Source organism: Peromyscus maniculatus, chromosome 6, assembly GCF_049852395.1.
Source record: "Peromyscus maniculatus bairdii isolate BWxNUB_F1_BW_parent chromosome 6, HU_Pman_BW_mat_3.1, whole genome shotgun sequence".
Taxonomy (NCBI): Eukaryota; Metazoa; Chordata; class Mammalia; order Rodentia; family Cricetidae; genus Peromyscus; species Peromyscus maniculatus.
Window position 1 is genome coordinate 118031680 of NC_134857.1, and position 72089 is coordinate 118103768.

A 72089-nucleotide genomic window follows, 5' to 3' on the forward strand; every position below is an offset into this window, starting at 1 on the left:
GGGCGGACTTTGCCGAACACACACTAAGGAGCAAGGGGCGCTGGAGTCCTTACATTCACTTAATGAAAAGCAATCGCATTAGTGCTTTTTAGGAAAAAGGACGGACAGAGGCACTCTAAAGTGCAATTTTGTCTCGGTTTGGAGCAGCAGCTGACAGGCTGTCAGCTTGTAAAACAAATGTCGATTTCCTCCTAGCCAGGCAACGCATTCATTTCCGGAAGCGCTCCTCCGCGCTCCTGTTTGTTCGCATCATGCCTTGTTCCGCAGCTCCATAAACTCTAAATTTCTAGCTCCAACATTTCTGTGATGAGTTAAACTATTTGCTATAGGACTATACCAAGAACAGAGCCACAGGAATATTTTTACTGTTTCCAGTCAACTTTTGTATTGACTGGAATTCCTCTGTGTACTTCTCTCTCTCATGTGGACAGATCACATAGAACCACCTTACCTATTGTATCTGCTTGGATGCTATTTCTTTCTGTATTCTTCTCTTTAAAGAGTAGAAACACCTCCCCGCTAATTTCAAAGACATAGACTGCATGGCATTACATTCTGTATATTACACATGACATCTGTTATGTTCTCAGTACACCATATTCTCCTTTTACTATTGCTTACAAAACTTTTAAGGGACTTAAACACCTATACAAGCACAAAATGTCAGCGTCGTTCCATGACCCCTTCCCCTGCTCGTTTCTCAGACATTATCATTGCTAACACATTGATGTGTATCTTTCTGGCGATCTCACATTACCTCTTGAAAAAGGGCTCTTGTTTTTATTCTGTTGTAGGAGCTCATTCATTTTACAATGTCTTATTTGGTCAGTCTGGCTAGTTACTGGTAGTGAGTGTTGTCTGGGGTTATCTTTTGTGGTAGATAATACATTGCTGGCAATGTGTCATTCCTCTGTTCCTGTAACCAGCTCCTCCCTCTTCCAACTCTGACTCACAGAGAAGGCTGTCAGTTATCACAAATGTCAGGTCTCACTTTCGGGCAGAGATGACTGAGCCAAAAATCTGGCCACTCTTGTCACCCACTCCTGCCACGTGCCATTGAGTGGTCCAGGTGTGAGTGTCTGGAGCGATTCCTTTCACTGACGGCTTTAAGAAGGATCCGTGGACAGTTCGAATCAGCCCAAATGTGGTGGCAAAGGTGTTAAGATGCCAGGGAGGTTCGGAATCCTTGCGAGTCATGTTTTCTACACTCTGGAGAAAGCCAGTTTTCAGTGAGAGAGTGACACAGACACACACAGAGAGAACATAGGGAAGAGAGGAAGTTCCGGAGCCACTCACCCTCCCCGTCCCCAAGGTCCACTCACACGACCGTCTTTTCTTAGTCCCACTAAGAGACTCATGAGTACTTTCTCTTTTGCTTAGGCTGTGCCTCTGAAGAGCAACGCTTCAGCTGAAGGAGACTGTTCATCCACCTCCAAAACATTGCTTTGTTTAGGTAATGACAAAATATTTTAATTTTTATTGTTTTGCGCCGTTGCAGGAATCTTTCTGGAATAAGCATGTTTAGCACTAATGAGAGTGGAAGATATCAGATACGATATGTCACCAGTGGAGCCATGTCAGGGGCGTGACAGCTCCTGCTAGCTTTCCATCCTGGATCCAGGTTGTATTTTCACATTGTACCCTAAAACCGTAAAGTTGGAGGTGGGTAAGTGAGATTTTATGGACGTGTGTGTGGCAGTCAGCAGGTTGTTAAAGGCAATGACCCATTGTTTCAGCTGTTTCTCCGGGTCATTTTGTTCCAGGTGGCGGGTGAAGTCATGCTTGACAACTAGGTAATACAAACAGTGCTTTAAGTAAATCACTAAACAAATCACGAAATCAGTGTCTATCTAATAATTGGTCTTTTCTACCTGATTCTACTTCAGCATGTGTATGTACGCATACCTATGTGCCCACATCCCAAAGTGTACCTGTGGGGAACAGAAAACAATTTTTGGGTGTCTGTTCTCTCTTTGGAACTAGTTGAGACATGGTATCTTCGGCTCTTTTGTTCCTGTCACTTTGTGTGCTCCAGGCTAGCCGGCTGCAAGGCTTCTGGGTCATTCTCTTATCTCTACCTCCCATCTCCCCATAGGAATGCTAGGAGTGCAGCTGTGGCCTCCCATATCTGGCTTTTTATGGGTCCAAGGATCCAACTTGGGTCATCAGCCTTGCACAAGTCCTTTTACCTGCTCAGCCTTGTCGATGGCCCAGTAACAAAGAATGTCAAGGTATGTTGTACCATTTCCATAAATGTTCAGAGGTGTTTTTCCTGTTTAACGCTCAAAAGCTGTAGACCCAGGATGCAATTTATTCAGGGGTACCCATGCACAATCAGGCGGGTTAGACCCAAAGAAACAAGGATAATGCACAGCATGTGGCTGACAGAGTGCAGGAGCAGAGTTATAGCCAGAATATGAAGTCATTCGGGACAGAAGTCAATAATATTGGCTTAAAAAAACTCTATTTTCAATTTAAGAAAGAGAGAGAGAAAGAAAGAGTAATGTGAGGAATCCACTGAGTCTGTTAAAGGGCAAAGGGATTTATTGGGAAAGGAAAACTCACAAGACAGAACAGGAATTGTTGCAGGGTCCTGAAAAGGGGAGGCACGGTCCCATGCTGTTCTTCTGCCTGAACTGACCCGGTGTCCCAGTTCAACAGGGGAGGAAGAGAGTGGCCTAGTGTGTGTCTCTGGTCTTAAGGGTAGCCCTGAGCCATGCCCCGGGGGCAGGTACTTTAAGGTCATAGGTAGGTAGGACAGTTACCTGCTACATCTCTGGGGCCAGTGTTTCAAGGCCTTAGACAGAACAGCTATCCACTACTTCTCCCCCTTTTGTCTAAATAAGAAAGTTCTAACCCAATACAAACTATACACAAAAGGAACAATTATTAAGTATTGTTCAGGAGAGGGAAAAGGTAGTAACATAAATAAAAATAGAAATACAACCAGCAAGAACAACATCAAACAAGAGACACATACTAAAATCCGGAAATGTCCAGAACATAGGTAAATGGCATGTTACAGAGATTACTCCAATAGCTGTCCTATCCTGAAGATTCTAACTTTAGTATCTAAAATGTTCTTAGATATGAGAGGATTATAACTATCTCGTCTTCAACCCCATCAAAGATCTAAGAAGGAAAATAATAACACTGAGAAAACAGGAAGTTCAAACAAGCAATATTTGAAAAATTATGAGACTAGACAGAGACAGCTGGCAGCCTGGACAGTCACCTGAAGTTTCTCAGCACCACTGGGGCATTCATTTTGGCTACAGGCCTAGAGTATCTGACAGATCATTTTCATAAGCAGGAATTTTGAAAGACCATCTTACCCTGTCTTGACAAGGTTCAGTAGTCACTTTTCCTAGTGTCGTGCTCATCCAGAAAGGACAGCATTCATAATGTCAGCAGTCAAGGCATAGGCAGTTCTTTGCCCAGCAGGCCATTTTGTGCCATGAAGAAGACAAACTTCCAAACGGAGTGTCTTAGAAGCCCAACATTCTTTCAGGATCAGATCGATGCTGCCAGGAGCAATCGTGTCTCATGTCAACAGAATTCTAAGTTATCAAAACATTTAAATGCCATATCTAGGTCTATGAAGTGTTTGAAGATTACCTATCCATCTGACATATGTTTCTGTAAGTCTGGGGAATCTAACTAACATAACTATAGAAATGACCTTCATGGGTGACTATTAATCTGTAAGTCTTATCTACCTAAATAACCTAAGGACTAAGGGTTCACATTAATGTGATAATCAATCTGTAAACAGATGTACAGTATAAAGACAATGACCTCAAAATTGTGACAATACACAAAATATCTTAAATGGAGGCAGAAATGTATAGTGCAATATGATAACAGTATCCTTAATATGTATCAATATACAAAATAGCATAAACAGAGGTAGAACATACATACAGTATGGCAAATATAATTTTATATTTGTATCAATATACAGAATATTTCAAATAGGAGTAGGAACATGTATACAATATGATAATTTTAGTTTTGAATTTATATTAATATAAAAACTATCTTAAATAGGAATATAAAATAATTTACATTTGCATCAATATACAAGAATCCATATCAGTGCAATTTATCTAAGGCTGATAGTTTGCTAAATTAGTTTACTAGTAGATACAATAATCTACCTTAATATCCTATACCTATCTATTCCACTTTTTCCTTTTCTAAAAGTGAATCCTGACTCTAAATTTTATTGTTCCACCCTCAACCCTATAACAATTTATCCATAACCCCAAGAAAAATGAAACCTTTGGGAGAGGGGGCATTGTTTTCTTAAAATTGCTTCCTGATGTTTAGGGGTCGACAGTATCTCTGTAAGAAAGCTTAGATAGTTAGGTCTCAATAGGACTCACTGTAGAGTCTGCAGCCAGTCTCAGGGTAATGGGTAAGGTTGTCTGAAGTTCTGGCTAAAAATGTAATATGATGGATCATCTCATTTTGGAACTTTCCTGAAGAGTTTGCAGTCTAAAGCTGATCACTGAGTGCTATTTTTTTGGTTTAATGGCATCATTATGGACCAAGTAGTGTTGTTGTCATGGGCCCCATCTTCCCTCTGGAGACTTCAGACATTGCTATTGGAAAGACTTATTTTTCATTTTGGAAAACTTGAATATATTAATATCAAAATGGAAAGTTTGGATTTTAGGATGATGTGACATGCGAGGTAGGATTCCCAGAAATCAAGAATAAGCATGGAGAGAAACAGAATCTTGACAACAATGGTCCCTAATTATTGGCATTCTTCTGTCCCACACCAAGCAGCTCTTCTGATATGTGACAGAATCTCTTATATTTTTCTTTCAGCAACATGCTTGGGCTTAGAGAAGGAGAGAGCCACATTCCAACTCCAAAACCAGCTTGATTTATAATTGAATCAGGACCACAACTTTTCTAGAGTTAAAGAGATATTGATGTTAGGCAGTGAGATATTACCCTGTATATATTGGTACCAACAGATTCTTCCTTTCTGCTCTAGATGTCTGGATATCCAAGGCTTTTTGATTTATTGAAGATGGGTATTCCTGTTATCCTGTAAAGACAAAAACCAGAACCCTGCCTCAACCCTTGTTTGTTCAGTTTTCCTTACAACTTGTAGAATTGCCGCATCGGTGGATGAGCCATTACCTCTATTCATCAAGTGGTTTCTCCTGTTCAAATCAGATTTTTATTAATTTTGTTGGTATGCATAGCTTTTTTTCTCCTGCAGAAACAAAACCAAAACAACTTCCCCAACCTAGGACATATCCTGGTTTCCATTCTGAGGTCACACATCTTTGAAGTAAACTGGTTGGTTTATCTCAGGAGTTTTTTCTATTACCCAGTGTCTCTCTGCAGCTGTTGTCCCTTTCTCATCAGCATTGAGAAAATTCATGGTTAATAAAGTATTATGTAATCTCTTTCTAGGAGTCATTGTTACCTCTTTCTATTTATTTAGCATATCCTTTAAGGTTCAATTAGCTCTATGACTGCTTGGCCTGTGGGATTGTGTGGTATACCTGTAACATGCTTTATATTGTAATAAGCAAAAAAACTGTCTCATTTTATTGGAGACATATGCTGGGGCATTGTCTGTCTTAAGTTGTACAGGTATTCCCATGATGGCCATAACTTCTAATAAGTGTATAATTACAGAATCAGCCTTTTCATAACTCATAGGAGTTGTCTGTTGAAATCCTGAATAGGTGTCAATGGTATGGTGTACACATTTTAATCTTGCAAATTCTGCAAAATGAAACACATCCATCTGCCAAATTTCATTTCTTTGTATACCTTTAGGATAATTTCTGCAGGTAATGGAGTTTGGTAATAGAAGGAACAAGTAGGGCATGTTTTTCAGGATTTGTGCTGCTTCTAGCAGGCAGGGGTTTTAGGATTCTCCGCATGGATAAGGGCTGTGGGGATGGCCCACAGATGTGGGCACCAGGTAATGTGAGAAATCCAGAGTCTGGTTAAAGCGCAAAGGGATTTATCAGGAAAGGGAAATTCACAAGACAGAACAGAGGAATTGTCACAGGGTCCTGAAAGGTGAGGCAGAGTCCCATGCTGTTCTTCCAAACCTGAGACTGGCCCAGCATTCAAGTCCCACAGGGAGTGAGGAGAGCGGCCTACATGTGTCTCTGGTCTTAAGGGTTGCCCCAAGCCATGCCCCAGGGACAGGTACTTCAAGGTCATAGGTAGGTAGGACAGTTACCTGCTACATCTCTAGGGGTGGTGTTTCAAAGTCATAGACAGAATAGCTATCACTGAGAGAGAGAGAGAGAGAGAGAGAGAGAGAGAGAGAGAGAGAGAGAGAGAGAGAATGAATCACTCATAGTCTCTCCTTATATAATGGACATATTTTCATAGTTTAAAAATACATATTTCATCAATTCTGTTTGCATTCTCTTGGTGAGCTATAAATAAAATTAATTAGTATTTAGAGTACTCCTGGCTGTCTTGGAACATGCTCTGCATACCAGGCTGGCATCAAACTCAGAGATCTGTCTGCCTCTGCCTCCTGAGTGCTGGGATTAAAGGCGTGCATCACCACCACCAGGTTTAAAAGTTTTCTTAAATTGAGCATGAAGGTACACACTTGTATTCCTAGTAGTACAGAGGCTGAGGCAGGAGGATTGCTTTAAATTTGAGGTCAGCCTGGACTACACAGTGAGCACTAGGCCAAAATTTCATAATAAACCCGTTTTTATTTATAATGAATCTATGCTAAGCAAAACCTTAAAAAAAAAAAACCATGCCAGAGAAAGTGAAGTATGTAAGTATATACTTTAAGAAAGCATATATAGAGTGTTTGATAATACATAATATACAGACTTAAACATATACACTGAGAGTAGCCTTATTAGAAAAGTATATAGTGGTTGGGCTGTGGTGGTGCATGCCTTTGGGTAGATCTCTGAGTTTAAGGCCAGCCTGCTCTACAGAGTGAGTTCCAGGACAGCCAGGGCTACACAAAGACACCCTGTCTTGAAAAACCAAAAAAGAAAAGTATGCAGTGTGTAATTGTGCTTGGTTGAAATGTTAGAACTGTCCAAACTGAACATGAAGGAGTCAGAACAGGAGGTGCCTGTTAGGGAAAGGAGTTGTATTTGCACAGGAAAGAGAGCTGGTCAAAATATTTTATATGGTTTTGAGTTTTTCTTGTGTTTTTATAACATTTTACATCTTGATAATGTTTTGAATTGTGCAACTCTATTGTGTGCTAAAATTCATTCAATGCATCAGTAATATTTGTACATTTCATTTTATATAAATTTAGTCTAAAGAAACATGCCATAAATAAAGTGAACTCTTCTTAATCATAGACATTCTGAAATATTTAGTTCTAAGAATACTGTCAATTTATTTTAAAAATCATCAAAGGAATAAAAGAATGAATATGATCAAGGCATATAGAATATATATGAAAATCACAATGAAATCCATTATGCTGTATAACTATATGCTAATGAAGACAAAAGAGGGATATGTAATTGAGTACAATAATGCTTTTTTTAAAAAAGCAGAAAGAAGGGCTGGTGAGATGTCTCAGCAGGTAAAGGTGCCTGAGGCCAATCCTGATGCTTTCAGTTCAATCCTTAGGACTCACATGGTGAAGAAGAAACTGATTGTCCCAAGTTGTTCTAAAGTTTGGTCTAGACTTATCCTAGGGGACAGATTCCTGAGTGCCATACTGTCCTGTGATGAGAATTTGTGTACTTATTTTTCCTATCAAAATCAGTTACAGAAATACAAAGTAGATCTTGTGGGCACCAAGCACACCCTTCATATCTCAGCTCATTTCTGCTGCTAATATAACACCACCACCAAGGTAGTTTATAAAGAAAGCAGCTTATTTTGACTCGTATTCCTGTGGTGGTATTCTAATTGTACTGAAATGTGATTTTGATTTTATGTTAATAAATAAAGTTGCCCAGGGTTCAGAGCTATTAGAGCCATAGCAAGAGTGTGGCGGTGGTGGCACACGCCTTTAATCCCAGCACTTGGTAGAAGATCTAGGTAGATCTCTGTGTGTTCAGGGATACAGCCAGCATTGGAGACATATGCCTTTAAGACCTGGGGGGCTGCACATACAGACAGTGACGAGGCAGTCACGTGTTTGGGTTTACAACCAATGAGAAGGCAGAACAAAAAGACTATGAAAAGACATACACACAGGAAGTAGCTCTCTTTCGGAGAGCTAGGACCACTGCAGGAGGAAGGGTAAGATTTTAGCTCTGAGCTCTGACCTCTTGGCTTTCTCTTTTACATTGGTTCTGTGTTTCTTATTTAATAAGACGGTTGGTTACATCTACATATTCCCCCCTCCCAAGGTCATAGAGCCGTATCTGGTGGTGGCCTTCATACCCGTAGTGTCCCCAGGTGACACAAGCATTATATTTAGAGAGGCAGGATTGGGCATAGATCTAGCCGAACTGACTTTTCTAGCAAACCTATTCTGTTTTTGGTTGGTTGGTTTGTTTGCTTGTTTGAGACACAGTCTCACTGTGTAGCTTTGAAACTATATACACGATGCTGGCCTCAAACTCATAGAGATCCACATGCTTCTGTGTCCTGAGTGGTGGGATTAAAGGTATGCACCACTATGTCTGTGCAAACCTATTCTTTTTTTTTTTTTTTTTTTTTTTTTTTTTTTTTTTTTTTTTTTTTTTTCTCGAGACAGGGTTTCTCTGTGTAGCTTTGCGCCTTTCCTGGAACTCACTTGGTAGCCCAGGCTGGCCTCGAACTCACAAAGATCCGCCTGGCTCTGCCTCCCGAGTTCTGGGATTAAATGCGTGCGCCACCACCGCCCGGCTACAAACCTATTCTTGAAATAAACTATTAATTGATTGGTCCATTAATCACACCCATGGATGAATCCATTCATAAAAGCCTCATGTATAGAGTCTCATAAGGTATGATGTCAGACTGCTGAGAGATGGGGAAGTGTGTTCCAGTTCCCATCATTATTAGGCATGTATCACTCAGCAAATGATGTTAAGTGATGGAAAAATTTCAACTACTTAGCATGTTTCCTTGATATGACAATCACTTATATTTACTTTTGTTGTTTGTCAGATTTTTGAGACAGGGTCTCATGTAATCCAGTCCAGCCTCAAACTTGCTATGCTGCTGAAGCTGGCCTTGAATTTCTGATCTTCCTGCCTCCTAAACTGGGATTATAGGTGTGCACCATGTGCAGCTGTACTATTTACTTTTAAAAAGTTCTAACCAGGGTTTGGGAGTTAGCTCAGTGGTAGAGTGCTTGCCTAGCAAGCGCAAGGGCCTGGGTTCGGTCCTCAGCTCCAGAAAAAAAAAAAAAGTTCTAACCATGGTTTTCCATTAGTTCTTTGAGTATATCTTTGTTTTTAAGCAATGTTATGAATATATAATGAAAGGCAGTGTCTCCCAAACTCTGAAGTTAAAGATATAGGCACTCATTGTGATGGGTGGTTTCAATTGTCAGCTTGACACATTCCCAGAGTCACCTGGAAGAGAATCTCAATGAGGGGTTTCCTGGATCTGGTTGGTCTCTGGGCATGTCTGTGAGGGATTGCTTTGATTCCTAAAGTCAATCGATGTGGGACGCCCTAGCCCACTGCAGGCAGCACCATTCCCTAGGCAGGGAATCCTGGACTGTATCGTGGTAGAGAGAGGGCTGAGCACGAGTAAGCATGCACATCTCTATTCTCTTCCTGCTCTTGACTGTGGACATGACTAGCTGCTTCAAGTTCTTTCCATGAATTCCCACCAGTGATTGACGGGAACGTAGAATTGTAAGTCAAGTCAATCCTTTCTCCCTTCAAGTCGCGTTTGTCAGGGCATTTTCTCATCGCAACAGAAATGAAACGAGGATGCTCAGGAAGCAAACACTAACACAATTCAAGGTGAGTCATTGAGCAAGTTTCAGTAGTTTATCGTAATTATAATAAACTTGTTACATTTTTTTCTGGGTAACACCAACATTTGAATTTTTTTTTTTTTAAAAAGGGTTATATGTGTATGTGCACCACATGAATGCTTGGTACCTGCAGAGGCCAGTAGAGGGCATCAATCCCCCAGATGGTTGTAAGCCACCACATAGGTGCTGGGAGCTGAATCCAGATACTCTGTAAGAGCAGCAAGTGCTCTTAAGTGCTGAACCATCTCTTCAACATGACATTTGGACTTTTTTTTTTTAATTAGAAAACTTCCTATTGACAATAATATGGTGTTTCTAGAATCTTTATCACATAATAGATTGTATCTGTTCTCTATATTTGTGAAACCTGCATGCAAGGACATGTTATTAATTGCATTTGCCTTTTGTGTTCTTTCTGAAAATTTGCTACTAGAATACACTTAACTACTATTAAAAATGAATTCCCAACTTGCAGGTGTCTGTGGTGGTAATCTAATTGTACTGAAATGTGATTTTGATTGTATGTTAATAAATAAAGTTGCCCGGGGGGTCAGAGCTATTAGAGCCATAGCAAGAGTGTGGCGGTGGTGGCACACGCCTTTAATGCCATAGATCTCTGTGTGTTCAGGGATACAGCCAGCATTGGAGACATATGCCTTTAAGACCTAGGGGGCTGTACATTCAGACAGTGACGAGGCAGTCACGTGTTTGGGTTTACAACCAATGAGAAGGCAGAACAAAATACTTAAAAAGACGAACAGACAGGATATAGCTCTCTTTTGGGAAGCTGGGACACCGCAGGCAGAAGGGTGAGATTTTAGCTCTGAGCTCTGACCTCTTGGCTTTCTCTTTTACATTGTTTCTGTGTTTCTTATTTAATAAGACTGTTGGATACATCTACAGGTGTCTAGTGTAATGGCTGGAGTAGAAAGTAAAGCATATGGCAAATGCTGGGGAAGGATGATAATCACCTGGACAGTTCCCATAGGATGGCATTTCCTCAGGGAATTATCCCAGTCTCAGGACACAGAGGAGATATGGTCCAATGGGTAGCTCTCAGCTTCTCCCCCAGAAGATAATTACAAGAAAATAACTCCAAAAGCCAAATGCCCCTTTAAACAGTGACTTCAAACAACCTAACTACTATTGTGTGCACATTTGCATTTCCTGAGAAGCCCTATATGCAAATAAATATGGGAATGTAGGTTTATCTTTACAGTTGCTTGATGAGTCTGAAAGGATTTGTGTTTTCCACACTGGGAAACCTTGTCCCTGGAACAGGCAAACACAGTCCAAGTACTGTCACCCTACATTTCTTATAGATGGCAAGCAGCTGCTCCTACTGAACACATGTCCAATGGAACACTGTATTGTAAAGGCAGTGTATGGAGCAACGAAGTCCTGAATGTGCTTCCCTCACTCAGATCTCTGATTAAATGTTAGGCACTATAAATGAAAATGAAAGAAGGCCATTGTTTTGGACCAAGTTCCTACACTGGACCCAATTAATGGTCCATAATGCTAAAGTTCCACGTCCCCATAAGGAAACTAAGCTGTTTATCTATTAGGATTAGAGAGATAAGAGCCCAAATTCCCCAAAGACCAGTCTGAGGCAGTATGATAACGAAACCCCTCTGCTTTAATCCTTCCATTGAGGTGAACCAATTCCTCTCAGTAATCTTCCTATTTCCATTTCCCATCTTACATGGCAAAGAACTTGGAAATGACCAATCTGCTTTTTGCCTTGTTTCTATTTTCACCAGCCTTCTATGTTTATGAGTCCAACCTCTTTTGCTCAGCTCTTCAGAGCATTCCTATTTGAAGAGTGTGGCGTTATCTGACTCAAGCATTGAAAAAAGACCCAATCTTTAAGACCTTAAAATCCAATTGTTTTGTTTTGCCTCACAAGCGTTTACAATGTTGATTTCTTTCTAAAGATTACTTTTATCCCATGCATTTTTTATTTCTCCCAGGTGTTGTGAAATATTTCTTTACACTGTGTGAAGATATGTCACTATGATAGGTTTAATAAAAAGCTAAATGGCCAATAGCTAGGCAGGGGGTATAGGTGGGTGGTTTTTTTGTTTGTTTGTTTGTTTTGTTTTTTGTTTTTTTTTGAGCTGGCAGCCTAAAGGGAAAAAAATCTGTCTACATATAGTACCCAATGTCTGCTCCAGTGGCTGACATGCAGTTTAAGATTTGTCTCATGTGATCAGAGAACGCTATAGATGCTTAGAAAAGCCAGGTCCAGACACATACAACCTCCAAAAAGGTACAATATGTCTAAAAAAAATCTGAGGCTTAAAAAGGAAAAGAGACTGAAGACCAGATAGTTATAGTTTTACAGTTTTTCTTGTTACCAAATTCAAAAGAAAAACTTACATAAGAGATATAAAGTTTATAAGGTTGAGAAACATAAAAGCTTAAGTTGTTTATCTAAAAGGATGTTTTAAGGTCTAAAAAGATATTTTTAGGATTGTAATACAATTTATGACAAAAAAGTGGTTTAGGTATAAAACTTTGGACTAAAATTAAGATAAAGGAGTATTTTCTCTAAGTTTGCCAAATGCAAATGGACTAGACAGTATAAATGTAATTCTTACCTGGTAATTGTTCTTATTGTATATAGTTTTACTGTGTTAGAGTTAAAACTTTTCTTTTTTATTTAGACAAAAAGGGGGAAATGTGGAATATTCCTTTACACTGTGAAGATGTGTCACTGGGACTGGTTTAATAAAAAGCTAAATGGCCAACAGTTAGACAGGAGGTATAGGCAGGACTTCTGGACAGAGAGAGCACTGGGAAGAAGGAAGGCAGAGTCATCAGCCAGATGCAGAAGCAGCAGCATGAGTACAGAGAGATGATGGGGTAATGAGACATGGAAGAACATAGGTTAAAAAATATGGGTTAATTTAAGTTATAAGAACTAGTTAGAAACAAGACTAAGCTAAGGCCAAGTTTTCATAATTAATATTAAGTCTCCATGTCACTTTTTTGTGAGCTGGTCACCCAGTTCTGGTCTACATCCAGGTTTCAATTGCATAAAGTAATTATGTTTATTTAACCTTATTGTTGGCCTAATATACTACTTGTATGAATTTTTCACATTATCCACAGATTGTTTCTTTTCTCGTCGTTTTGGAGTGTAGCCTTCATTATGCAGTCCAGTTACAATCTGGTCAATCTCACAGACTGGCTAAGAGTGGCTCCCTCACCTGAACAACCAGGCTGCCTACCTTCAGACTGCTCTTTTGAATGAGGTACCCATACAAATGACTTAGTTGGCATACACTGAAGGATTTTTCCTGATAGTTACTTTATGAGGCCTAAGGCTGGGCTTTTTAAGAAAAATGACTGCTGGGGGATGTCTTTCTGTATGCTGTGAATATATGTTGTTCCCATTGGTTAATAAATAAGCTGCTTTGGCCTATGGCAAAGGCAGCTTAGAGGCAGGCGGGAAATCCAAGGAGAGAGACAGCAAAGAGAAAGGTGGAGTCTGGAGAGAGGCGCCAGCCTGCTGTCCAAGGAACAACATGCCAGTACACTGGTAAGCCACAGAACACATGGCAAAACATAGATTAACAGAAATGGGTTAATTTAAGATATAAGAGCTAGCTAGCAAGAGGCCTGTCATGGACCATACAGTTTGTAAATAATACTAAGCCTCTGAGTGATTATTTTATAAGCAGCTATGGGACTGCAAGGCCGTGTGGGACTGTGGGGCCGGGCGGGACCAGAGAAACCTTCCAACTACAAATGACTTTTGAGTTTCCTTTAAATATTTATTACCCCGTGCCTACACACCATCAAGGAGCTGGTATCTGCATGGCAGAGGTGATCAATAATTAAAGAATGTTTGGTATGATGTCAAGCTTAGAGTAAGGGCAAAATAAAGCAGAGCTGGAACAGAGTAATGGGGAAGCTAGTTTACAGGGATGAACAAGGATGGCATCTCTCACATGACGGGGGACAGAGGCTTGAATGCAATGCGGGAAGCAATCATGTGACTGTGCCACTCATCACTAGGGTGCCTCATGGTGCTTGTTAGCTGCATCCTCTTGTTTCTTAGTCACACTCCTTTTTATGGGCACTGAATTATTTATAACTCCATGACTTAGTATACCAACTAGATTTTAAAATCCAGGAAGGAAGTGCCTCTATTTCATGTGTCTTTAAATAGCCTTGACTGATCACATAGTTCCCATTACTTAGTCCCTCTTGGATGCTTTGTCAGGCTTGCAAACCAACTTGTAATTAGGAGTGCTTTGAAGAGAGCCCAGGAGATGGCTCAGTGGGTAAAGGTGAGCTTGACGACCTGAGTTTGATTCTCTGAACACACATAAAGGTGAGAAGAGAGAACAGGGTCCACACTCACTTCCTGCCACCACCACCCCAAAAAATAAATTTAAACGTTTTCAAAGAAAAATAAGCATCATCTGGAAGAGCTAATCAGAAGAAAGCAACTATGTTGTGAAGAGGAGAAAAATGGTTTGATTCCATCATTGTATCTGCAGACTTCAACATGTCACTTAATAGTAAACACTCTCTCTTTATATTTAAACATCATCAACAAACAGGATTATAAAAGTCAAATGAAGTAATGCATATGAAAAATACTTGGCATGTTACAGGAGACCAATCCATGTTAGCTGACTTTGTAGTTTACACAAGCTTGAAATATCCTAAAAAGATAATAAGCAGCAGTTGGTTCTTGAGACAAAGGAATTCTTAAAATATATTACATTTTACCAAAAGAGAAGAAACAATGTATGCTGTCACACTCAGTCTCAGTACTCAGAAAACAGATGGAGGAGGACTAGGCAGTTCCAGGCTAGCCTGGGCTACACAGTGAGTCTCTGTCTTAAAAACAGCAACAACAACAACCACCACCATAACAAAGCAAGAAGCCTGGTCAAAGGTCTCTAATGCCACCTACATGGAAGGTTGACACAGAGTAGGGAAAATTCAAGTTCTGCCTGGGCTAGAGTGAGTTTATGGCCAGCCTGAGCAACTTAGTGAGATCCTGTCTTAGAATAAAGAATAAAAAGAGGGCTCCGTATAGCTCAATGGAAGAGCACTTGTCTAGTATATGGCAAAGAAAATTGAATTAAAAAAGAAATTTACATCAATGTAATGTTTTACCACTCTAATGACCAGTAAAATTGAATGTTTGTTGCGTTCTAAAAACTATTTCAAACATACTACATGAAACAGTCACTATTTCTCACTGTAACCAAATGACACAGTATTATTTTCCCATCTAACTCATGAGAAAAATGAGGCACAGACTGACTAAAACATCTGTCCATGATCAACAGAGTGAGAAGCAAGGTTTGTAGTATGAGAGCTTTCAGCACCCTAAATGTTCTTAGCTATCGAAATAATCCCGAAGGCTAATTTTCATGTAGGAGATACTATATGTTGAATCTTTCCTGAAGGAAAAGTACAATAATAACAGTAGAACATAAATTATAGTACAGGCAGTACCATATCTCGTGGACAGATGAATGGATGGAGTGGAAGATGTGACTAGAAATTGGATTAGATTATTTCTAGATAATGTTCAGCTTACAACATTGACATAATTTATTTGCTCATACAACTTCATACCCTCTTTCTCAAAGTCTACTTAAGAAAAATGACTTATCAGGCTTAGTACTTATTGGGAACTATGGATGTCTAAACTTCTAAAGCTTGCTTAAATAAAAACAATGATGAGAACCCGAAGTGAGCAGTAATAATTCTATACAGATCATAGAAGGTATGATTAGTTTAACTATAGTTGAAAAGTCTAGCAAAACGGTAACTTCATTCATCTAAATCAGGGAACTGAAACTCCAGAGATAAAGTATACATCCAAACGACATGTGTTCTATCAAATTATCTGAAATCTCAACATTGGTTAAATCTATAAACACTGGCAATATCCCAGTCTGAGGAATATATTATATTGAGAAAATATCATCATTTTTTTTTTTTTTTTACTAATGCTTAGTAACATTCAATCAGCCCAGGATTATAAGGAATAGCTACAGTGATACTGTGCTGGACCAAAGTAGCTGTGTGTGATCTAGACAACCCCATCATATAGGACAGCAGTACAACATCATCTCTCATTCATAAGTCTGATTTAAAATTAAACTTTTGTTTTCTTTAATACCAGCATAGATATGGTAGCAGGGTGATAAATGCATTTTTTTTGTAAGTAGATAAAACATAATCTAGTCTGCTGCATACATTTAAGTTTAGCACAGAGCTGGGGACAGCAGCTTTATACCCTTAGTTCCAGCTTCTTTGGAGGATGAGGTGGGGGGATCCTGTGTGTCTATGAGTCCAAGACAATCTTGGACAACATAGCAAGACTCTGACTCGACAAATAAATAAATAAAACTAAATCAATTACATACAGACAGATATATAACACATAAAACCCTGCCACCAAATATTTGACATGATAAAATCTTAAGTGTTGATATTAGGCAAACACATCTGAAATGTTAAAAATATGAAACAAATCATATCCAAATATGGAGATCAATTAAACCACAAAGAATGGGGCATACATAAGTACTGTAAAAGCACAAGTCTTTTTTTTTGGGGGGGGGGTAGGAACAGGGAGGACAGGAGTACTGGAAATTGAATCCAGAGTCTTAAGCAAAGTAGGCAAACATTCTACCTCTGAGCTACACCCTAGCCCAAGATGAGTCTTGACTGACAATAGAGGAGGAAAGTTGAAGAAAAAAAAATATAAACGAAAGCTATTTAAAACAAAAGTTTTATAACAGTGGCTATTGGGCTCATTGGGATATTTTCTTGCCAAAGGATTGATTTTTGCTGTTATCTTGCAGCTTAATAAAACAGGATATTTATGGTGTCTTGTCTTGTCTTTTCTTGGATAGATTCTCATGTTGCCTTGGATGGCCTGGTACTTGCCACCTAAGTGAAATTGCACTCCTGATCCTCCAGAATGCTGGGTTTATGTGGTGTTGGGGATCTAAAACAGGACCTCCTGCTCGCTAGGTGAGTGCTCTACTAAGCTACACTCCCAGCTCTCTATGCTATCTTTTCACCAAAGTAAACCAGATATCACTTTACAAACAACAGAAAATAAAGGGATCAACTGTAGTTACCTTGGTTCGTGTAACAGATTTGTGCGTAAAAATTCACCTATCTGCTTAGTTTGCAGAACTGTATCGACTTTAGAATCTACTGGTGCTGAGTAAACAAAAGCTTTCATTTAAATCACTTCTGCCATTCTGGTAAACAAAAACATGAGCAGGCAACTGGCTTTGAGTTTCTTCTACAGCTTCAAGCATGTGTTAGTCAACCCAAGCATCCATTATGTACTCAATAATAGCTATGACACAGCTCGGGACAACAGCAACACCCTAAGGAGGCTGGCACAGATAGCCTGCTTGAACTGCTTTTCCTGGTGATAACATTCTTAGGCATCGTGGACATAGCAAGGAGATCCTGTCTTCCTCATTAGAACCTTTACTCAACACTGTCTTGAGAAACGATAGCCCAGTAAATTAGAAGAAAATGCAGCATGCCTGCGTGGGGACAAATTTCTGTTTGTTAGAAGTTGTTATGAACATAATTTCCTGAACATAAAGCTTCTGTTGAGAGCAGCTACATTCGAAAAGAAAAGGGGTCTTGAAACTTTAAAACTGTGTTGGTGTACATGGCAACGTAACAAAGTAAACAAAAGAAAAGTTTAAAACATTGTTAAGGGTTGGGGATGTAGCTCAGTTGGTAGAGTGCTCACCTAGCACTCAGGAAGCCCTAGGTTCCACCCCAATCGCCGCCTGCCCCACCCCCACCCCTGGCACGCGCCAGCATTCCCAGTACTTTGGGAGGAGGTGGAGGCGGGAAGATCTACCATTCAAAGCCATCCTCCCCTACACCGCAAGTTCGAGGCTAGCCTGGGCTACAGGAGACCCTGTATCAGGAAAAAAAAATTGTTAAAACAGCAGCGGGAGGAGACGCAGCTGGTTCTTAGGAAGGCACGCACTTGCTCCTAAGCATTTAGATTCCGAAGCGTTTTCAAAGCTGGTTACAGTCCTTACCACAGCACACCCTTGTGAGGTAAGTGTATTATCATCTTTGGTTCATAAATGAAAAAGCTGAGGCACCGAGCGATTAAGTCACTCCCCTAAGGAGCATGAGTCAACGTCAAGAGTCATAGTTGACCCGGCTTAACGACTCCTGACCTTCAGTCCAGGGCTGAGTCAGCGGAGCCCCGAGTGGCTTCCCTGGCTGGCACCTGGACGTAGGCTATTTCCGTTCACGTTCAAGCAGAATACTGGAACTGATTGGACAGAACTTCCAAACTTTTTACGTCCAGTAAGATTCAACCCTGACACCTTCATCTCAGGACTGGGAACAGGAAAAGCCGACGCGTGCACTCCTCCTCCCCAAGCGTGCGAGTGGGTACCGTGGGCTAGCCCGCCCGCCCCCCCCGCTTGGGCAGCGATGGGAACAAGTGACCACCTGCTTTAGTGGATCGGGGACGGGGGGAGCGCAGACCGCATCAACGACTCTCCATCGCCGCCTCTTTCTGAAACCAAGAGAAAATGGTGGGAGGCGAAAAGAAAACTAAATAAAAAACACACAAGCAACTTGTCCTAGAACCTCAGCTAAGCAAATGAAGCCTTCTTGCGTGTGCTGAGCGTGCAATTCCCAATCTTCTAGGAACGATGGGAGGACTGGGCGACAAAGGGCACAGCAGGAATGCCCCGCAGTGACGACTGCGACCGTAGCTCTGCTCGCTACACCGCAGAGGCCTAGAACCTACTCTGCAGCTAGCACCCGCGGCGCCGGGAGCCGCGCACCCTCGCCAGCGACCACGTGATCAGTTTTTTTTTTTTTTTTTTTAAAAGAGGGAAAAAAAAAACTTCGCGTTAAGGAAAAAAAAAAAAAAAAGAGACTCCACTTCCCAGAAGCCTCTCGGTCCCCACGCAGCTGCAGTCTTGCGCAGGCGCCGCCAGGGCCAAACGGACACGTCCGTCACGTGGGCAGGAGCCGGCCAATCCGGTTTGAATCTCATTTTTTTCCTCTCGCCCCCCCTTCAGGAGCGGTTGTGCGATCAGATCGATCTAAGATGGCGACTGTGGAACCGGTGAGTGTTGCCTTCGGCCCCCACCCCCGAGGTCCCCGCGCTCCGGCTCCCTCCGCTCAGGGACTCCCCGCGGGACGGCGTTCCCGGCGCGCACGCCGCCCCCGGCCGCGCCGGGCCCCTGTGTCCCCCCCCGGCCTGACCTTCCGCAGGCAGCCTTGGCGCCGGGAGGCTGGCGGCGGGCAGCGTGGAGCGCACACGCCGTGTGGGGGCCCGGGCACCGGGGCGGTGGGGGAGGGGCGCCGCGCGGCCCGGAGGGGGCGGCGGGCGGGCGGCGCGGGCCGGCGGCGCGGGCATCGGCCCCGGTCCCGGCCGGGGGGCGCGGGCCGGGCTCTTAGCGGGCACCGTGCTCGGCGGGGCGGGTGGGCGGTGAACCGGCCTGGAAAGAGCCGGAGGGAGAGCCCCGGGGCGGCCGCTGCGCCCCGCCGCCGCCCGCGCCCCGCCGCCAGCGCCTCCGCCGGGGTCCTCGTGCCGGCCGCGCACGAGCCGTTTGGGAGGGTGGGCTCGGCGGAGCCGGTGGGCGCGCGGGGCCCGGCGGGCGGGCGGGAGGAAGGGAGAGAGGGAGGGAGGGGCGCGGCAAGAGGGCGAGCGCGTCCCGCGGAGAGCCGCGGAGCTGCGGGCTGGAGTGGGAGGACGCCCCGGGGTCGCGCCACGCACCTCTCGGGGCCGGGGGCCGGGGGCGGCCGAGAAGGTGATCACATTGTCCCGGCCCCCTCCGCACCGGGACTGGGCTGTCATGGAGGAGTGAGGGGGGGCGGGGAGGAGCGAGGCCTACAGATCGCGGCCGCGGGTCGGCTGGCCGGAGCCCTGCATTTCACACGCGCCGGGCTTCCATTCATTCATCTGCTCGGCGCAGCGCGCACGCCTCCGACGACTCTGTCGATTCTTCCGCTCTTAACGCGACTTGACCGTCCGGAAGATAGCCAGCGAACACTGACATTGGAAATAGAAACTTTCGGGATCGTCTTTTTTTTTTTTTTTTAATTTAAAAGAAAAAAAATTAGCATGGAGGCGGCAGCGCGTGCCTCGGCTCCCGTGTGGAAGTCGGAGAACAGCGTTTGGAGTCCGGAGGATCGAAATTCAAGCGCTTTTGCTGAACTCCGGCACCTCAATCCTGCTTTTCCCTTTGATTTCCCCCCTCCCATCCTACACTGCTTTCCTCTTAATTAAAGCACTATTCCGAAATTGATTGAAGCAAGATGCTCACCGAGCGTGCAGCACGTTGGTAGTTACCCGGAAGGCAGAAGAGTGGGGTTTTTTTTTGTCATGGTTTGGGTTTGCCAGCAGCTGGCCACCCATTCAGGTTTTTTAAGGAATGTCACACCTGTGTGATAAAGGTGATTAAAGGTGTAGACTAGCAACCAGAGCCTTTGACATAGAAAGTTTGTAGATGTGTTTGCTAGATTTTTTAAAAGAATTAAAAACTCACCTATAGACTCAAGAATTTTGATTAGTTTGCAAAACGGACTTATCCTGGCAGAATTCAAGGAAATGTTTTTTTTTTCTTTTTTGCATGATTTACTTTTTTTTTTATTGGCATCGGTTTTCCTGGCGATTTGGTTGTCTGCAAAACTGCTTCATAAGTTGTTAGTGAAATGAACTGACTTTAGAATATAAGTGTTATGTAAGAACAAGAGGGAAGCATTTAAATTTAACTTAAACTCCCTTGACAAGTTCTGATGTCTATGTTCGACTGAGTCTTCTACCTTTCTCAGCCAAGTGTTAAGGGAAATTAATATGGGGAATAATAGAGGCAACCCAAAGACCCTAAGCAATAAAACAGCAATGTGTTCATTCTATGACAGTCTAGTTACATTGAAGTCTTGGACTGTGTGAAAGCCACAATTTAGTCTTTAGATTTTATTCTAAGTCCGTATTTAGAGCTGATGCTATGTTTAGGGTGAGGAAACAAGTGAGATTTAGATGCAAAGTTGTACAAAATATGCTCTGTACTTGTTCATTGTGAGCTCTTATGGAGCTTAACTGCCAGTGTTGGGGTCAGAGGTGAAATACTCCTAGTGATGACTCTGTTGTGATAGTTGCATTGAAAGTAGTTGGAGATAGTATGCAAAATGGCATTGAGGTCCACAGGTTCTTTGTTTTGTTTTATTTTTTACACCCCTGCCTGTTGACTAGTCATATGGTATTTTTAATATTTTTAAGATTTGTTTTTGGAGCCCGGCTGTAGTGGTGCATGCCTTTAATCCCAGCACTGTAATCCATCAGAGGCAGGTGAATCTCTTGATTTTGAGGCCAGCTTGGTCTACACAGTTCCAGGATAGCTAGGGCTACACAGAAACCCTGTCTTGAAAAACAACAAAGATTTGGTTTTGGTGCTTGATTTCAGGTCAGGCCTGGTGCATACTAAGCCAATTCTACTACTAAACTATATTCATGCTTTTTCAGTTTCAAATAACTTTTTAAAACCAGCTGATTTGTTTTACTATTGGATTGCAGTTGAACTGCATTGAAGCTTGTAAAAATCTTATTTGTTTGTTTATTTAGTTTTTTCGAGATAGGGTTTTTCTGTGTAGCTTTGGAGCCTTTCCTGGAACTCACTCTGTAGCCCAGGCTAGCCTTGAACTCATAGAGATCCACCTGGCTCTGTCTCCTGAGAGCTGGGATTAAAGGTGTGAGCCACTACCACCCGACACTTGTGAGTTTCTTTAGATTTTTTTGTAGTGTGCTTAATTGTAAGCATTTAGAGCAGTGGTTCTCAAGATCATCTAAGACCATCTAAAACCATAGATATTTACATTTTGATTCATAACAGTAGCAAAATTACACTTAAGAAGTAGCAGCAAAAATAATTGTATGGTTGGGGGTCACCACAGCATGAGGAACTGTATTAAAGGATCCCAGCATTAGGAAGGTTGAGAGCCACTTAGAGTCATGAGTAGGTGATTTTTCTCCCATTACATATCCAACCTTTTATAAGTATTTGTCAGATTTTTAGTCTATGGAAATTGCATCAATGATCAGTCATTTTTAGTTTGATAGCGCAGCATTTCTAAGTGTTTGAGCTTAGTTACATAAGTAATAGCTTATAAATATAAGTTGAGAAGTTGAAAAGGGAACATTAAGGCAAGTGTATTGCTCTACAGAACCTGTGGACAAAGGTTGGACAAAAGTTTGAAATTGTAGGAAAGTCAAAATAGACTGAGTGAAGATGACAGACAGTGTCCTTAATCATCTTCTAGTGGTTCATGTTTCTTTTTGGATAGGTTTCTTCTCTATTTTTCTTGTTATTTAGAGAATACTTTCATTAGTTTTTATAATTTCTTTGTGTGTGTGTGTGTGTGTGTGTGTGTGTGTGTGTGTGTGTGTGTGTGTGAGAGAGAGAGAGAGAGAGAGAGAGAGAGAGAGAGAGAGAGAGAGAGAGAGAGAGAGAGAGAGACTGAGACTGTCTGTCTGTCTGTGTCTGTTGGAACTAACTTTGTAGATCGGGCTGGTTGGCCTTAAACTTGGGTGGGAGTTCTGCCTTCCCAGTGTTGGAATATACAGGTGTGGACTACCACACCTATTCCAGATATTTCCTCTCTTTATACTTAGCAACCTGCTTTTAAAATAAGACTGACAGACATGGAGAAGCCAGCTGTGGTGGTGCATGCCTGTAATCTGAGTACTTGGAAGTGGAGGCAAGAGAGAATTGTGAATTTTAGCGCAGCCTGGTCTACATGTCAAGATCTGGTCTCAAAGCACACTCAAATCTTAAGAAAAAAGGTCCACTGAGAGGCTTAGGGGTAAGGGTGTTTGCTGCCAAGCTTGAGGATGTGAGTTGGGGTCCTGAAACCCTCATAGTGCAAACAGGACCTCTTGCAGTGTTGTCCTCTGACCTTCACGTCCACACCAAGGCACACAAAAAAATGAGTAAATATATGTTTGGAAAGCTTTAGAAGAAAACAGGAAAAGAGCTAAATGTTATAAAATGTAATATATTTACCAACGAAAAACTGTTGATGGGTAAGCAGACTTTGACAAACTTTTTTTAAGTGAGGAACCCATTTTGTTAATAACTTTGTTGAGGTGTTTATTTCACATTTCACTTTACTTTATACTCTGAATCTGTAATTATTTGACTTAGAGAAATGAAATGTGGATTTATACTTTACACATCATAGTTCCATAGAATCAGATGTAAAATGAGTCAGGTTGGCTTAATCCAGATTGAACAGAAAGTCCTGAGCAAATAACACTTTCATGAAACACTTAATTTCTAGAACAGCGGCTCTCAACTTGGGGTTGAACAACGCTTTCACAGGGGTCGCTAAGACCATTAGAAAACTCAGATATTTATGTTATGATTCATAAAGTAGCAGAATTACAGTTATGAAGTAGTAACAAAAGATAATTTTATGGCCGCGGGTCACCACAGTATGAAGAACTGTATTAAAGGGTCACAGCATTGGAAGGTTGAGAACCACTCTTCTAGAAGGCTAAGAAGATAAAGTTCAGTAGAAGTGCCAGCAACCCTGGACTTCCAGTAGCTGTTTTGGCAACTATCATTTCTCCTTTCCTTCCCTGCCACATTGGAGATTATCTTCTGTTACATTGTGAGTTGTGCCATCTTTCTCAGGGAGATGGCTGAGAAGTGGAAATGAGCATGGCTTCTGTAGTCATTAAAATTTCTCTGTGATGGGGAATGTTTATGGGAATCAGATATCCTAAAATGATCCTGATTTTTAAATGTAGTACTAAGAGGATAGTTATCATGTGTGGATCTAACGTTGATACTTGATCAAGGTTCTGCATACAGGTACCTCTGCACGCATACACACATCTGGGAAATTCTGCCAGTCCTTGGCCATTAGCAAGCAGTGGGGAAGCCTGTTATGATCACAGCCTTAGGATTGTTCCCTTTCCTGTCCTTACCAAAGAGTCTAGTCACATCTAGAGAAGAACGGATTGCTTTTCATCTAAAAAATAATCATTTTTTGTCTTAATAGTCAGAAAAAAGTTGTCACTGTACGTGTGTGTGTGCATGCGCACAAGAGTGTGCTTGTGTCCCTTTGCCTAGATTGTAATTTTAAAAATACATTATCCCATGGAAATTGATGGGAGGCTTAGTTACACTATGTTAAGAGGATTTATTTATGTTGAATCATGGTAAGCCTGACTAGTATTTCCAGGAATGTGGATTTAGTGTTCTATGCAAGTAATTTTTAAAAAATGACCTCTTAATCACTGCCTGTTTGTAACAACTGTTTGCTTTTGTAGTGGCTATTTTTAATATAGGCAGATCTTTATTAATTGCTAACTTAGTGTGTGTCAGGCATCACAGCAAGTACTTTATATATATTCATTTAATGCTTGCAGCAGTTCTGTGAGATAGTGGAGTTATTCTTCACAGATGAGGAAACCTTTCAGGCAGCCAGGTCTCAGAGTATGTGCTCCTAAACATCACACTGCCATCTATCTATCTGCTGGGCATGCAGGCTAGCTTCAGAAAGGGAGCTTAGTGTTGATAAGCTTACTAGGTAGGGGCTTTGCTTCAGCTATAAAATTGAAGGTTGTGTAGACAGGCTTGAAGACAATGCTTATGTGATCATGTTGAATTAAAGCATAGGATTTTAAGAAAATAGCCTGCAGATAGTTTACGCCTCATATGCAGTGGTATATTTGCATATAACTTATACATCCTGCTATGAACTTGGGATAATAAGTTCAGCATAACTCAAATGCCACAGCAAGATCTACCCTTGCCGGGCAGTGGTGGCGCACGCCTTTAATCCCAGCACTTGGGAGGCAGAGCCAGGCGGATCTTTGTGAGTTCGAGGCCAGCCTGGGCTACCAAGTGAGTTCCAGGAAAGGCGCAAAGCTACACAGAGAAACCCTGTTTCGAAAAACCAAAAAAAAAAAAAAAAAGATCTACCCTGTGTTGTTTAGGGAATAATGACAAAAATCATATATATTTTCAGAATGGGGCTGGTTTTTACCTCGAATATCTTCTATTTAAAGTTGGTTGGAATTGTTGATAACAAACCCACAAATATGGAGAGCTCATTGTGTAATTGTCATGTTTTAGTACTCGGTCTAGAACTTTGTAGGTAGATTTCAAAAGTGACCGCTTCCTTTCTCCTGACTTCTTGTTTGCCTCTTAGGATATTTTGCTAGTGGAAAGTTTCAGTGAATTTTAAAAAGAAAAGAAATCCACAAACAGGAATTTACTTGCTGTAGACTAAAAATTTTAGATAGGCTTGCCAGGGTGAAAGTTATTTTTGGGAAAGTTTCAGCTATCATGAATACTAACAGGTATTTAAGCTTGTTACTACAATGTGTTGCACAGAAATTAGCTGTAATAGTCTTTCTTTGCTTTTATAGTGACAGATTTTAGTATCAATGTATTAGTATTTCCATATGAATTCTTAGGGGACAGTAGCCTGGCAGCTGCAATGTCTGTTGAAGTGTCACTGAAGGCAGGAATATCTGATTTCTTAACACTAAGGTGAAAAGTGCATATTTTTCCCCTTATATTTTAGATAAATTATTTATAGGTAAAGAATTTATATTTTTGTAAATTGTATTTTATCTTGCCAGGATTATATAGGTGCTAAGTGAGTTACGACTTAAACCCCAAAGCAAATCTCAAGCTTTATTGATGTATTGATGTTGAGGGGGAGGAAAACTACATCAAAATTCAACCAAAACAAAAATGTTCAACTCTACTTTTCAGTAAAACTTGTACATTAAGGATAAAATTGATGCTTAGGCCATCATTAAACATGAATAAGTTAATATAAAATCATTCCACTGAAAGTGCCATATGGTATGGATGGTAGGGTTATGAATTGTATATATATGATATATAGTGCATATATTAGATAGAGACAGATACACATAAGTATTTTTCTTTTGAAATTGTATTAGTGTTTTTTATTATTTTGGCTTGTAAACTCTATAATGGTATTTAGCTATTGTGCTTTTATAATTTTTTTAAATAACTAATCAATGGTCATGATCTAAAATTCAAATAAATTCCTTTAGCATTCTGATGAAGTATGTGGTCATATTCTCTATATTTTTCTCTTTGTGTTGCTATGGATAGAATCCATTTCAGTATTTTTAACTGTTATAAAAAATGCACAAGGTTACAGAAAAAATTACCAATTACATTGATGTATAATGAGACTGCTGTAAAATGCCTAGGAATACAGAATAAAAACCAATTATATCAATGTATATTACGGTTGGGTTAATGAAACATACTGAATACATTGACTGTCACAGGCTAAATCCTGTCTTTTATCATTTTTATTTTTACTTGTGTCTTATGGGAATGTATGTCATGTGTATGTGGGTGCCTGTGGAGGTCAGAGGGCGTTGGGTTCTCTGGAATTGGAGTTACAGATGGTTGTGAACCACCATGTGCATGCTGGGAATTCAGCCTGTTACCTTCTACAAGAGCAACAAGTACTCTGAACCATTAAACCGTCTCCCCAGGGAGTGCACAGGCCAATTTTGTTTTTGAGACAGGGTTTCACTGTATCTCTGGCCCAGAGATCTGCCTGCCTTTGCCTCTTGAGTGCTGAGATTAAAGGTGTGTGCCACTGTGCCTGGCCCTTTTATTACTGTGAAAAGTAACTCTTGCCTATCCCCATATACCCTATTCAATTTAAATATTACTTATTTGCTTGTTTTCTGGTAATATTTATTACATTTATTTAGTGAGGGAACATGTGCTAAGGGGGTCATTGGAGGTCAGAGGATGGGGGTGGGAGTTGGTTCTCTCTACCATGTGGGTTGTGTGTATTTTGTATTTGGTTTAATTTAGAAAGTACAATTAGGGATGTCCAATTTGGCTGGATATTTAAATTTATCCTAAAAACATGTTTAAAAAATAAAGTGTATGAAATTGGTATTGTTCTCTGAGTTAAAAAAATAATGGAAATTGTATATGCCTATACATAAATACATATGTACATATATATGGTGTAGAGTAATGATATATATGTACATATGTGGTTTATAATAATAAACTGGAAACCAAGTACCCCACTAAGGAAATGAACTTTCTTTTTACTCCATTGTCATAGTCTTATTTTTTTTTTTTTTTTTTTTAAAAAAGGCCTTCTAAATGTATTTTATTCTTATTTATATGTGGGGTGTGTGTGTGAGAGAGGAGGCCAGAAAAAGGCATTGGATTCTTGGAGCTGGACTTAGAGGTGGCTGTTGGGAATTGAATCTGGGTCCTCTGTAAGAACAGCAAGTGCTTTTAACTGCTGAGCCATCTTTCCAGCCTCATATTTGTTCATTGGGACAGTTCCCCTTTTTTCTTATTTATTTATCTATCTATCTATCTGTCTGTCTATCTATCTATCTATCTATCCGGAGCTGAGGACTGAAGCCAGGGCTTTGCGCTTGCTGCTACAGTTGTATGTGCATGTGTTCATATGTGTGTTAATCCTGCTGCATCTTGAAGACACTTTTCTTGGAGTGTCTTCACCTCTGGCTCTTACAGTCTTTCTGCCGCTTCCATATAGATCCTGAACCTTGTCGGGAGGGCTTTAATGAAGACACCTCCTTCAGGACTGGGTGCTCTACAAAGTTTCTTGCTTTCTGCAAATTGTCCAGTTGTGGGTCTCTGTTAATTCTCACCTACTGCAAGAAGAAGCATCTCTGATGTCAGTTGAATAAAGCACTGATCTCCTGATAGCCTGCAGAGTACATTCCAATACCCTGATGTCAGTCAGTAGGGGTGAAACTTTTAGTTAGACACCAGCTGGACTTTTGTGTTCAGTGACTTAAGTGTTGTCTTCAGCAATAGGGCCTTACCACCAGGTTGTGGAGAGCAACCAATAGTCTTGGCTAGCCTGTGATGTTTGGGGTGGAGGTGGCTGTCTGTGGAATTCCTTTGGCCAATGGCTCAACAAGATATAACCCATTCCTGGGTACTGGAGGATTTACTTGGTGGTATAAGATAACTAGTTGGGACATTTTCTCCCTATTTTATCTCCTTTTGTGGGGCCGTATTGTTTGAGACAGGGTTTCTCTGTGTAGCCATGGCTTTCTGGAACTCACTTTGTAGACCACGCTGTCTTCGAATTCAGAGATCATGCCTCTGCCTCCCAAGTGCTGAGATTAAAGGTGTGTTTCATTAATGCGTAGCCCCACATTTATGTATGTATGTATGTATGTATGTATGTAACAGCGCCATTTTACATTACCACTAATAAAATTGGAGATTGAGTCTAGGGTACTTGTTGAGTAGGTAAGTGCTCTAACTTAGTTTTGTTTTTATTTTGAAACAGGGTCTGAGATGCCTCAGGATGGCCTTGAACTTGTCATCCATCATCTTTCAGGTTCTGGAATCACAGGCCTATAATACCAAACCTGACTTACTGTTTAGCTTTGGTGTCAAAAACAAAACAAAACAACAACAACAACAAAAAAAAAACACCTTGAAAACCTACATGATGTATAAGAAAAAAAGATGAAGAAAACAATTTAGTATAATTTTGGACTTGCATTCTGGCTTCAGCTTCTAGAATTTATAGCATAGGTCTTCCCGGAGAAGCCAGTGAATAAAATTGTGAGCATGTCCTGAGAAGGTAGGACTCTGTTATCTGACTGGTCTGTCTTATGGGCCAGGCAAAGACTCTGCAATAATAGACAATAGTCTGTAGGAGTTGGCCACTCTTACCTTGTTTTAAGATTAGATTAAAGTTAGGCTGCTTTAGTCTAAATGTACAGGCCAGCTGAACAGAAAGAAAAAAAGCTTCAGTATTGTGGTCAAAATGAGTAATGTATAAATTAAGATCTGGGCCAGACATACCACAACAGTTGATTTGTTTTCAGTTTTATTTTTATATTTTGTAGTGCTGTTACCTGAACCCAGGGCCTTACAGATGCTAGGCAAGCACTCTGCCATTGAACTGGTATTTTGCTTGTGTTCATTAGATAAGGTTATGGGCATGTTGCCATTATAGCCCATCAAATCACATTGCTTATCACTTTCACCTAAATCACTTGCTTGCCTACTTTCTGTTATCTAGTGCACTGTGCTCCTGGTTCCCTTCCTTCTGACTGTGTGACTTGCACTGGTCTGTTTGCTGTGCCCCATTGCCTGTTCCTGTTTGGTTTCTTGTCTCACATTGTTAGATTAGTATCATCTTTTTTCTTTTTTAGAGAAAAAGTACATGAGCTGAGGGAAATGGGAATTATTTTCTTCAGTGGGATAGCCACTGAGGTTTCCTGTGCTCCAGTAAATTATCCACCCCACCTGACCCCCATGATCATGCAGACAATTCTAATTAAACCCAGTGGGTCGCAGAACATTAGATAGACAGAGATAGGAGGGAGACTCAGGAAGCATGGCTTGCTCATTGGGAGTGGGAGGTGAGAAAGGGCACTGGAGATGAAAATGTCTAGATATGTTCCTAAGTGTTCGTTCAGTTACTGCAATGGCTTATTTTCCTCTTGTCCCTGTTGGCATAAGTGTGTTCATCCATTGTACTGGTGCTTCCTGGACTTTCTTAGCTTTATAATTTGATTTATTGAAATAATTGTGTTGTAATTCTGAACTAGTTGGCTATTCCACTGTACCACTGTTGATGTCATGAGGGTGGTAGCCAACAGCACTGCAGTCACAGACTTTGTGGTGGCTCCAGAAAGTTCTCTGGGATATCTTTGTTAAGTAGAGTTACCCTTGGCTAGGTGGTGACGATACACACCTTTAATCTCAGAGAGGAGGCAGAGGCAGGCAGATCTCTGAGTTCTGAGTTTGAGGCCAGCCTGGTCTTCAAAGTGAGTTCCAGGACAGCCAGGACTTAACAGTTCCACAGAGAAACCCTGTCTCAAGCAACAGTAACACCACCACAAGAGTTACTCTCCTTTGTGGTGGTTTTCTTCTGGCAATTCTTAGAGAGCTTTGATGGTCCATGCAAACCCAAAAGGTTTTCTTTGTCAGTTTGCTGTAGTGCTCATAACTCTCTTGTCTTGACACCACCCATCCTCTGTTCGTTTATTCATTTTTTCTTATTTTTAGATTGTATACAGACCTGGGGGCAGAGCAGACAGATTTAACAACCTGTGTACTTCAGACACAGAACTTGGCTTGAACCTAGGTGGGATGGTGGAGGTGGCTGTAGTCTGGGTGAGCTGAGAGATTTGGGACAGCTAAGAGTTACACTTCGACTGCTTCCAAGCAGACAGTGGGAAGGCTAGATTTTTTAAACATGACAGCTCAAATACATCACTTCTGACAAGTCTGTTAGTATGCATTCATTCATTCATTCATATTTTTCCTCTTTTTCCTTCAGAGTTTAGATTTCTTAGACTAATTTTTGGGATAAATTTTATGTATTTTCTAATCTTTTAGATATTATTTTAATTTGCAGGTATTTTTCTGCTCCTCTTTGTCTTTTGGATGTTTTTATAGCTTTCTGTAATTGTTTTATGTTCATGTAAAATCATAACTTATCTTGCCGGGTGGTGGCGCACGCCTTTAATCTCATCACTTGGGAGGCAGAGCCAGTAGGATCTCGAGTTAGAGGCCAGCCTGGTCTACAGAGCGAGATCCAGGACAGGCACCAAAACTATCTCTATCTCTAAAAACAAACAAACAAACAAATCATAACTTATCTCTTTGGTTGTATGGGGGGGCGGGGGAAGCGCTCACACTTTCTCTGCTTGTTTCTTCTAAGATAGTTACTTTATTTTTGAACTCAGGACAGTGGTCCCAGTAGCTTGAGGTAGCAGAGGGAATTGAGGAACCTAGCTTCTTTAATCAGTTTTCCTTCAGTATGCCCCTCTTTACTGCAGTTCTAAAGGTACTGCCAGCTTGATCTGCATTGATGGTTACCACTTGTCTGTCTCTGTTCTCGGTGTCCCTCTTTCTGCTTTTGCTGTACTGATGTGTTTTGATGGCTTTGTTTTATAGTTCTTAATAAATATTTTAAGTTAGCACACAAAAATAGGTTTCAGTGCAATACTTTCTTATCTGCACCACCCCTGCCGTCTTCTGTCTTCCTGCACATAGTTTTCTGAGAGAATAATACTACAGGCATTCATTAAAACACTTGATTGATTACCCATGAAATAGGCACTCTAGTTACCTTTTAAAAATGTGTGTGAGAGAGGGGGGGGGAAGTGTGTGTGTGTGTGTGTGTGTTTGACTGTGGGTATGTGGACTTGAGTGCAGGTGACTGGAGGCCAGAAGGCATTGGATTCTCTGACGTTCGAATTACAGGTGGTTGTGAACCACCCCTCAGGAGTGCCGGTACCAGATTTTAGTCCTTTGGAGGGTAGGAGTACACTTAATTGCCGAGCCATCTCTTCAGCACTGTGATGTTTGAATGTATAGGGATAATGAACATAGAGGTGTAGCACATTACTTGATAGTAACTACGTAACACCGATCAAGAAAAAATTTTCAGGAGGCTGGCATGGTGGCTCATATTTGTAATTCTAGCATTGCAGAAGTGTCACTACTGTTGGAGACCAGCCGATCCCTGTTTCAAACAAACAACAACAGAAAGTGAAAACTCAGAGTTTTCATGAGCTATGAGGGTTGTAATTCTCATTTTCAAAATCATTAAGTGCTCTTTCTCTGGGTTTCATCTGTCCTCATCTGTACCTTTGTTTGATGTAGGGCCTTGACCCTGTTGGATGTTAAGTTCCTAACTTGTAGGTGTGCAGCTCCCTTGGCTGTAATAGTGTTTCCTTTTAATACAGCATTTGAAACAGTGAAGGGAGGGATAGTGCAGGGGGCCCTGGAGCTAGTTTACTGGTTGTGCTTTCTCCACTAGTTAGTATTGTGGCATTGAACTTGTACAATTCTCAGTTTCTTCAGGAAGGGAAGCATTGACATTAGAGTCACTTGAGTGTGGTGTCATGGGTAGTTGTTTCCAAACAAGTCACCAGCACTGTTTTCTTCACGTATCCACACTTGCTGTGCGGGATTGGGCTGGGAAGGTCTAATGGAAGAATTGAGGGTGGACAGAGCAGTTGAGTCAGGGACTGTAATTTAAAGAGCATGCTCTAGGCAGGTCACTATTCCTGTGTTATATTGCTGAGATATGAATGCTAATGATTCAACGTTTGCGATTTAAATTTGTTTCCTTATGGTAAAATTGAAAGGACTAGTCAGACCACCCCAGAGTTTGGAAATCTTATTCAGTATGCTTTATTTATTCGTCTGCTGGCTTTTCAAATTCATAGCACCCAACAGAACTGATGACTGATTGCAATTGTCATTGTTGATAGTTGTGCCAGACTGGTGGATTATCACTAAAAACCCTCACAACTCCTTGCAAGTGAAGAAATTGATGCTTATAGGGAGTTTTATAGTCACTTAAATCCTTATTCTTAAAAAGTTCACCCTACTAGCTAAAATTTAAAGTTGTCGTCAAATAGGGGCTATAACTAGATCCCCCTACGTGTACTCTACTTTGAAATAAATACTTCCCCCTAGTCCATCAGAAGTTGGTAGATCTGGGATTGCAGTTCTTATTATTAGAGGAAAACTGTAGTAATGAAGGCAGAGCCTGGGAAATGGAAGCTGTTAGTTGCAGCATTGCTTGCAATCATAGGATGATAGGTGAGCAATTATGACAGACTGTGGAAGTCTGGCTCCCACCTTTTGAAGAGTTCTTAGGTGGGGAAGAGAGGAATGAGGAAATATCAGATAGAAAGAGACCTAGCCAATGAAACACAGGATAGCTTCGGGAGGGCCTGGGTCAGTACCCAACATCATGTCCTTTATTGAAAAACAATGCCAAGGGGAGGGACAAAAGACCTCCCCCTTTCGAGATCAAAGCACACCATACAGCCAAGTAGACCCTTCCAAACACGTGGTAAACATGCCTGTGACCAAATCATCTTATGCAGCCCTGCTGGGTAGTGCAAGCTCAGAGTCTCTGACCCTGAGTAAGGTCTCACTAGATAGCCTCTGTGGGCTCCCACAACAGACCTATAATTTATTTCTTTCTCTAGCTCCTTTGATCTTTAATTTAGTGCTTGACTTCAATATCTGTTATATTCCTTGTTAATAAATAGTTCAGCTCCATATTATGTTCTAGCCATTCATTAATTTATCGAGGCAAAAAATATAGAAAATGAGGCCATTTCATTTCAGAACAAAAAAGGTGTTCTCTTGGGTATTACTGTAGAGTGACGTCACAGTGTTTGATCTCTACTCTGAGAAGGCTAAAGTGATTCCTCATACTAGCTACCAAGAAGCATTATGTAGACATGATGCAGAGAGGAGAGGAAAGCAGGATGTGTAATATTTCTTTTCCTCTTTTGTCAGAATCATAACATACCTCTTCAACCGTACAGTGTACATCAGATATTTGCAGAATGGAAAGCCATGCAACCATATAGTTAGCTTTTAGTTTCTCAGAGTTTCCTTGTGTAGCTCTGACTGGAGCTTGCCCTGTAGACCAGGCTGACCTCTAAATCAGAGATCCCCTCCCAGATGCTGGGATTAAAGGCCTGTGTCACCACTACCCAGCATAGTGTCTTTGTTTTTTAAGAAATGTAAAAGAAGGGCCTGGAAAGATGGCTCAGTGGCTAAGGGTATGGACTGTTCTTCCAAAGTAACCAAGTTTGGTTCCCAACATCCATGTTGGTACCACTTACAACACCAGCTCTAGGAGGGATCCATTGCCTCTGGCTTCAGTGGATACCTGCATGCATCTGAACAAAGCCCACACGTGCACATGTATGTAATTAATATTAAAAGGCTTAAGATTTATAAATGTGGAACCATTAGATCAACAAGGAAATGCAAGATCTCTAACAGAAATGCCCTTAGGTTATTCCCTAAAGCCTTAGGTTATTCCCTAAAGTCATTGTGGACTGACTTAGTTGAAGGAAAGCTTTTTATCTATTGATTCATCTAGTCGTGGCAGTGAATCTCTTAGATAAGTGCTACAATGCCCATCTTTGCTTTTTCAAGCAAGGGTTTCTCTGTGTAGCCCTGGAAATCTCTTTGTAGACCAGACTGGCCTCAGAGATCTGCATGCCTCTGTCCCTGGAATGCTGGGATTAAAAGTGTGCACCACCACTGCCCAGCGTGTGGTGCCCATTTATGAGGAGGAAAGTGAGGCACAGGAGAACTGTCATGCAAAATTACACAGCATGAAGGGCAAAACTGGGATTTCATTGAAGATAGATAACATGGCTATAGATGTGAATTGAGCCCACTGTATCCCACTGTATAGGAGTGAAAAACTTGTGTTCTTGAAATTGCTGACTGAAGCTAGGCTTAGTCCAGTGCAACTGTTACCCTGGCACTTGGATGGTGGAGGCTAGAGGATCAGGAATTCAAGCTCATCTTCCCTCTGCTACCTAGTCTCTTTGGGGCCAGCTTTAGGCTACGTGAAACCTTGCCTCCCAAAAAAAGTTGTACTGCTTTTATAAAATAATACATACTATGAAAAAGGCATGTGATTGATTTTAGTAGATATATAATTACTGTCAAATGTTGTAAACATTCCCAAATGTTTATTTTACTTTTCAATAGCTTAATTTCCCCATGGACCGACAGTGTGGTGTGTGCGTCACACTTGGAGTTATTGCTTCAAATCTGTATTAGTGCTAGAGGAGCCGTGTACTAGACTGAGGGATTTTTATCACTTCACATGGAGATGAAGGGTTAGGTGATCTTTCCTAAAGAGAAAGCATCATGTATTTATGGTGTGAAGGTAGTGGTAGACACAAATGAGTGTCTTGGAGGGCTAATTTCCAGAAGAGATGATTAAATGCATGTTTGTATTGCAAGTTGGTGACAGATTTGAATATTTAAAAACCACAAACAAGCATACCAGGATTTTGGGAACTGATGAAAAATTGATGTGACCAAAGTGAGAATTTAAAATTTCATCACATTATAGAAAATACCACAGACATGGGGCAGACTCAGGAAACACTCAGCCATATAATATTAGGACTCTTAACACATTGATATTGCTAACTTATTGATATGTACTAGTTTTGTTTTGTTTTGTTTTGGGTTTTTTTCAAGACAAAGTTTTTCTGTGTAGCTTTGGTGCCTGTGCTAGAACTCACTTTGTAGACCAGGCTGGCCTGTTTACTCACAGAGATCCACCTGGCTCTGCCTCCCAAGTACTGCCCAGCCAACATGTTCTAGTTTTTAAAGAGTATTGAAAAGGCTGAGTTGTGGTTTTCTTTTTTTCCAGCAAGTTAGATTTATCCTGTTCTTGCTTGGCTTTTTTTTTCCTCCTCCTCCTCCTCTTCTTCTTCTCTTCTCCTTCTTCCTTCTTTCTTCCTTTCCACTGTTGGTACAGCAGCACTAAGCCTGGGATCCAACCCTTTACTTGACCTGTATATAATCAACTGATCTAAACCAAGTTTACTCTTTTGTATTTGAACTGACGATATTTTTCTCTTCCCTTACTGCCATGGGTAGTTTGTGGCTTCCACTGCATAGACAATGAGGTGTACTTCTAGCTTGACATCTGAGGCCTTCATAGTCTGTAGCATACTGTCCAAACTGGTTTCATGAATCACCCGACTCTCAGGTACTTTGGTTACACAGCACCATCCTATGGCTTTGCTCTTTCTTCTCTGGTCTGCCTGTGTGAAATGCACTTGTTATATATACTGTGCTGTGTTTATATATCAAGGGCAGGCTGTCTTTTAGGTTAAAAATGTGTTAGATTATTTTGAGAGTAGCCACAGTCTATTGTTAGCCTTTGTTTTTTTGTCCAGATGATTTGCACCCCTGAAAATCCTTGTAAAATGTGGCCGTTTAAGATGTGGTTGGGAAAGGCAAACATGGTGGTGTGCACTTATAGTCCTAGCACTCAAGATGATCATCTGTGATGGAGTGAGTTGGGAGTCAGCCTCAGCTACATTGATTTTTTTTTTTTTTTTAAAGGCAGAGTTTCACAAAGTTGCACAGACTGACCCCAAAATGACTAGACAGCATAGACTGGCTTGGAACATTGAGTCTTGATTTAGCCTCCCAAGTCCTTCAATTACAGATGCAAACTACGATGCCCATTTTAAGAAGTTTGTTTTTAAATATATAAATGTAATGCAGTTCCACCATCTACTCTGTAGGAAGCAACTTTAAAATAGTGTGTTCAGCTGCATGTCATGGCATATGATTTTGATCCTAGCGCTCAGGATGCAGAAGTAGGTAGGTCTCCTTACAGTCCAGCCAGGGCTATATAGTGAGACCCTGTATCAAAAAAAATAAAATTAGCCAGCACTCGGGAGGCAGAGGCAGGCGGATCTCTGTGAGTTCGAGGCCAGCCTGGTCTACCAAGTGAGTTCCAGGAAAGGCGCAAAGCTACACAAAGAAACCCTGTCTCGAAAAAACAAAAAAAAAACAAAAACAAAAACAAAAATAAATAAATAAAATTAAGGGCTGGAAAGATGATTCTGTGCTTAGGAGCACTGGCTGCTCTTCTAGATGACCTTGGTCTGGTTCCCAGCTCCCACATTGGCATCTGTAATTCTAGAGGATCTGATGCCTTCTGACTTCTGAAAATATTGCACACATATATACAGGCAAAACACTCACAAACATAAAATAAATTAAAAACTTTCTAAATCGAATAATTTGTATCTCAGTGGTAATTGCAGTTGTTAAGACTTTGGTAACTGTTATCTGAGTTGTCTTTAGACTTATAATCTCTTGACCATTAGTTGCTTAAGAAAATTCTTTACCTTGTAATATTTGATTGGCAGATAAGTAAGCTTAATTTTTTTACAGTTTTTTTTTTTTAATTTTTGCTCATATTTATTTATTTTTTATGTGCCCTAGTGTTTTGTCTGTGATAGTGTCAGATCCCCTGGATCTGGAGTTACAGGCAGGTGTGGCCTGCCATGAGGGTGCTGGGAATTGAACCCAGGTATTCTGGAAGAGTAGTCAGTGCTCTTAACCACTGAGCTGTCTCTCCAACCTCAGTGAGCTGAATTCTTACAGATTATATTATCTTCTGAAGAGTGCAGTTGTTTTTTTGAGACGGTTTCTCTGTGTAGCTGTGACTGTCCTGGAATTTGCTCTGTAGACAGGCTGGCCTCTGTCTTGAACTTGCAGAGATCTGATGCTGACATTAAGGGCATGCAATCTCCACACCCAGCTGAAGAGTGTAGTTTTATTTCTGGAGCCAGTTAATCCATAGATAAATGTCCTTGATATTATCAAGATTTGTTTTTAGTATTTCTTAAGACTTAAACCATACTCGTAATGCCATGCTTTTTATTCCTAGGATATGACTTTCCTCTGGTTTCTGAAAGCTGAAAGACACACCCCAACCATACCCCTGACTGTATGGATTCAGCGTTCCTAACATGGAAGCCTCTGGTGCTTTGAGTCCGTGTTCTGTGGTAGACTGCCAGAGTCACACTATGAATATGCCATTCTGAGAGTTACCATAGGACCATGGATTTGAACATTGCTTTTTCTGGCTCACTCATTTTCTCTGGTACACTGTCACCCAAGCCACTGACCACTTTTTTTTTTTTTTAAATAACCTATTGACATCCCCACTGTTCGTCTGGATGGCATTGTTTATTTTAATCTAATCAGGGAAGAAATGGCATTCAGTTATTGGTAGCTATAGTTTTCCTGGTCCTGCTTGGCTCATGATCAGGACAAATCTCTCTCACCTGCCAGTCCCGCAGCTGCTCAGACCCAACCAAGTAAACACACAGAGATTTATATTATTTACAAACTGTATGGCTGTGGCTTGCTTCTTGCTAACTGTTCTTATATCTAAATTAACCCATTTCTGTTAATCTATAAGTTGCCACGTGGGTCGTGGCTTACGGGTATCTTAACATCTGCTTCTCATCTTGGCAGTTGGCAGCATCTCTCTGCCTCAGCCTTCCACTTCCCAGAATTCTCTTCTCTCCTTGCCCCGCCTATACTTCCTGCCTGCCTACTGGCCAATCAGCATTTTATTTATACATAGCGATATCCACAGCACTTCCCTGTTTTTTTTTTTCCTTTTTTTTTTCCAAAAGGAAGGTTTTAACTTTCACATAGTAAAATTACATATAACAAAACAATTATCAAGTAAAAATTACAGTTGCAATATTTAGTCTATAATATCTAGTCTATTTGAATTTGGCAAAATTAAAGAAGATATCTATCTTATATTTGTGAGTCTAAGGTTTCATATCTAACTTATCTCTTATCATAACTAAGGAAATTATAACTATCTAGTCTTCAACTACACCAAAGACCCCAGAAGGATATATTACCTGAGAAAAGGGAGGAGGACGAAAGCACCTTTCGGGAGTCTTGCAGGGTAGACAGAGACAGCTGTCAGCCTGGGCTGTCATCCAAAGTTCCTCTGTAAAGTTGGGGCATCTGTCTTCAGCCCACAGGCCTAGAGTCTCTTAGTCACTTTTTTCTGTGTCCTGTAGAGTATCTGGCAGTTTCCTCTGTGAAGCAGGAACCTGAAGGACCATTTTGCCAAGCAAAGTTCAGTGGTCATCTTCCTATGGGTCCTGCAAGTCCAGTTGATCAAGCAGTCCAGGCAAGAACAGTTCCTTGCCCAAATGGCTATTGTTGCCAAGGTGAAGATAAACTCCATATGGAGTGTCTTCAATGCCCATCCTCCTCTCTGAAGTAAATCAGTGCTGCCAGGAGCAGACATGTCTCACTGTCCAGAAAGTCTAAATTTTTAAAACATTTTAAATGGCATATTCTGTAGGTCTTTGAAGTGTTTGAAGATTACCTACCTAATTGAATTGTATCTATGTATACCTAGAAAACAACATGACTATAAGTTTGACTATCATAGAAGACTAATTATTAATCTGTATTTCTTAATTATCCATTGCAATCTAAATGAGTTACATAAACATAATACCTCAAAGGAGAATAGAAATATATATACAGTATAACAAAATTAACTTCAAATTTATATCAATAGACTAAAATCTATAGCAATGTAATACATTTTTAAACAAGTTGTTGCTCTTTAAAAGTAGGTTCAACAGTCTACCCTATCATATCTATATCATATCCCCCTTTCTTCTTTTAGAAAGATATATTTATAATTAACCTGTTTTAAATAAAAATACTGCCTTTTCTCTGTCCCACACCAGAGGGCTTTGCTGATTTGGGACACAATAATCTCTTAATTTTTTCTTTTAGGAATATGCTTGGTTTTAGAGAAGGAGTGAGCCAATTCCATCTCCAAAGCCAGCTTGGTATATTTGGTAATTTGGATGTAGCTTCTCTTTCTACTTTTTGCTGGATGGGGGCACTGTATTTTATGGCGACACAATTTTTAGGCTTATGGGGTAGCCCGTGAGGCTGTATTGTCTGAGCCAGTTGCCTTGAAACCATTCTGGATGTTGGATCATCTGGGCCATGGTGTCATCAGAGACCTTTCAGGGGGGCTCTTGGCAGGTCAAACCTGGTGTATCTTAATCTGGAACAAATCTATAGCCTCGGGCTTTCTGTGGAAACAAAAGCAGAGCCTCCTTTTCAAAGCATCATGTCCTTACATCCAAATTTTGAAGGCAAGGTACCTTTAACATATACATATTGGCTTAACTCAACAGCTTTTATAATCAAATGTTTTTCTGCAGTTAAAAATCCCAAAGACAACACAGTCCAGATTCTCTGTGTAATATCCATCTTTACATGGCTTATTTTTTATACTATCTTTACTGTCTCTTTAAAAACTATTTTTAAAAACTATCTATTTGTTTATATAACTGCATATATTTCTTTCTCTATCTCTTTCAAGCCTACGTACATTTTTACACACATTGTAAATTATTTAAAGTCTTGTTCCATCTGAATCTGTCTTACTGTGAATCTATTGTTTTAAACTGCAGTATTACTAGGGCTAAAATAGCAGCTTTGGCTGGTGGCTCCGCCCACTTCAGCTTCCCAACATGGCGGTGGTACTTTACCTCCAGCTCTGGGAGCCATCAACTCTTAGAAACAGTGGTTCTATGCTTCTGTCAAAGCAGCGTGAAGTCCAGAAACCTCTCTCTCTCTCTCTCTCTTTTTTTTTGTACCAGCAAAGATGAAATCCACCACACAGTGTAATGTGCCGCTTGTAGATGCCTCATTCCTGCCATACTGCCAGTCAAACGCACACGCCAGGAACCCGCCATAGTAACTCAAACCCGCAGGCTGCCGCTAACTTGAGAGAGACAACTATTTAGCAAGACAACTAGGAAGCTGTTTTTAGCTCCGTTTTAGAATCTTTTCTCAGGTTTTAGGTGAAAACTCTTGCCAACCCGTTGGGCGCCATTTGTAGCAATAGTTATCCTGGTCCTGCCTGGCCCATGATCAGGACAAATCGCTCTCAGTAATTATGATCTGTTCAGACTTAAAATGGCTAATGAGAAAATAAGAATGATTTTGTGTTTTGTTTTGTTTTCTTTTTTTCAAGACAGGATTTCTCTGTGTAGTTTTGGTGTCTGTCCTACCTAGATCTCACTCTGTAGCCCAGGCTGGCCTCTAACTCACAGAGATCCGTCTGCCTCTGCCTCCTGAGTGCTAGGATTAAAGGTGTGCGCCACCGCAGCCTGGCATGATTTTGTTTTTTAAGGAGTTGACTACATGTAGATTTTAGGTCCTTGATTATTTTGTATAAGTGTTTAAATTTATTCAGTTACTAAGTTCATAATTTCTGGTTAAGTGCTTATGACCATTAGTAATCCATGGGCAAAACCAAGCGTAGTTGATGCTGAATGATTTCTCTATGTATTTTTTATATTTACTTCTTTGTGTATATGTAGGGGGGAAACATGGATGTCAGGAGGAGAACTTGCAGGAACCAGTTGTCTGCTACCATGTGGGTACCCAGGGACTGAACTCAGGTTGACAAACCTGCTGAACTATCTGACCAGCCTTTTTACTTTCAAATGGTGTCTTGTATTTATTGTGTGTGCGCGTGTGTTTGTGTGTATACTCATACCTCTGTATCTTCATTCTCAAAGCTAGTTGGCTTCTCATCTCACTATAGAAGTACTGAACTCAAATGTTTGTGATGTGTCTGGGCTCAGAGAATAAAGTCTCCGTATATGTTAGAGGCTGATTTTAAAAAAAGTATCCTTTAAATTGAGTATTTATTGCTTCTAATGTGAGGTCTTTTAGCATATACATCTATTTGCATGGATCAATTGAAAGCTGGTAGTTGGACTGGGAGTGTAATTTGGTGTTGCCTCATACACACAAGGCCTTAGGTTTGACGCCCAGTGCTAAGGAATGTATACATTAAATAAAAATATTAAGAATTGAAGCTGAGGGGCTGGAAAGATGACTCTGCAGTTAAGAGCACTGGCTGTTCAAAAGGATCCAGGTTCAATTCCCAGCACCCACATGGCAGCTCTGTAACTCCAGTTTCCAGGGGATACAATATCATCACACAGACATACATGCAGGCAAAGCACCAATGCATATAAAATTAAAAATTTTAAAAAAGAATTAAAAACCTACCAAAAAAAAAACCACCAAAAGAATTAAAGCTGAGAGATGGCTGAGCAGTTAAGAGCACTCACTGGCTGCTCTTCCAGAGGACCCAGGTTCTGTTCCAGTATTCATGTGGCTGCCAACAACAGCTTGTTCTGGCCTCTAGTAAGCATTGCATTCTTGTGATGCACACACATGCATGCAGGCAAAGCTTACTCATATATATAAAAAATAAATCTTAAGAAATAAAATCTGATAACCAAATATTGTTAAAGTGAGTATGTGTGCATGCATAGGTGTTTAGCTTTTGCTTTAGCTTCTAATGCCTTACTTTGGCTATTTGTAACTGTAAAGACTAGTTTATGAGAGGCTGAGGAACAACAAGGGGCAAAATGGTGACTACTTTAAATTATTCCCAGGCTCCTTTTTCATAGTTTGGGTGACAGTATTAATTATGCCTTGCCTGAAAGAAGAATAAAGTCTTAAATCTAGGAATACAGTTCCACCTTCTTTCATTATTGCCTGTTGAAAATTCAAACAGCTATTCTTTCAAGCAGTGAGTCTGACACGAAGTTATGAAGGACTCTCTATTACTGGCTTGATCACTTAAAAAAACTGCTTGTTTAAATTGTTTTTCATTATATCAATATAGTTGTTACACTTGCTTAAAATATAGCTTTAAATCTTTCCCCAGTCTACCTCCATAACATAGAGTATTTCTCTACTTTTTCTTTGTGGACTTGGGAATTGAACACACTGCCACACTCATGCTAGACATATGCTTTATCGCTGACCTATGTCATTAACCTTTATGTAATATTTTAACATTCAGAAAGTTGGGTCATTGAATTTTATCCATAATCTCTGATGATCTAAAAAATGTGCAAATAGGAGAGTAATGATTTTTATAAAAATCACTTAAATTTGAGAAGCCTTTTTTTTTTTTTTTTTGTATTAATGAAGAGCTAGAGTGGTCTGATTGTCCTAGAGGTTGGTCTGTTGTCTACTTCGTGAAATTATGTGCTCTAATTCATTGTATCAAACTTGTTTATAATATTGCTGTTGTGGTTTTGTTTAAAAATTTTAAAATCCTACTTTATATTATTTTCCACTAGGAAACCACCCCTACTACTAATCCCCCACCTGTGGAAGAGGAAAAAACAGAGTCTAATCAGGAGGTTGCCAACCCAGAGCACTATATTAAACACCCTCTACAAAACAGGTAAGTTTTCTGACACAGGAAATAAGGGTGTGATGCCCAGAAAAGTTAGATGTGACTGGTTTTAGATATATATTCTCAGGTACCCGCCCACAGGGATTTTTGTTAAGGGGAAGGAATGAATGCCTCTGAAGGATATAGTCATAAAGACAGGACAGAGTGGAGGGCCACAGGAACTAGGAACATGGCTTAGTCAAGGTTTCACAGCCTCCATTGGGTTGGACAATTAAACTGACTTCAGCGAGGGTTTTTAGTAAAGTGTAGGTGAAGGAATGAGAAGTTGGAGCATTTGAAAAGTGTATAGGACATACAGAGAGCAAGGATGGGCAACGAAGGCAGATTGAGAAGGGGAGAGATGGGGAGGTAAAGGTTAGAGGAGGTTGGTGTGGTACGACAATCTAGGAGAGGGGAACAAAGAAAGTAGAAAGAAGATGGATGTAGTCCTTAGAAGGTTTTCTCGAGCTTCCTCTAGACCTGCCAGTTGATGTCTGGTTTAGTTACTGCCTTTTCAGATTATGTAATGAAAATCATTTTTACTTTACTGAGAACTGATGGTGGGAAGAACATGGAAACTCGAAATGTACATGAAATGTAAATGAACCTGGAGAAAAGTAAACTGGAACTGACTTCTGAGGGTCTGGTTTCTTCCTGGTTCTGTACGTTTGCCTGAGGCAGTTTTTTTTTTTTTTTTTTTTTTTTTTTTTTTTACTAAATTTACTTTGAAAGCCTGCAGGCCTATTTGTAATTTATTGTTATAATTTGTCCTCCATTATATTGTTGACATACTAAAATGATAGTTAAAATGTAGCTCATAGAGTTTTTTCCTAGGAGAGACCCTTTGATTTCAGTGTATCCCTCAGTGAGGAACATAATTAATTCTATATGATGGTGAGGATTGTCATTGTCTCTAAATGGCCTTTCCTTAATAAGGTATCTTACTGTAAAACAAGTTGAAGACTATGGATGTAGTTCAGTAGTAGAGCATTTGTCTAGCAAGTGTAAATGACTGGGTTTGGCACTCAGTTTTGTAAAAACAAATCATAAGTAAAAAGGATTCAACATGATTTGATAAAATTCAAGGGGACAGCAGGGCACCTAAATCCTTAGGTTCATTTTTGCCCTTTCCCTGGTATTTTATGAACACTAATGCTAGGAGTTGGAGCTCAGTAGTTACAGGCTCAAGATGCTCTTGCAGAGGACCTAGGTCGGCTTCACAGGACTCAGGTGGCATTTCACAACCATCAGTAGCTCCAGTTTCAGGGGATCCAATCCTACCTTCAAGAGTCCCTGGGCACCAGATATTCACATGTTGCACAGACATACACGCCGGCAACACACATGCATACGGCGTGTGTGCTTGCACACACACAACACACAGAGAGCTAACTCTACCATTTAGTCGTCAGAACACAGTTATTAGTTTCGCTGTCCTTATGGAGAGAGGTAATCCAGCACACCTTCAATACTCCAAAGAAATGTGAGATCATGGAAAAGTATAAACAGATTTATTCAATCCTCGTGAGATCTCTAGAGATTTCAGTTTCTCTATAAGGTCTAATCTTGTTTTGCAAAGTATGCCATTCGGGAAAATACTATAAAGTGCTTTTTGATACTTGAATCATTACTGACTTACCATAAATTGGGTAGTTTCTGTGTTTTCTTATAAACCCTTAACAATTACAGGATTTAATGATGAGCGGGGGACAGTGTGTATAAAATAAGCATGTTTGCTTTCTCTGGTAGTGTGTTTGCCTTCCCCTTCTTTGTTAGAGGTGGTGTGTATGAACCAGAGCTGTTATATGTACCCAGCTCTGAGCATGAGTTGTTCTGACCAGACGGGTGCCAGTCTGAGATAGGAAGGGAGGTGTGCTTATTAAGTATGTGCTTCTCTATGAAGTTTCAGAACATTTCCATACTCTTTACCATCCATTCTGTGTTTTTACTTGGATCCTTTTTTTCCATTTTGGATTATCTCTCAAGTGGATTTCTAGACATTCAAGTAGGGATATTAAATCAGTAAAATGCAGTTCCAGTTAACTTTTATTAGGTACTCTGGAATTACATGTGATTTGATTTTAAAGGATTTTAATATTTATGTAGGCAAATATCATTTTCCTCGTAGCTTCTGTACTTTTTTTTTTCTTTTTTGGTTTTTCGAGACAGGGTTTCTCTGTGTAGTTTTGGAGCCTGTCCTGGAACTCAGTCTGTAATCAGGCTGGCCTTGAACTCACAGAGATCCACCTGTCTCTGCCTCCCAAATGCTGGGATTAAGGGCATGCGCCACCACTGCCCAGCTTCCTCTGGCTTCTGGATTTCCTGTCAGTCTTAGTAAAACATTACCATGTAGTAATTTTAAAATAAGTATATGCTAATGTCTTTATGATTATATCACTTTGTTTTCAATAATTTCTCAAATGTTTGATGATCTCGTGACCCCTTTTCACTTAAAAAAACTATTCATTGTTTTATGTATATGAGAGTGTGTTGCCTTCAAGTGTATGTACCATGTGCATGCAGTGCCCATGGAGGCCAGAAGGGGTCAAATCCCTTGGAATTGGAGTTAAACACTGGCTGTGAACTACCATAGGGGTGCTGGGAACCAAACACATTTCCTCTGCAAGTGCTATTAACCAAGTGCTTTCTCTCCAGCCCCTCCTTTTAAACTCGTTGTTTGTTTGCTGTTGTTTTTCCAGACAGGGTTTTGTGTAGCTCTGGCTGTCCTGGAACTCTGTAGACCATGCTGGCTTCAAACTCACAGAGATCCAGTTACCTCTGCCTCCCTACTGCTGGGATTAAAGGCGTGCACTACCACACCTGGCTTTTGATTTCTGTGTCCCCGCTTAACTATATCCTTACAGTAATGCTAAGACATGACATTGGAATCCATTGGCTTTTCTTATATTTGGAACAGGTTTTTTACTTTTGTATGATTCTTGTAGCATGATTTATTGGTTGCTCTGAGAACAGTCCAGTGAATTATGCAGACCTTAAAACTGTGGACACATTTCATTTAAAGCATCAAATATCACCTCTAAACTTAACAGAAATGCCTTTGTTTTGTGAAATTGTCAAGCTTACTGCAACAGATGCAAGCTTTCCATAATTATAATTTTTAACCTGAATATTAATAATTTTAAGTGATAGGCTAATTCTTTTTTCCCAAGAAATATCGGTTTTTCAAGTGAAATTGGAAGAAAATATGGCTCATTTGTATTGAAACAGTATTCTGTTAAACAGTAGATGTGTTTTATATGTAGACTATGTAAAGGACATGTACACAGGTAGGAATGTAGTGAGAAAGGTGCTTATACTGTAGCCCACCCTAGTTTGGCACTCACTAGGTAGCCTAGGATTGCTTTTGGTGGTTCTCCGGCAGCCCATTGAGGTTTTGGAGTTGAGTTCAGCTTTGAGCAACCATATGCAACTGAGTTGTCAGTTTTGTAGGCTTGGCTGTACAACTTCTGAGGCTGCAAGTCCCTTAACTTGAAAATAAGCATTTCAGAGTGATTCCTAGATTATGCTACCTCACATAGTGTAGACACTCTAAATGGTTTTTCAGTTGTATCGTACAGGAAAGAGTCCTGTTCAGAATGGGTCTAAGGGCTTTCTTCCAAATATTTTCTGAGGTTGCTTGAATCTGAAGATGTGAAACCTACGGGTACCGAGAGATGACTGTATTATATTTCAGAGTGTAAGAATATATTACCATTAGAAACTACTGTGTGTGTGTGTGTGTGTGTGTGTGTGTGTGTGTGTGTGTGTGTGTGTGTGTGTAAGGCTTCTGTAAACTATATATTAGGAATAAAACTTTTAGCCAGAAATATACACAGCTATGTAGAAATCGTTATACATTGTTTCAAAGTATATCTGTAGATCTTAGCTATATAACTCAGCTTGTTTATTTTTTAGTGTATTAGACTACAGCATCACATTTAATGTTTTTCCCCTTCTTTGCGCCTCCTTTTCCCTTTTAGCTCTACTCTGTCTTGTCTTCAAATAATTGTGCTTTCTTAACTGCTATCATATTATTTTGTATACTATAATTGTTTGGGTTTTTTTTTGTTTGTTTGTTTTGTTTTTTTGAGACGGGGTTTCTCTGTGTAGCTTTGCGCGTATTCCCGGAACTCACTCTGTAGCCCAGGCTGGCCTCGAACTCACAGAGATCTGCCTGCCTCTGCCTCCCAAGTGCTGGGATTAAAGGCGTGTGCCACCACCGCCCGGCCTATTATTGTCTGTTTTGCAGAGAATCTGTTACGTAGTTGATACACAATGCTATTTACTTTTAATTGTAGGGCTGAGGATCAAACCTAGGCCCTGACATTTACTAGTAAAGCACTATTTCCCCAGTTAAAATGCATACTTTTTATATGAAAACTATTGTTTGCTTTTGTAATAGAAACTGCCATTTTATATTCTTCTAAATATATGTAATGAAGTACAAATAACAATTTATCTTACCTTTTTAATTTTATTTATTTAAAATTTTAGATTTATTTTCTTTGAGTATGGGTAGGTGTTTGGCCTGCATGTATGATTGTGTACTGTGTGTGTACAGTGTGTATGGAGTCCATGTGGGTGCTAGGAATTAAACCTGCGCCACCACTGCCCGGCTTCCTCATGGCTTCTGGATTTCCTGTCAGTCTTAGTAAAACATTATCATGTAGTTAGTTTAAAAATAAGTATATGCTAATGTCTTTATGATTTTATACTTTGTTTTCAATAATTTCTCTGGGTCCTCTGCAAGAGTAGACAGAGCTTTCAGCCACTGAGCCACCTGTCAAGCCCTCTTAACCTTTTAAAACATACAGCTTAGGTTTGCGTTCACCTATCTTCATCTTTAAAAAATGTATTTTAGAGCCAGGCATGGTGGATCATGCCTTTTGTCTTAGTATGGAGAAAGGCAGTGGTCTCTTGAGTTTAAGGCCAGCCTGGTCTACAAAGAGAATTTCAGAACAGCTAGGGCTACACAGAGAAACCCTGTCTTAGACCTCCCTCACCCTCCCCATTGTATTGTATGAAATTATTTATTCTCCAAATCTGACTACCTTAGATACCTCATGTAAGTGGGACCATAGAGGGGTGTGTGTGTTTTGAGGGTAGTATTATTTCACACAATCCCATGTCCTTGGACTTCTTGTTGTACTGAGTGTCAGAATTTCCTCTTTAAGGCTGATTAGTTTTTCATTCTATGTCAGTACTACATTTTCCCATCATTTTCTTACTGGTGGACACTTTTACCTTTTGACTGGTAAATAAATCTGCTGTGAATATGAGTAAACAACTTTTTTTATATGCTACCTTTTTATTTTTAGGTGGGCACTCTGGTTTTTTAAAAATGATAAAAGCAAAACTTGGCAGGCAAACCTTCGATTGATCTCTAAGTTTGATACTGTTGAAGACTTTTGGGCGTAAGTAATTTTATTTTAAGATATTTATACTTTTTTAAGTTGTATAATTTTTTTCATCTTACATCATTCACAAAATGAAAGATGAAGTTCATTTGTCTCCTCACAAATGTTTGAATTGGTGATTATGCTTTATTACACATTTTTTGGTAAATACAAAAGCCCCTATGTTTGATGTCCAGCACCCCCACAAACAACAAAAAGGAAACAGGTTCATTATGGTTAGCTCTTGAGGTTTGCATAATCTCTATTCCTCATCTTCCTCTGAGAATCCTCTTTTATTGCCTTGGAATTTTTGACATTTTTGGAATTTGTTCTACTGTGCAGTCACCTAGATATATTTGTGTCATAACTGGGTACAAGAGAGCCTTATCTCTGCAAACAGATTTTAGTACAATATCTGGAATTATTCTGCTCAGGTGTCAAAAGGTAAAGTGATTAAAATTCAGAGACATGTCAAGAATGATGATGTCTACGATACTAATTCATCAATTTGATTGTACTTTGTAAAAAAGATAATTGAATTTAAGTTTAGTTTTCAGTTTAGGAAAAAGTTGACTTGGAATCATAAACTTTTATAAGATTTAAAAATGGAATATGGAATATGAATCCCAAGTCTTTTTTGAAAAGTGTGTGTTTGTTTGAGCCAGGATGCAGTTGAGTTGTTGAAGATGTCCTAGCATTGTAAAACTTGCTTTTAGCTCCCAAGGCATAGCAGACATACACCACCCATGCCTTAGAAGCTTTGAAATTGTTTTCTGAGCATCAAATTCAGAACCTTAAATATGATAGGCAAGTGCTGTACCATTGAGCTGCATCCCAGCTCCTCCAAAGTTAGTCTTGATTTCCTTGGAGAATATATAGGGAAATAGTATTTGAGAATACGAAAGGCAAAATTTTAGAGAGCCTTGAGTTGCCTCGAAGTTACCTAGTCTGTATATTTATGTTAGGTTTATATACATGCTGAATTTAGTGATTCTTAACATTTTTATGTAAGTTCCTAAGTCTGTTTGCTCATACAAAAGAATGAATTGTAGTCATATAATTCATAGCTGTGTTTTTTTTTTTCAAGGGCACAGTCAATATTTAGTGTATTTCTAATGCTTGGCCTATAATAGACATTTGATATACATTGCATCATTGGAAAAGGCAAAGTATAGAATAAATAAAACTGTTGAATTCACTTTTTTCTAATAACATTCTGGTATTTTCTTTTTTATGATACAAGTATATTTATGTTTTGCTAATTAATAGAGGTAGTTGTCTAGCTAATTGGAGTTATTGAAATCATCAAGTGGTTTTTATACTCTAATTGTGTTTACTTCAAGACTCTTGAGTAACTATGAAGCCTTTGCACACACAGAAAGAAGCTCTAGTTTCCTGCTAAGGAAAAGAAGGGTCTTGAACCCCACCTTCAGTCACATTTGCACTCAGTATGGAGTGTTCGGCTTTTACAAGTTTATGTAATTGTGTTTCTGACTTGTCCTCTAGTTAGTGTAAGCGAAATCATTGGATACTGTAACTGAGAGATTGCAATGAATCCTTTCTGTTCATATTAGGCTACTTCTTTATTTCTTGTTTCTTTCTAGCAGATTTTATATGAACAATACTTTAGTCCATTTGCTTTAATCTAGTGTATGTAATCTTAAGACTCTTGGGGTTGTGGTTTGGGAATAGTGAACCATTAGATACCTTGTTCATAATAATATCTTATTCAAGCCAGATTATACTGTATAATGTGATAAAAAAGAATTCTTGCTTAAAATTATCTGAAATATTCCTAGACAAAGTTAAAGTCAGAACAGGAGAAGATGCCTCGTATAATGCCATTGGAGGTTTGCAGACGTGTAGCCAAGATAATCTCTGCAGTCTGATGTTGGAGATAGGCAAATACTGTTACCAATGTTTAAATCGTTTTTACTCTACAAGAGATAAGTGATACGGTCTTCAGGCACTGAATATCAAACATCTCAAATACTGTTCCATGGCTTAAGTATTTGGGAAATAGCTCAGAAATACAGGTCCAATTGTTGTTATATGGCTGTGAGCCTGGTATGTGTCCGAGTTCCCTCGACATCCAGGTCCTGACTGGTCTGGAGCCATTTTTGGAGTTGGAGAACCACTGTTGTGTTTACACATACAGTTGGACACTTGCTGGGATGATAATGTTGATTGAACCATGCAGTCTGGTGGTTTATTTTCATTTTCTTAAATGCAGATGTATGAAATAACAAATGTATTGAAATATTTTTGTTAGAATAAAGTCATTTGGCCGGGCGGTGGTGGCGCACGCCTTTAATCCCAGCACTCGGGAGGCAGAGGCAGGCGGATCTTTGTGAGTTCGAGGCCAGCCTGGGCTACCAAGTGAGTTCCAGGAAAGGCGCAAAGCTACACAGAGAAACCCTGTCTCGAAAAACCAAAAAAAAAAAAAAAAAGAAGAATAAAGTCATTTGAGATAGTTCTTTGTAGTAATTTACATTATAAATTTCTTTGAATGTAATCATTATTTAGACCTGTTTTGTCCATTTCAGAAATTAGAGTAAAAAAGAAAAACAAATATACATGAACTTCTATGTTTTTTCAAATTTTCCAAATGTGTGTGTGTGTGTGTGTGTGTGTCTATGTAAGCACCCAAATCCTGTATTACATATTATGTTTTTAATTATTATTTTCTTTTACCTAGTCTATACAACCATATCCAGTTGTCTAGTAATTTAATGCCTGGCTGTGACTACTCACTTTTTAAGGTATGCCTAATCAACAATTGTTTATATTTATTACAGGACCAGACCATTCAGGTATTTGTAAAAACTGGCCATAAATTCAGGCAGTTGGCTTTACCAGGCTTGAGTACAGTATTCTGGTGTGACTTAGTTACTCATGGGCACATCCTGGGATTGACTTTGAACCTTGCTAGTCCTGTGTGGCCCTTCCCGGGTATACTTGAGCAGACTGACATCGTCAGCTACTTTTAAACCCATGAGATATTTATAAACAGAACTATGTGCTAGGATAGGACATTCATTGGCTCATATGAAATAATTTTTAATGTTTCTAAAAGGTGTCTGCTTCTGAGGAATTTTAAGACTCAGATGAAGTGGAACCTGGAGTTTTGGTAGTGATTCAGTGGTTCTCTTCCGTAGTCGCATGCCTCTGGCACGTAATTCCTGTGAACTTTGAAAGACTGTACCAATGGCAGGGGTGTAGGGAATAAAGGAAAGTTGTCAATGCTGTTGCTTGAGGATTCTAACTGTGCTTTTACTTTGTAGGATGGTATTGAGCCAATGTGGGAAGATGAGAAAAACAAGCGGGGAGGACGATGGCTAATTACATTGAACAAACAGCAGAGACGAAGTGACCTCGATCGCTTTTGGCTAGAGACAGTAAGGCTTTCAAATTATAGACCAGCTTTGGGATGTTCTTTTCTTTGGCTTGCTCAGGCTACCTGTTCTAGAAAAGTCCTTGTGGTGCTCACATGGCATTGTATGTGCTACAATCAAAACAAAATCGAAATTAGTATGGTCCTTGTGCAAGGATGACATGCAGATTCCCGAAGCATTTTATGGTTTTTTGGGATGCAGCTGGAAAATATTGTGTTAAGCAAAATAAGCCAGAGTTGGAAAGAAAAATATGGTATGTTTTCTCTCATATGTGGAACTTAGGTTTAAAATACATATGTGTGTGTGTGTTTTAATGATGTGTGTTTGGAGGTCATGAAACTACTAACCAGACCTAATGAGGTGGGAAATAGGACAGTGAATAGATGTAATGGGAAAGTACAAGGATGGACTAATTGGGGAGAGGGTGGGGAGTGGAAATGAGAACAGTGTGATGACACAGTGTGAAGATGCCATGGCGAAACCCACTACCTTTTAGACTAATACAAAAATACCTATAAAATAAAAGTACATCGAGGAAAATGAAGGGAAGTTCTGAGGTGTGCCTAGGTGTGCCCTTTCCTGCTGAGTCATAATCACCAACCCTTGCTCTCTAAAGGCAGTGTTTTACTACATAGCTGTCCTACTGTCCCCAGCCTTTGGATGCTGTAGTTCTAGAAGCATTGTGCTGTTTGGCAAATACTTTTTTTCTATCATGTGAATATCATATACATGTGAGTCCCGTGAATGATTTTTATTATTCTACAAGTCAGATGAAAAGTGATTGACATTAACTCCATCTTCTACAATCAGCTGTACTAACAAAGTAAGCAGCTGATCAGATAGATATTAATGAGATCACTTTGTGTGTGCCCGAAAAAGGTAAAACATTTGAAGTTTTTTTTTTTAAGCCAAGTCAAAAAAAACGATATAAATGAGTAAAATTCAAACATTTTACAAGTCAGTTTTTTTTTCCTTTTTCTGGAGCTGAGGACTGAACCCAGGGCCTTATGCTTGCTAGGCAAGCTCTCTACCACTGAGCTAAATCCCCAACCCCAAAAGTCAGTTGTTAAGTTGGTCTGTGGCTCCACAGGTCCGAGTCTTGCTGCGAAATCTAACAGCTTGAGTTCCCAGGACTTACATGGTGGAAGGAGGAAACCTTAACTACTGCATGCAGATTGTCCTCTTCCTTCCATTGCTTTGCCGTGGCATGCATGTCCTGTCTTCCTCCCCAACAAAACAGCAAAGAATCAGTTCTTAGTATTTTCTATCATCTTTGGTTTTTGTCTCTAGATCAAGATGACTTCAGACTTGGCAATGCTGCTTCTGCCTGACCAGTTTAAGTAGTCAGCTCTTGATTTAAAATAGTTTTGTAACTGTACATCTAGAAAAGAGACCTTTGCTTTCTTGTACGATGTTGATGATGTGTTTAATGTAATTTGGACTTTTTTTTTTTTTTTCTTTAGCTGCTGTGCCTTATTGGAGAATCTTTTGATGACTACAGCGATGATGTATGTGGAGCTGTTGTTAATGTTAGAGCTAAAGGTGATAAGATAGCAATATGGACTACTGAATGTGAAAACAGAGACGCAGTCACACACATAGGGTGCGTTTGCTCTGCCTACCTACTTCTTTGACGGTGCTAAGTTTGTGCCCCTACCCCCCATATCAGTTTTGCTACACTTCTCTTTGGTTGCATGTAAAAAGAAGAATCAAGTTTGATTCTAAGTGGGATTTATAAGAGATTCATTGTTGACTTGTCATTTCTCATCTTTTAGTATCAATATTCACTTATAGGAACATTGTATTTCTTGAAAAAACAAATTAATGAGTTTCTTACAGGTGTTTTATTATGTGTCTGTTTTAGAGATTTTGGAATCCTAAAACATTTAACCTCAGTTTCTCTCTCTCTCTCTCTCTCTCTCTCTCTCTCTCTCTCTCTCTCTCTCTCTCTCTCTCTCTCTCTCTTTCTCTCTCTCTCCCTCTCTCCCCCCCCCCCTCCCTCCCCCCCCCCCAAGCTAAGGACCGAATCCACGACCTTACACATGCTAGGCTCTACCACTGAACTAAATTCCCAGCTCCTAGCCTCAGTTTTTCAAGGAATTTCTTTTTTAATTTCTCTTAATACTGCAGATTAGATCCTGTGATTTATATTGCTCATACTCATGTATTTAATGCTATTTAGTACACAACATTTTGTTCTTAAGGTAATCACAGTGAATTTGAAAATTGGGTTGTGAAGTTATTTGTACATAGGCAGAATAGAATTCATATGTAAGAAATTTTCTCTCTCTCTCTTACTCTTATGGATGCTGGGATTCCAGGCTTATGACACTACAACCACCTTAGTTTTAACCTTTTAGATAGAGGAATGAAAGGAAATGTGTGCATATTATTTATTATTTTTAAATAAGTGAAGTATATGTGTGATTATTTCATCATAGGTATTTATGGCTGTAGATTTGTAAACTACCAGTGCTGTGAGCTCATAGACTGATCCTACTTTGTTCACTGATTTAGTAATAATAATCATAGTACCTTACACAAACTTGGTGGGATTGCAGATATTTGTAAAGTGATTTAAGTATGGTTGTGAAAGTAAATACTAATTTTTAATTTTGCTAGTTATGCTGAAAGAAAATGAAGGTATATTTTTTTTTTGCTTCCTGTGAGCATTTTTTATGTAAAGACTAATATATGAATTTATCCAATACTTTTTAAAAACTCTTTTAAAGAAGAATTAATGGTCCTTGTTTTCTTTGTCTCCTAGGAGGGTATACAAGGAAAGGTTAGGACTTCCTCCAAAGATAGTGATTGGTTACCAGTCCCACGCAGACACAGCTACCAAGAGCGGCTCCACCACTAAAAATAGGTTTGTTGTTTAAGAAGACACCTGAGTGTTCTCACAGGAGACTGCGTCACGCAATCGAGATTGGGAGCTGAACCAAAGCCTCATCCAAGCAGAGTGGACTGCACTGAAGTTTGATTCCATCTAAATGTTGCTAAGATATAAGAGAAGTCTCATTCGCCTTTGTCTTGTACCTCTGTGTTCATTTCTCCCCCTCCCCCTGCCCCCAATTTTTGCTAATGTGTCCACTATCCCAATCAAAGAATTACAGTATACGTCACCCCAGAACCTGCAGATGTGTTCCTGGCCCACACCGTACCAGCTGGTTAGAATTACCATGATACACACATTTGCCTTTCCACAGTATTCGAAAAAGAACTTGCATTTCTGTTACCTTAGCAGGAAAAGATCTGTTTCTGTTCCACTCCGTGCAGGAGCGTGTTTTGCTGGTGAGAGTCTGAGTACAGTTTTCTAGCAACCTCGTTTCCTTTCCCAGCATTCTCCTTGCTGTCCTCTTGCTGATGGCTGCTAGAGTTTAATTTATTTGCTTCCCTCCTTGATAACATTAGTGATTCTGATTTCAGTTTTTCATTTGTTTTGCTTTTGTTTTTTTTCCTCATGTAACATTGGTGAAGGATCCAGGAATATGACAGAAAGGTGGAATAAACATTAAATTTGTGCATTCTTTGGTAATTTTTTGTTTTTTTGTAACTACAAAGCTTTGCTACAAATTTATGCATTTCATTCAAATCAGTGATCTATGTCTGTGTGATCCCTAAACATAATTGTGGACTATAAAAATGTAACACCATAATTACATTCCTAACTAGAATTAGTATGTCTGCTTTTGTATCCTTATGCTGTACTTTAACACTTTGTATTACTTAGGTTATTTTGCTTTGGTTACAAATGGCTCAAGTAGAAAAGCGGTCCCATTCATATTAAGACAGTGTACAAAACTGTAAATAAAATGTGTACAGTGAATTGTCTTTTAGACAACTAGATTGGTCCTTTTATTTCTCCATCTCTGTAGAAAGAATCTGTACTTGTATTGCAAGGCAGTCTCTTGTGTCTCCTTAGAGTGTCTTCCCTATGCACAGCCTAAGTTTGGAGCACTAGTTTACTATTATGTTTATTACAGTTTTTAATAAATTGAATAGGTAGTATCACATATGTAATTAAACTGATGTGGCTATCTTTTTTAATAAAGTTAAGGCACAGTTTTTCAGTCTTAGGTTAAATAATGTACTTTGAATATGTTAAAATTCATGAGAATTGGGATTTTGGTGTATCACCATTTGATAGGAACAGTGGCTATAAAACTAATTGTTGACTTTGAGATGTTTTTACTTAAAGGCCAGAAAACTAGCATAAGAAGAGTATAGGGGAACATGTGTTAGGATTCTTAGTGTTATTATCTGAATAAAACAGAATAAACAAGTATTAAGAACTACTTATATTGGTCAATTGTTGCAGTATGGTTTTCTGTAAACTTGAAACCTTGATCTATTCTTTTCTTGTATCATTTTAAAGCAAATGAAGATATTTTGTCTGTAGTACACAACTGTATGGTTGAGAGCCTATGAAATGAGGTTGACTATTGTAGACCAAGGAGTAAGCCGAACTGTGGTGGTAGCAGAATGGAAGTCACTAGTTGAGAGGAAAATGTTGTCTTTAAGTGGTAATTATTATGAATTCATCCTTTCACACTGATAAACTTGATAAAGATCCTCCAAAATAAATGTGGAATCAATAGCATTGCTTTTATTATAGACTTGTAAGATGTCCCACAGATTGCCAACTGACTGCTCTCGGTGTCGCAAACAATCCCTATTCAGTGTTCTAGAAATAGCGGTTTATAATCTCAGCATTCTGTACCTAATGTCTACTATGTAAGTGTAGATGATTCAGAGATGTTCCATCTTTTGACATGATGTGGTCTGGGTTAGGCTGCATTCATAGCCATCTCCTGAGTGTAAGGCCCAGGTTGGATACCTGAAACTATGGATATAATGTATAGTCATGAAAGTGCCGATGATGAGACTTTGTACCAACAAATAGGATTCTAATAGTTGTATAGTTGTATTTATTAGAGATGAATGCTTATTCCTTTAATTCTAGAGTAATCAATTGGATTTGATTTTTTTTTTTTTTTTTTTTTTTTTTACTTTTTCTTTTTTGGCTTTTCGAGTTGGGGTTTCTCTGTGTAACAGTCCTGGCTGTCTTGAAACCACCGCCTGGCTGAGTATAGTTCAATTGTAAAAAGTATCAGCTTTAAGAAGTGGAGAAAGAATCATAAAATATAGTTTCAAATTTAAAAACTTTCAATAGAATGTATTTTTGTAATAGAAAATTGAAATGATTTCTAATGGATGAATAATTGTAATGTAGTCAGGCTTTCTTGTCAGATTTTCTTTGGGACTGCCAGCTCCCCAGTAATGACATGGAGACTTATTAATTATGGTAGCTTGGCCTTTAGTTTTAGGCCTGTTCCCAACTAGCTCTTATAACTTAAATTAACTTGTTTCTATTAGTTATATTCTTCATATGGTATTTTATTCCCTCCATTTTGTGTGTCTGACTCCCTCTGTATCTTGCATGCCTAGATTCTAACCTCGAGTTCCTCCCTCTCTGGAAGTCCCACATACTCTCTCCTGCTTAGCTCTTGTCCATTCAGCTCTTTATTAAGCCAGTTAGACGCTGCCTTAGGCAGAGACACATCTTTACAGTTTACAAAAAGATTATCCCACAACATTGTAATGGATAAATTCATTCTACAGGAGTTAGTGTGCACTCTACTGGAATTAAATAACGACAACACAGTACTAATGGTTAGACAGTGTCCTAGTCATCTCACGTGTACATTGGCTGCATAGTATATGTAGGTGTCACTTCTCCATTTTACAAAGGAAGAAACGTTTAATTTAATATTAAAATTTTTGTTAGTTGTAAAGTGAATTTGAGTCCTAGGATTTGCTTCTAGGAGCCTTTAATCACATACTCAGAAGAGGAAAAGATCTAATAGGCTGCAGTAAGTTACCTCAGTTTTATTCAGCTGATAAGCTAGGCATATAAACGTTTCTCCAATTTACTGCCCTTGGTAATGAAGCTAATAGATTGTTTTGTTTTGAAAGACTGTGTCTGTTAACCAGCTGAGTTAATCACAAATGACCATGGAGGAAGTTACAGGAGTTAAAGTGTAAATGAATGTTTTTATTGGTGCTCTAAGTCATCGTCTGAGATACCTGGCAAAGTATTCAGTTGGTAGGAATGGAAGTTTTTGAATGCTGGTTAAATTAGTAAATGGCCTAGCATGGCAGGTGCATTCCTATAATCACAGTGCTGAGACAGAGTGACCACAAGTTTGAGGCCAATCTGGGTTACATAGACCTTTTTTCCAAAAGATAAGGGCTGGGAATGTGCCTCCTTGTTAGAGTGCTTGCCAAGCATGTGCTATGTCCTGTGTGTGATTGCCAGCACTGTCAGAAGAGTGTTGAGTCTTTGTGCTAATGTCTATCTCGTTGTAAGCCACCGTGTGAATGCTGGGGACCCACTGGGTCCTCTGCAAGAACATTTAAGTGCTATTGCCTGCTGGGCCATCACTTCAGCCATGGCTCTTGTTTGATTAGGTGACTGTATTTGATTTAAGAAACAAAAAACTTTTAGTACATTTTCATTGTAATATTGCGTTGATGTGTGTTTTGAAGGTAGCAGGTCTTTCTCTCGTCCCAAATTCCAAATACTGAATTCTGAATTTCAGTGTTTGACAAAACATGCCCACTTTTCTTTCCTTATAGAAGGTAGGAGATGTGTCCTGTGTGCCTTAATTTGCTCATTCCAAGGCATTTCTTGACTTTGTTGTAAGTACCAGATTTTTCTGTGCCATACACTAGAGGTATGTATGTGTACATGTGGACATTATTTCTTTTGGACATGTGTAATTAGAGTTTTCCTGCCTTGCCCACAGTCAGGACAAATCTTTGTCACCCGCCAGTCCCACAGCTGCTCAGACCCAACCAAGTAAACACAGAGACTTATATTGCTTACAAAGTGTATGGTTGTGGCAGGCTTCTTGCTAACTGTTCTTATAGCTTAAATTAATCCATTTCCATAAAGCTATATCTGCCACGTGGCTCGTGGCTTACTGGCATCTTCACATGCTACTTGTCCTGGCGGTGGCTGGCAGTGACTCCTTCTGCCCTCCTGTTCTTTTATTTCTCCTCTCTGTTAGTCCCGCCTATACTTCCTGCCTAGCCACAGCCAATCAGTATTTTATTTATTGACCAATCAGAGCAATGGATTTGACATAACAGATCATCCCCCAGCAGACATGAACCATCTTATTAAAATTATTTAATAATCTTGGACTCTTGGTACACATGGAAAGCAATATTTCTGTTTGCCCTGGTGTTAGTTTGAATTTCTCTTTTAGTGCCGTGCGTGCTCCCTGTCTCTGCAGACCTTCACAAAGTTGTATCTTTATGTAAGGAAGATAATTTACTTTGCTTCAGCAGTACTAATTACAGTTTTTTTCACTCTGTTACCCGTACCATGCTAGTCCCCACTTATGAACCTTCATCTGTCATGGGGTGTATGCCCTCCCGTGTGTGTGTACGTTTATACCCTATGTTACCCTAAGCATGGCTGTGCCATGATTTATGAGAATATGCATTATTTAGGGGTTCTGTAGATACAAAGCTATACCATGGTTTCCTTGGGTCATTCCTTGTATTTTCAAGGCTCCCTGGTCCAGATGGCAGTAAATATTGATAATCAGTGGTTCTGCCTGGCAACCCATTTGTAAACACTAAAACGCTATCTTGGAATGAAACTTATAAATGATAGAACTTGCATAAGCCTGGTTTTATTTGTGGGTTATCTTTCTTTTTCCTTTTTGAGCTAGGTTCTACATGGCCCAGAATGGCATTGAACTGATCCTCTTGCCTGGGCCTCCTGGGTGTTGGGACTACAAGTGTGTCCTAGCGCACCTGGCTTACCTAGTTTGAATTTTCATAAAACAACTCTTCTCACAGAGGCTGGGATTAAGGACACGTACTACTGTGCCCAGCTTTACCTGCTGCTGTTTGGTGGTTTTTTTTTTCTTTTTTTTGGGGGGGGCGGGGAAAGGAAAAGATTCCCTGATGGAAAAGTGGTATAGAAAAATGGGGCTTTAATTAAAATTTTTAGCTCTGGCAAGTACACAATGGAGTCACCTAGTAATTGGAGTATGCCTGCTGCCTGTGCCATGGTGACAACTGTTGAATTTAGCTCCTCTGAAATGGCGAAGGACACTTAGAACTTGTACAGTGATCTCTCTGCTCGTTTTACATGTGATATTGCTGGAAATTTCAGGGTACAGATTGTGCAGAAAAGACTGGTGTGTGTATGATCCCAGCACTGAAGAGGCTGAGGCAAGAGGATTGACATTTCTAGACCAGCCTGTGCTACGTAGTTAGCGTCAGTCTCAAAACTGGGAGTTTAGGTTCAAATTCTATATGTTCTACATTTATGGAAATGACTTGAATGCCATTTGTCCTTTTCCCATTGAATCTGTATGGATTGTCATCCCTGAAAGTGAGAGAATTAGTCTATCAGTGACTGCTCATAAGTTAATTGGAATCACCACTGAAAACAGTTCTAATGGACCTGTACTTTTAAGAGTTTACCATGTACACCAGTCCCACGGCTTCTTTGACTCAGGCCTGTGATTCGTTCTAAGGTGTCACCAGGTAGGTAATTTACGAAGCAATCCTTGGGATCCAGGTATTGCTTTTGGAAACAGTGCTAGGCAGTATGATATTTGGTGTCTGGTTTCTAACGCAGGAGTCACTAACGGCGTGTGTCTATTCTGCCGGCTCCTCACTCAGTAGCCGCATCTCAAGTGCTTGCTATTTGTGCTTAGTGGCTGTCCTGCCAACCTCAGACAGCATCATCCACCTTTTCCAGACGTTTTGTTGAACAGCTCTGCTGCATTGTTTCTCAAGTGGGCTTTTAAGGTTTTCAGTGGCATTGAGTTTTACTTTGAGACAAGTATCTGAAGAGCACTCGTTTTAGAACATTCAGAATTAGGGTTGCTGTTCCATTCGTTGAGTCTGGTAGTGAGATGTACCTGAGGGTTGCCACTCTTGCAGAGAAGACGAAAGAGCCTAAAAATTGTTTTGCAAAATGTTTCTCACTACAAACAAAAACATTTTGTTTTATGACAAACTTATGTATATACTAAAAAATTATTAAATGTAACGTGAGTTTCGAGGTTTTCTATGCCAGTCTTGCTTCTCTCTCCTCTTTTTTCCCTTCTCAGTCACCAGCTGCAGTTTGAGAACATGACATGAGAGGTGTCCATATGGTAATGGGGGCTGTGGAAGTTATAAAGGAGTCTATATATAATCATTGGCCTCTGAGGTCTTAGTCAGTGTTGTGTTGCTGTGAAGAAGACCACAGCAACTCTTATAAAAGAAAGCATTAATTGGGGTGTGCTTACATTTTCAGAGGGTTGGTTCATTATTGTCATGGTGGGGAGCGTGGCTGCAAGGAGGTAGACATGGTGATGGAGAAGTTGAGAGTTCTCCATCTGGATCCCCAGGCAGCAGGAAGAGAGAGACACTGATCTGCTTGAGCTTTTGAAGGCCCAGAGCTCACCCTCAGTGACACACTTCCTCCAACAGGGCCACACCTTAACCCCTCACAAATCATGCCACTCCTTTGTGCAAGCATTTAAATTGATGAGCCCGTGGGGCCATTCTACCAAACCACTGTGGTTTCCATGGTCAGTTCTCCACTTAACGTCTCATTGGGCTTTCATAAAGGAAAACGCCTCGACAATGAGTCCTCTCAACAGTGTCTCAGAACTGTAACTCCAGTTCGGGGCAGCCCACTCTTCTGGCTTCTGCAGTATTCATACACACAAAAAAGACAAAACTTTTTGTTTTTTTATTTTTTTGAGACAGGGTTTCTCTGTGTAGCCTTAGCTGTCCTGGAACTCACTCTGGACCAGGCTGACTGAACTCACAGAGATCCACCTGCCTTGGCCTCCTGAGTTCTGGGATTAAAGATGTGCACCACCACTGCCCAGCTGACAAAACTTAAAAAAAAATTTTTAGAGCATGCTCTTGTTCCATTTATTTCAGAACAGACTTATACATTTCCTCGGCAGATGGAGCTAGATTAAGTGTATATTTGTGCATACGCATATACTGCTGTTCTATAAACTTTCATATGTACATGTTGCCACCTGCCCCGGGCTTCAACTCAGTCACATTATTAATGCAAACTGTTGCGTTTGCTGTACCCCCTTCACTTGCCCCTTTCTTCTTTCTCATCTGACCCCTTTCCTTTCCATAGCCTTTTTCTGTTTCCATTTCTCTGATCCTCCTTTATGTGACCAGAGAATTCTCTCCTCACCCCCTCCCCATTTCTTTTTGCTTTAGTATCAATTGATAACGGACCAGCTTGATGAAAATAACCATTTTTTGTTTTTGTTGTTTGGAAACAGGGTTTCTCTCTGTAACTTTGGAGCTTGTCCTAAAACTTGCTCTGTAGACCAGGTTAGTCCCAAACTCAGAGGTCCGCCTGCCTTTGCCTCCTGAGTGCTGGGATTGAAGGCATGTGCCACCACTGCCTGGCCTATTTCATTTTTTTTTTTAATTAGACGTTTTCACACTCTGGAGGAGTGTTCATCCATTGGTAAGTTTTTGCTACTTCATATGATTCCTGATAGTAGTCGTGTGCTCGTCTAAAGGTTATTCCGTCAGCTACAGGCTTCAGTGTGCTTTCCCAGCATTTCTCGACTTGGCTGTTGCTAGACCTGTTGATTCTGTATGCACATGCCGGTCCTGCCTACCTCCATCTTGACCATGCCTCTCTCTGAGGTCTGTTGCTAGGCTCTCTGGCTTGTTCTCTGTGCACAGTATCAGATTCTCTGAGTAATTCAGACCATTCCCACATGTGGGTTTTTGACTTTATGTGCGGCAAAGTTGATACATAGTCTATGGAAACTACTTGGAATTCTGGTCTTTTCCTGGGCTAGTTTTCTGCAGTGAGATACTCTGAAATACGGCCTGGGCCACAGCCATGCTCAGCCACTGTCATGGCTGACAGCAGGTGATGCACACTGTTCTGTGTGGGCAGGGTTTTGTTGCTTTTTGAATGTGTTTGGGGTTTTAAAATCCCATCAAAACTGCAAAACACTCACCTGTGTGAAAGAGAGGTCCCACAGCTCATTATAAAATAGGCTTTGTGTTAGGTGTTTCTCCCAACCGCAGGCTAATATGTTTTGATTAGGTTTAAGGTAGAATCAGCTGAAATATGGTACTTCGTTAAGTTAGGTATATTTATTGCATTCTGGAGATCAATTGTGACAGTTGTATTGTACATTAAGATTCTATACTTGTCTGTGTTTGGGGTCCAGTTAATGCTTCTCTCTAGGTCTTGTTGAAAAGGTGACAGGTCTTTCTCCCACGTGTTTTTGTTACTTTTGTTCAGTTTCCAGAGGAGAAAGATAAGTAGTGATTTGCATGGCCTTCTCACTGCTTCATTTCCTACCTCTCGAGAAGGTCCTCTTCCCCTTCATTTCATACGGCTCGAGGAAGGAAGGGGGTCACTTCGTATTTAGTGTACTGAATGTTCCATTGGAAGGCAGAGTTTTCTTTAAGAGATGAATTCTTTTAGTTAGTTAGGTGGTGGTGACACACACCTTTAATCCCAGCACTCAGGAGGCAGAGGCAGGTGGATCTCTGAGTTCAAGGCCAGACTGGTCTACAAAGTAATTCCAGGATAGCTGGGACTGTTACACAGAGAAACCCTGTCTCAGAAAACCAAAAGCCCCACAGGTTGTAAACCTAGGGGTTTGTCATTTTAAAATACATACTTTTTTTCTGAGTAAATACTTTAAATCTTCAAAGGCACTTTAACTTTTTTCTAATTTTATACTTATTTTTTTCAAGCTGCCCTGGAACTCATATAGACAAGGCTAGTCTTGACTCACAGAAATATACCTACTTTTATCTCTCAAGTTCTGCGATTAAGAGCATGTATCACATGTGTGCAGTGCTCATGGAGGTCAGAAGAGGGTGTCAGATCCCCTAAGGATGGAGTTACAGATAGTTGTGAACTGTCTCGTGTGTGCTGGGAATTGAACCTGGGTTCTCGGGAAGAGCAGCCAGTGTTCTTAACCACTGAGCCATCTCTCTGACTCCTCCAGGCATTCATAAAGCCCCCATAAATGCAGGTGGTTGATTCATCACCAGGCTAACGGGAATATTGTCATACATATGTGTAATTTTACAGGAATTCACAAATGCCATTATAAGTCTGTAAGTTCCCCCAGAAGTAGAGATGTTCTGTTTCATCTGTAGCTTCACTGGTTGGATGTGTCTGCACATTGTAAGTGCAATGCCACATATATCGGACATATACTAGGATGAACAGGTGCCTGTGCTTTATGGAGTTTAGGGTCTGCTGGGGGAACGCAATAAATAGTGGTTCTCAATCTGTGGGTTGTGACCCCTTTGGAGTTGGATGGCAAGAAGGGGTTGTATATCATATTTGCATTATGGTTCATAATAGTGCCAAATTACAGTTAGGAAGTAAGAATGAAATAATTTAATGGTTGTGGATCACCAGCATGAGAACTGTATTAGAGGGTCGCAGCATTAGGAAGGTTGAGAACCACTGCAATGGATGAACACAGTAATATAAACACTCCTGAAAGGCGTTGCTGTAAAGGCCGCTGAAGCACTGTGGGAAGGGATGCTGTCCTCAGCTGGGTATCGGTGAATTTCAGAATATGAGCTTTAGATGAAGCTCATGTTGCTGTAGTAAGAGCTGTGGTGAGGTGTTTGCTGATGCTCTTAGTTCCTCAGAATCAGGTGGACGAAGAGTGGAGCTGGGACTCTGCAGAGATGGCTCAGCAGGTAACAGTTCGTGCTTCCTAGAGGACCCGAGTTAGGTTCTCGGCACCCACAGCAGGTGGCTCGCAGCTTCCTGCAGCTCCAACTCCACGGTATCTGACGCCCTTTTCTAGCCCCCGTGGGCACCCACAGGTGTGTGGGCATAGACACACATAAATAAAAACTAAAATTTAGAATGATGAGCCATTGTCACCTAACATGGAAGTACTAATTCATAGTTCTTTGGTAGCATTTTGAACATACTTTCATAAGGGTGAATAGATTTAGACTTCTGCCTGTTAGTGTTTTGGTGTGTGTATATATATATATATATTTATATATGTATATGTATATATATATATATTTATATATGTATATGTATATATACACATATATATTTGGTATATATATATTATATATATAATATAATATATATATATATTCTTGACCCATTTTCCTGTCAGGTTGTTTTGTGTGTGTATGTCTGTGCACACGTGTATGTATGTGGTATCTGTGTTTATGTGTGTATACGAGTGTACATGAATGTGTGTGCATAGGGAGGAGGTCAGAGGTTGAATGGACCATGCAGGCACTGTGATGGCGATGCACCAGAAGCCAGAAACCTGGCGTTTATTCTAAACATCTGAATGGCGGAGGCGTGTTTATAGGGAAGGAGGAAGCAGGGCTGGCTGATCTCAGGAGGGGACTTTCTGTAAGGGAGCAGTCTCAGGCTGGAACCACCCAGGAAAAGGAAGCTGCAGTCCACGCTTTCTGCACACAATGTCAGCATCTGCACATGGACCAGGGAAAGACTTTGCCATTTTCATGGGTCTGGGGCAACGCTCATGTCAAACAATGTCAGGACTTGATTAGCTCCTTACTCAGGACTTGTCCATCCACACAAGTCTTATTAGATGAGATGGATTTCTCCTGAACCTGAAGCTCGCCAATTGAGCTAGTCTAGCTGGTTAGAGAGCTCCAGGGATCTGCTCGTTTCTAAACCTGCCTTCCCCAACCCCCCAGTGCTGGGCCTCCCGGCATGCACCACCACTCCCGAACCCCCCAGTGCTGGGCTTACCGGCATGCACCACCACTCCCGAACCCCCCAGTGCTGGGCTTACATACACCACCACTCCTGGCTTCTTCATGTGGGGGCCGAGGATCTGGACTCGGAGCCTCATGCGTGTACAACAAGCACCCCCCCCCCAGCTGTTTCCCCAGCACCACAGTTTGCTTCTTTTCTATTTAAGAGCTAATTAATTAGTTTAGCATTATACTTTCACAGATACATCACTTTTTGACTTCAGTTGGAGTATTGTTTTCTCAACCACAAGTTGTGGATAGTGTAAAGTCAAGTACATTTCCATGTCAGTAATGGATATAGATTGATGACCACTGTGTCTACATGTATTTCTGTTTTTCTGTGTATGATTCATTTCTTCTGTTTATGACTTTTGAGTATGTTATGCACATTGACTGAGGGCAGCAAAGACCAACTTAAACTTGAAGTAAAAACACTTTTTTTGTTTTGAGACAGAGTTTTTTGGGTAGCCCTGACTGTCCTGGAACTTGCTCTATAGACCAGTCTGGCCTCAAAACTCAGAAATCCACCTGCCTCTGCCTCCCAAATGCTGGGGTTAAAGGTGTGCACCGCCACTGCCCAGTGAGATCTTTTCTTCTCAAGAGCCCCTGGGTTGAAGGAGTTAGATGCACTTTTCATGTGTGGTGGTGTATTTTTCACTCCCAGCACCTGCCTCTGCCTCTGAGTGTTGGGATTTAAGGGATGCACCACTAATCCCAGTTGAAGAACATCTCTTAACCTCTGCACTTGGATTACTTAACTATAAAATGTGGATTATTAAAAAAAAAGAAAAAATCCAAACCAGGGTCGGGAGCCATGCCAAGATATCCTGTATATACTTGATGAGTGAAAAAATTCAGAAATACAGATGTTCAGAGGCCATGACAGCCACTGACACCATCTCAGCAAAATGGAGTATTCCAGAAGGGGCTTACTCTTGACTGAACTGGTTTTCCTTGTAGAGGTAGAGAGTTTTGTTTTTCAAATACCTCCTTTTTTTTTTTTTCCTGGAGGGGTAATTCTTTGTCTCCTTTTTCTCTTTTCTCTTCCTGTTTTTCTCCCCCTCCTTTTTCCCCTCCAGTAGAAGTTTGTGGGATTTTTATTTTTTTTTCTTTTTTTTTTTGTGATATATATTTTTTATTTTACAATACCATTCAGTTCTACATATCAGCCATGGGTTCCCCTATTCTCCCCCCTCCCACGCCCTCCCCTTACCCCCAGCCCACCCTCCATTCCCATCTCCTCCAGGACAAGTCCTCCCCCGAGGACTGTGATCGACTTGGTAGACTCAGTCCAGGGAGGTCCAGTCCCTTCCTCCCAGACTGAGCCAAGTGTCCCTGCATAAGTTCCTGGTTTCAAACAGCCAACTCATGGAATGAGCACAGGACTTGGTCCCACTGCCTAAATGCCTCCCAAACTGATCAAGCCAATCAACTGTCTCACCTATTCAGAGGGCCTGATCCAGCTGGGAGCCCCTCAGTCTTTGGTTCATAGTTCATGTGTTTCCATTCATTTGGCTATTTTTTTTTCAATAATTGAGTAAAACTGAAATTTATTATATGCCACAGTCGTCCTACGGACCTCCATGCTATATATATATATATAGCCTCTATGGTTCTATGGGTTGTGGTCTGATTGTTCATTTTATATCTAGAATCCACCAATGAGTGAGTACATACCATAACTGTCTTTCTGGGTTTGGGTTACCTCACTCAGGATGATATTTTCTAGTTCCATCCATTTGCCTGCAAATTTCATGCTTTCATTGTTTTTCTCTGCTGAGTAGTACTCCATTGTGTATATGTACCACATTTTTTTCATCCATTCTTCCGTTGATGGGCATCTAGGTTGTTTCCAGGTTCTGGCTATTACAAATAGTGCTGCTATGAACATAGCTGAGCATGTATCTTTATGGTATGTATCAGCATTCTTTGGGTATATGCCCAAGAGTGGGATGGCTGGGTCTTGAGGTAGTTTGATTCCTAATTTTCTGAGAAACCGCCATACTGATTTCCATAGTGGTTGTACAAGTTTACATTCCCACCAACAGTGGAGGAGTGTTCCCTTTGCTCCACATCCTCTCCAACATTGGTTGTCATTGGTGTTTTTGATCTTAGCCATTCTAACAGGTGTAAGGTGGTATCTCAGAGTCGTTTTGATTTGCATTTCTCTGATGATTAAGGATGTTGAGCATTTCTTTAAATGTCTTTCAGCCATTTGTAGTTCTTGTTTTGTGAATTCTCTGTTTAGCTCTTTAGCCCATTTTTTAATTGGACTGTTCAGAGCTTTGATGTCTAGTTTCTTGAGTTCTTTATATATTGTGGAGATCAATCCTCTGTCAGATGTGGGGTTGGTGAAGATCTTTTCCCAATCTGTTGGCTGTCTTTTTGTCTTATTGACTGTGTCTTTTGCCCTGCAAAAGCTTCTCAGTTTTGAGAGGTCCCATTTATTAATGGTTGTGCTCAGGGTCTGTGCTGTCGGTGTTTTATTTAGGAAATGGTCTCCAGTGCCAATGCGTTCAAGAGTGCTTCCTATCTTCTTTTCTATTAAGTTTAGTGTAACTGGATTTATGTTTAGGTCTTTGATCCACTTGGACTTGAGTTTTGTGCATGGTGACAGATATGGATCTATTTGTAATCTTTTACATATTGACATCCAGTTATGCCAGCACCATTTGTTAAAGATACTTTCTTTGTTCCATTGTATAGTTTTGGCTCCTTTGTCAAAAACCAGGTGTTCATATGTGCATGGATTAATGTCAGGGTCTTCAATTCGATTCCATTGGTCCGTATGTCGGTTTTTATACCAGTACCAAGCTGTTTTTATTACTATAGCTCTATAGTAGAGTTTGAGGTCCGGGATGGTGATGCCTCCAAGGGTTGCTTTATCGTATAGGATTCTTTTAGCTATCCTGGGTCTTTTGTTTTTCCATATAAAGTTGAGTATTTTTCTTTCCAAGTCTGTGAAAAATTGTGTTGGGATTTTGATGGGGATTGCATTGAATCTGTAGATTGCTTTTGGTAAGATTGCCATTTTTACTATAGGGTCTCAGTATGCAGTCCTGGCTGGCCTGGAACTCATAGAGATCCTCTTGACTCTGAGAGGCAACTGCTGTTTCTGCCTGGGAGTCCAATGATATCCACGTCAGAAGATGGTTTATTCATTATTGAGATGCTCAGATGTGGGACAGAAGTAGTCAGCAATCTGTCAGTTTGTTGTGGCTGGAGATGTCCAAAGGAATGTTGATGATATCCAGGTGTCCTTCCATTAGTGACTTCACCCCTTATCCCCAGGTTTTTCCTCTTTTTGCAAGACCCTGAGCTTTTCCCTGGAATTGAAGGATATGTTCTCAGTCTCTTCCATCCAGAGAAGCTGAAGTGGCCTAAGGTAACACAGATACTCTGCCTGCCTTCCTGGAGGAATTGGTTGATGCTTAGTCTGAATTTGAAACAACTGAGCAGTAAGAACAAATTCATACTGTCACTTTCTCTGAAACCTAATCCCAAGCTCTTCATTTCAGGTTTGGTGGATATCCACATAGGAATTTTCCACAGATTCATATGTAATATGTTTTCTAATCTTTTGACTATTCGAAATTATTCTGGTTTTTCTTGCATTCCAAGAAACGTTGAATAGGTATAAGTGGTTTGGCATTCTCTGGTTGTAGTGTTTTTCTAGAAAACAGTAATCACTGGGGTGGAGAACTTGCTCCCTGGTTAAGAGAACTGGCTGCTACTCAGAGAATCCAGGTTTGGTTCTCAGCACCACATGGTAGCTCACAACTGTGTGTTAACTCCTAGTTTGAGGAGATAAAATGCTCTCTTCTGGCGTCTGCAGATGTAGCACTACTACACACGTAGTACACAGACATAAATGCAGATAAAATGGATAAAACATTTGTTTTTATCTAAGTTGTTCTGTTTACCAACAAAAACTCAGGAGTCAGATATTGGGGTGAAAATGTGCTAGATCAGAGAAACAACCACCTGACTTTCCTTTTTGGCCAGACACAAAACAAGAGAGCATCTCTCCTTCTGTCCCAAACCAAAAAGGACCAGGAATCTCCAAGTCCCTCCCTGCTCCTTCCTGTGCATCTCTCTATCCTTCTTCCCAGGTCCTCTGTCCTCTATGGCTAATTCTTTTCAACTAGTTGCTGGCTCTGCTTCCTGATCTAAGGTTAATTTTATTACACAGTCTCAAAGTTTTACAGTGCCATCAAATATCCCACAAACATTAAATTAATTACATTTAATAAACTGGGGGGAAAATAGTCAACCTTTAATCCCAGCACTCAGGAGGCAGAAGCAGGCAGATCTCTGAGTTTGAGGCCAGCCTGGTCTACAGAGCTGACTTAGAGGCGTTCAGTCATAATCCCACAGATGGTAGCTTCTTCCCATTGGCTCCTCAGCCCAGCAGGACAGCCAGGAATATACAGAGAACCCTGTCTTGAAAAAACCAAAAGAAAAAATAATACTATTTGGTGATTCTTGACATTTAAAATTGCAGTCAAGCTAAGGTTATAGCTTAGTGGTAGAGTCTTGCCTAGCATGTACAAGGTCCTAGGCTTAATCCTCAGTACAATAAGTAAATGTATACATATATTTCATTAAAAATTTTTTTGGGGGTTGGAGAGATGGCTCAGTGGTTAAGAGTACTGACTGTTCTTTCAGAGGTCCTGAGTTCAATTCCCAGCAACCACATGGTGGCTCATAACCACCTGTAATGAGATCTGGTGCCCAATTCTGGCCTGCAGGGACACATGCAGACAGAACACTGTATGTATAATAAATAAATACATCTTTTAAAAAAATTTTTTTGTTCTGATAGCAGTAATATAAAATATTTGTTGTCTTAGTTTGGGTTTATATTGCTAAGAAGAGACACCGTGGCAACTCCTTTTTTTTTTTATGTATATAGTGTTCTATCTGCATGTTTGGCTGCAGGCCAGAAGAGGGCACAGGATCTCATTACAGGTGGTTGCTGGGAATTGAACTCAGGACCAATGGAAGAGCAGCCAGTGATCTTAACCACTGAACTATCTCTCCAGCCCCGACCGTGGCAACTCTTATAAAGGCAAACATTTCATTGGGGTGGCTTACAGTTCAGAGGCTCCGTCCATTATTATCATCATGGCGGAAGCAGGGCAGTGTGCAGGCAGACATGGGGCTGGAGAGGAGCTGAGAGTTCTGCATCTGGATCCACAGGCAACAGGGAGTGACAGAGACACATTAGGCCTGGCTTGAGCTCCTGAGATCTCAAGGCCTGCAAACACTGACACTTCCACCAACAAAGCCACACCTCCTAATAGTGCAACTCCCTATGGGCCTATGGGGGTTATTTTTATTCAAATCACTGTACTTGTGTACATTGAAATATATTCGTCAAAGATAAAAATTGAGTATTCATTTTCATGTTTCAAAAAGTAGTCTTGCCGGGCGTTGGTGGCGCACGCCTTTAATCCCAGCACTCGGGAGGCAGAGCCAGGCGGATCTCTGTGAGTTTGAGGCCAGCCTGGGCTACCAAGTGAGTTCCAGGAAAGGCGCAAAGCTACACAGAGAAACCCTGTCTCTAAAAACCAAAAAAAAAAAAAAAAAAAAAAAAAAAAAAAAAAAAGTTAGTCTTTTCAAAAAAATCACTTGTGTTTTGTCTGCATATCAGAAGAGGGCATTGGATCCCATGGGACTAGAGTTAGGGCTACCTGTGAGCCTCCATGTGAGTGTTGGAAATTGGATCTGGTACTAGTGCTCTTAACCACTGAGCCATCTCTCCAGCACCTTCAAAAAGTTCCTTTAAATTGTTAAAAGGTCTGGAGAGATGGCTCAGAGGTTAGGGGCACTGGCTGCTCTTCCAGAGGTCCTAAGTTCAATTCTCAGCAACCACATGATGGCTTACAACCATCTATAATGAGATCTGGTGCCCTCTTCTGACATGTAGGTAAACATGCTGGCAGAACACTGCATACATAATAAATGTCTTAAAAATTATTTTTGCCGGGCGTTGGTGGCGCACGCCTTTAATCCCAGCACTCGGGAGGCAGAGCCAGGTGGATCTCTGTGAGTTCGAGGCCAGCCTGGGCTACCAAGTGAGCTCCAGGAAAGGCGCAAAGCTACACAGAGAAACCCTGTCTCGAAAAACCAAAAAAAAAAAAAAAAAAAAAAAAAATTATTTTTTAAAATTAAGATACAACATGAATATAATGAATGTTTTAGTTTAAGTAGAAATTTAAGTAAAAGTTTAATTTCCTGAAACTTTAATTTCTCTAAACTCTAAGTGTTATTAAATGGTTTATATAAATAAAACTATGCAATTTTAATGTTCAGTGTTTGTCTTGTTGATAATGTAAAGGGTCAGCTGTTCACTTTATACATTCATTTTCTCAGTTTCCCTCCCTCCCTCCCTCTCTTCATCCTACTTGCTCCCCACTCTTCCTCCTCTTCCCTTTCTCCCTCCTCCCTTCCTTCCTTCCTGCTGGTAATCAAATTCAGGGCAGGCAAGTTTTCTATTACTAAGCTATATCTTCAACCCTTTTTTTTTTTTTTTTTTTTTTTGAGACAGTCCTACAGTATGGCTTAGACTGGCCTTGAAATTCATTATTTAGCCCAAACTGGTCTAAAACCAATGGTCCTCCTGACTCAGCCTCCTAACTGCTGGCATTCCAGGCATGTTCCACCATGTTCAACTACACATTACTTCTAGAACTGTATAGAAACAAATGAGTAATAGTGGATATTGTAAAGTACTGAACTTTGGTTACTTGATGTGAATACTATTAGCAGTTCATTTTCTGTTTTCAAAATCTTGTTTCCATTGGTCTCTATTTATGTCATAACAGTGCTACTATTTCACATTGCCTAGTATCTTCCAAGTCATTAAATTGT

General features: G+C 40.3%; 1 protein-coding gene and 2 long non-coding RNA genes across 7 annotated transcripts; 2 read left to right on the plus strand and 1 right to left on the minus strand.

Moving 5' to 3' along the window:
- Nucleotides 1-964: 964 nt before the first annotated feature.
- Nucleotides 965-5434, plus strand: LOC121830351 (uncharacterized). Its single transcript, XR_006073554.2, has 3 exons — nucleotides 965-1453; nucleotides 2096-2231; nucleotides 5012-5434. It is a non-coding gene; the product is annotated as an uncharacterized LOC121830351 (long non-coding RNA).
- Nucleotides 2093-17755, minus strand: LOC121830350 (uncharacterized). Its single transcript, XR_006073553.2, has 2 exons — nucleotides 17044-17755; nucleotides 2093-5065 (listed from the first exon to the last, which is right to left on the minus strand). It is a non-coding gene; the product is annotated as an uncharacterized LOC121830350 (long non-coding RNA).
- Nucleotides 17756-17861: 106 nt separating this feature from the next.
- Eif4e (eukaryotic translation initiation factor 4E) lies at nucleotides 17862-55242 on the plus strand. Of its 5 annotated transcripts, none has more exons than XM_042280004.2 (8): nucleotides 17862-18001; nucleotides 18988-19034; nucleotides 42510-42616; nucleotides 47926-48021; nucleotides 50702-50765; nucleotides 51288-51401; nucleotides 52862-53001; nucleotides 54166-55242. In XM_042280004.2, the coding sequence occupies exons 2-8, from the start codon at nucleotides 19017-19019 to the stop codon at nucleotides 54278-54280; spliced, it is 654 nt and encodes a 217-aa protein (XP_042135938.1). In that variant the 5' UTR covers nucleotides 17862-18001; nucleotides 18988-19016; the 3' UTR covers nucleotides 54281-55242. The 5 variants fall into 5 exon arrangements, with proteins under 5 accessions (XP_042135938.1, XP_006995565.1, XP_076431169.1 ...); XM_006995503.4 differs by lacking the exon at nucleotides 17862-18001 and adding an exon at nucleotides 18147-18259; XM_076575054.1 differs by lacking the exon at nucleotides 17862-18001 and having other exon boundaries at nucleotides 18815-19034.
- The last annotated feature ends 16847 nt before the right edge of the window (nucleotides 55243-72089 follow it).

Coding starts and splice junctions, on each gene's coding strand:
- Eif4e (XM_015988940.3), top strand. CDS start 40,667: ATGCTGAATGATTTCTCTATGTATTTTTTATATTTACTTCTTTGTGTA. Junction 42,617..47,925: donor AAACACCCTCTACAAAACAG/GTAAGTTTTCTG, acceptor TTTTATTTTTAG/GTGGGCACTCTGGTTTTTTA. Junction 51,402..52,861: donor ATCGCTTTTGGCTAGAGACA/GTAAGGCTTTCA, acceptor TTTTTTCTTTAG/CTGCTGTGCCTTATTGGAGA.